The sequence below is a fragment of the Apium graveolens genome, chromosome 7, assembly GCF_009905375.1.
Source record: "Apium graveolens cultivar Ventura chromosome 7, ASM990537v1, whole genome shotgun sequence".
Lineage (NCBI taxonomy): Eukaryota > Viridiplantae > Streptophyta > Magnoliopsida > Apiales > Apiaceae > Apium > Apium graveolens.
The window spans coordinates 37,658,012-37,730,100 of record NC_133653.1 but is presented as its reverse complement, the minus strand read 5'-3'; the positions used below and the strand labels follow the sequence as shown (position 1 = coordinate 37,730,100).

The following is a 72,089-nucleotide window of genomic DNA, read 5'->3' as shown; positions in this document are numbered from 1 at the left end:
ATATCCATATATATATAAATAAATATATATATATATAATATACTCGGGAACATCGACTCCCGGTTTAGAAATATGTTCACCTTTGGGTCCCCTATACTAAGGGTATACGCAACTACTGCTTATCTCTAGCATAGGTATTATGCAACTTATAAGCATTTGAATCAACAATTAGATATCCAGATTACGAAACAGGCATGCATATATACCATATCAACATGCTCCAATATATCGCAAGATTTGCTAATAACAATCATGCACTTATCACAAGATAATGCATATACATATATACATCACAACAACAATATAACGGGTAGAAAACTTGCCTGAGTGTTCCCGGATAGACTTAAGCTTAGATTGGGTCCGATAACCTATGAACAACAACATAAGTCGGAATTAAACCCCGGTCGCTTAAGAAACTAGACTTTAACCAATTAGAGCCCTAACGTTCGCTTTCGCGCTTAACGATTCACTTAAGTCGCTCGAGTACCCTCGGCTCCACCATTTTTAATAAATTAACCATTAAGATTTTTAAGGCGATTCTTTCGCGAGTACCTTACCAACTGCCTAATACACTTAACATAATTTTTTCATATCCCAATTAGTCATTTAAGGTCCTTAACCAAGGTTTCAAAGTAAGGCGAGGGGAAATGTTTCGTTCACGAAACGCCGTTACTTAAAACGGTCGTTTCTCCTAAACCGTACATCGGAATCAAACGAACCACATATCAAAACGAAGCTCGTAACATGAACTATCTAAACATGGCAATGGTCAAAACCTAGCAGTGAGTTCACGGTCCTAATGTTAAGAACAAAAACAGTCTAAGGTAAATCGGGCATTATGACGGCTATGTTTACGCGATTACCCAAATATATACCACTCCAAATCAACCACAATTCAACCACAAATCAACCATATACCCAAACTCCATCCATACCATACTATAACAGCCCCAATAACTCAATATTACCAATTTATTCATCTAAACCAAGTCAAAAATGTGACCAAGAACTTCAAATCTAACAAGCATCACTCCTAACTCCAAAATCAACAAAACCACTTACTAAACAAAGCTCTAACATGAGTACACACCCATTACACTAACCCATCATCTAAACATTATGAAATCCAAACCAACAAAACTTAAGACTAAGGGTTTGAGAAGTTATACCTTCCTTGGAGAGTGGAGAATCACTTGGGAAGCCTTAAATAACCACTAACTATCTCTACTAAGCTTGGATCTTGAAGAAACATAAGAAAACACAAAGTTAGTTTCTTGAAAACACTATTTACCAAGAACTTTGATGAATTGATTAGCTATGTTAAACATGGAATCTTGAGCTTAAACTTATGGCTCATCTAAGTTATGAATTATGGAAGCTAAAGAAACAAACCTCTTGAATTATGATTAAGTGGATCTTGGGTTTTGGAATTTTCTTCCTTGCTTTTCTTCAAAAAGCCGAGGCAAAGAGATGGGGGAAGAAGGAAATGTTTTTGTTTTGGTTGCTTATGTATTTGTGTGATGATTTGCTTGTTAATTAGGTTGTTACCTTGGTAAATATTGTGTGGCTCACAATCATCCAACAATTCCTTCCCTTATGTCATGCTTATGTCACCATGCCTATGTCATCCACTTGCCACATGTCTCTTCCTTGTGGTTTGATGATGTCACAATCCTTGGCTTCTTGTACAAGCTTGTCTCTTGGTCACTTATTTGTTTTACGGTTCGCTTAACTTTCGTTCTCGTTTATCGTTTGAGGGATCATACCCGGGATCTTATTACTTGGGTTCCCCTAAACCTTTCTCAATACATTATATTCCTTTTATAATCCTCTCTTATAATCCTTGAATTTAAATCCCTTTAATCATGTTACCTTATACTCAATTCTTTCGGTATCTGGTGGATTTTCGGGAAAAATCAAAGTGTTCAGAATTGGATTCTGACGATCTTTACATACACTTATTTACTTTATGGAATACTAATACGATCTTAGAATTTCCATAACAGTACTCCTATATAGCGTGGTCTGATAATTTTTCTTAATCAACATCATCAGCAAAAGTTACTATTCATCCGTGTTTCAAAAATTCCAAAAATTGGGGTTATTACATTTGTCATATGTAGAGAGTCCGATAGAAATTCTAGAGGAAAGAGAGAAAGTATTAAGGAATAAAGTGGTAAAGCTAGTAAGAGTATTATGGAGAAACTTAAAGGTTGAAGAGTCAACCTGGGAGTTAGAAAGTGATATGAGAGAAAAGTATCCTCATTTATTTTCTTAGGAGATTCTGAGGACAGAATCCTTTTAAGGGAGGAAGGATGTAATATCCGGGATATATCGTGTAACTATTTTTGCTAGTAAATGATTATTATCTGTGTTCAGTATCTATTCTGCGAATTAATTGTTAAGTGTTATCTGTGTTTGGATATTTAAAAATAATATTAATTGAGTATTTTAATTTTTATATGTCCAAAATAAAATATAGATAATTGTCATATCTTCCTAATTATTTTTATGTTGATTTATGGATTTATAAGGATCATATGAAATTTATAAAATCTTTTTTTCCGAGTATTTAAAATCTATTTTGTAAAAACGGGAACCAACCGACGTCATCCGTTGTTACGTTTTTGGAACCCGAAACTCTTCCGAGAACTCCTTCCTAACCTAATTGTAATATTCCGAGCATATTCCATGTTTCGACTTTTTCGATCAGGCGTACGGTTTGTTCTGCGCGGGTTCCGGCGTAACATTTGCGATACAACATTGATTTCGGTAAATCAATAAAACCCGTATTTTCGATAAACGGGAGCTTTTTATTAAACTATTCCAATTATCACCTCGTAGTACGTGTAACCAGGCGCTGAGACCAAGACCGCAGTACAAATTGTACTAGTTTGGATAATTATCTCGAAAATCGATACCGTTTGGATCAGTTTCTATAAATAAACGTACCGTTTTATATCTGAAATGATCCAACGGGATACTAATTTTCCGTAATTATAAATAGACTTTTCCCGTATTTTATTTCGTATAAAAATCATTTGCAGATAGTTAATTTTATAATTTTCAGATAAAAACCCTAATTTCATAAACTGTTCAAAGAATCAAACAGCAAAACGAAGGCGTTACCGATCTCTGTTTTCAAAGCTCGAGTACTCAATCCAAAGGATTTGAAGTGTTCTATCAGATTCTGAGCTTCGTTTTACTGCAAAAATCAAGGTTTATTTTCTATATTTTTATTTATTTTCGGATTAATTTTATTAAAAATATGAATTTTTGTTCGGATGATTGTTTGTATGATTTGATGATTGCATGTTTTAGAGCTTGTTTTCCTGATGATTTTGGTATATTATACGTCTGATTTGGAGTTCAATAACATGTTCAAATTTGAGTTTGATTTTCGAATTTTAAAATTAGGGTTTATAACCCGTATGAATGTTCTTAATTGAAATTTGGGGGTTTCTTATTCTGGAATAGATAGATGTTGTGGTATAGTGGATTGTGTTCTCTGTGGAATTTGCAATCCAGTCGTATAAGTTTAATGAATCAACGAGGTCTGTAGAGAAGGGAGTTGTGCTTTGAATATTTTCGAAGTTCGCCGGAAACTGGCAAACTTCACGGCCAAATTCCGGCCAACTCCGGGATTGTTAGGTTGTTTTGATTGCATGATTGTGTTCCTGGTAGTTTGTAGATGTGATCTGGAACTTTTGGTAAGGTGAGGAGGCCGGAATCGTGTTCTCCGGCAACCCCTGCATTTTCCGGCGACGGGGTGTAAAATTGCAGTTTAATACCTGAACTTGTGGGGACGATGCAGTTTGGTCCCTGAAGTTTCCAGACTTTGCAAATTTAGGATTCCGGTTTTAAAAATGTTTAAAAATCATATTTTCTATTTATTTTTATTATAAAAAAATTCGATTTTAATTTCTGAAAATTCTAAAAATTATTATTTTAATTCCGAAAATTATTTTTAATTCAAAAATAAATCTGAATTAATTAGTTAATTAATTTCAGTTAATTTTTAATTGATTAATTGGTCAATTAATTTGAAAATTAATTGATTAATTGATTTAATTAATTATTAATTAATTTTTAATTAATTATTTAATTAGATTTAATTATTTAAAAATGATTTAAAAATTCCGAAAAATAGTTTCGAGCTTTAAAATATTATTCTAAATTATTTCCAAGGCTCGATAATTATTATAAAATTGTTTCGGAGCCAGAATTGGCCAACCGAACCCTGTTTGTTACCCCGAAATTGATCCAACGGCCCGTTTTAAATTCCGAAAAAATATTTTAAAAATCATTTTAAATACCAGAAAGCCTATTTATGACCCGAAATATCTTTATAAATGATATGTCATTGATTATGTGACGTGTTATGTGTTATATGTGACATGTTGGTTGACTATCGGTCTATATATATTCGATGTTTACTGTTTCTTGCGTAACTTTCAATCCGTTAATCGGATTTGGGTAAAACGAAGGGTAGGTAGAAGTATGTGTTAAATAGAATCATATGAGTTGAATATTGATAGATGTTTATGATATGTGAGCAGAAGAGGCAAGACGTAGGAAAGGGAAACAGGTAGTTGAGGAGTAAGACGGTTGAGATTGGAAGCGAGTGCAGTGTAATAAGCTAATACCAGGCAAGTGTTCTGAACTTTCTCGAGATATTGTCGTGATTGATATTCCTGTTTTATATTGCAAGTGATTTAAAGCACTGAACCCTAAACCTTGATTCCAGTTATTGATCTTGAGCCGTAGCCTAATTCTTTCTAGACCATTGATTGTTGTATACCCAAACACGAACCTCAAATATACGATATTATTCCACAAATACATACAAACTATATACTATACACTGAATCGAGTTACCTACATACTAAACCCATTGTATTTTATACTTTGAAAGACCAAATCCTTGAAACCCTGAAACATTGATTCATTGTTATCCAATTCTTTCATTACCTAGCATCCAAACTTTGAAAATACTCTTTTGATCCTTATGCAGATTAAAACCATTTCATTATGGAACATCAAATATTATTAATGATTCTGGTTATTGTTTATTATTGTTTATTATGTTATTATGTTAAAATTGGATTGTTTTTATAAAATTGTGGACCAGATTCGTGGTCAGACCATATAATGGTCAAGTTAGGCCAATGTGTTCCTTGGATCCAGTAGTTTGAGCAGTGCTGTGTGCTTTGATCGGGGTTAGTGCGTGACTGATCAGCAGCCTAACCTTGGTTTTTAATATGAAAATATAATAACCAATTTTAAATCATAATCCATTGTTCACCTGATATCATAATAATGTTCACCTGATGATCGTTATTCTCAGTTTTGTCATTGTGACTTGCTGAGCTAGTTAGCTCATTTGTGCGATATTGTTTCTATTTTTTTCCAGTTAAAAAGGAACCGGTTGTTACCGAGGATCCCCAGTCCAGCGCGAGAGCTAGGGGTTCAGGTTGATTGAGCTGAGCTTGTAGGCTTCTTTTGGAATAATTTAAGTCTGTAAAAGTTTGTAATAATGTTTAATACTCAGTTTTGAGTTTGGCATAGTTGGGATTTAAACGTTTGTAATATAATAGTGTGTTTGGCTTGTGTGCATACTTTAACCTGTTGCGGTCCGTAATGGTTGGTAAGTAGGGTCACTGTATATTATCATTATATTTATTATTGTTATTAGCAGGTTCTAAATAAGGTGTGTGGACCCCAAACTTCTGACCCGGGTTTGGAGGGCGCCACAAAAACAGTTAAACACATAAACGAATTAAAAACTTTTCGCAAGTAGCTCTGATGCCATTGAAGGGTTTTAGCACATAAACGCAATGAAAACGTAAATTTAAATCTTAAAAAAAAACGAAACCCTCCGCAGGATCCATGCGAAAAATAATATTTAATTCATAGTTCAGTATGTTTACCTTAAGAAGCTTTACGTTAATGAAAAGATGGAGGTCTTTAATAGTGATCCAAGAACGATGAATGGAAATCCCTAGCAGCTGCTCCTCAAGTGTGAAGCACTCCACCGGTATCCACCATGAGTACAATGTGATGGAGGAGGAAGAGGTTGAGAGAATTAGTTGCCTCCCTCTTGTTCTACTTTAGAATTAGGGTTAATTATTTGAGTTGAGGCAAATATGGTTTATAATAGTATATTTATGGGCAAAATTTTTAGATGAAAATTTTCCATAAAATATTATTATTATTAACCCTTTAATTAATTATTCTTATTAACCAATTAACTAATAATTAAAATACCTTTTAATCACTAATCCCTTTTCTAAACACTTTAGAAAAATAATTATCTCACTTGATTTAATTTCCAAAATTAATTTCTTAATTAATAATATTAAGAATTAATTAAATCTTATTTAATTAATTATTAAATCTGCTAATTAATTATTTATTTCACAAATAAATAATTACCAACCATTATTAATTAATTCCTCCACCATTAAATCATTCTCTTTTATGGTGTGACCCTGTAGGTTCAATATTAAGCCGGTAGTAGAAATAAATAATAATAAAACTATTTTATCATTATTAATATAAATTCTCTAATTCATTAAATATGATTAATTAATAAATTAATCATATTTATTCTACATCGTGAGGGATACTTCTCAGCATATCGCGACTATCCGGATAATATGAATTCACTGCTTAGAATACCAAGAACCTATTCAGTGAGTAGTTACCGTACAATCAATTCCTTCTACCCTGCAATGTCATGATTAAATACAAGGCATGGAACTTGTGTCAAGCCTATCTTATTTAATCATTTGTTTTCCCATTCACTATGTTTAGTTCTATTTAATGTAAATTAGAAACTTCTTTCTAATATCATTCACTCTGGCCAGAGATTCTAGAACTAGCATAAGTGGATCAGCATTGAACATTCTCTTCCTTCACTGGAAGGGGTAGATCCTTTATTGATCATACACTATCTTCGTGTACAAATTTCTATACCCAGTAGAGCCCTTATAATTGTCCCTGGAGACTAAGAACTAAACCAAAGCATAGTTCAGTGTACACAAGATGACTATGATGACCTCAAGTCTAAGGATACTTGTACAACTATCACTATGTGAACAACTGCTGACACGTGAGTGAACTCCATCAGTTGTTCAGCTGTGTAAGTCATGTTCAGTGAACTTATTCTATAATAAGCACCTACATACTAGCTATAGTGTCACCACACAAATGTCTATGAGAACAGACATCCTTCATAATGAAGCAAGCATAGTATTTATCGATCTTTGCGGATTACTAATTACCAGTTAGTAATCCTACGACCAGAAAATATTTAAGTTTAGAGTTATCATCTTTTAGGTCTCATTATTATGATCTCATCATAATCGATAAAAAGCTTTACTCTAAACTATGATATATCTTATTTAAACACTTAAATAGATAAAGCCCGCAATAAAACCAAAACAAGTCTTTTATTAATATCAATGAAATTAAAACAAATTACATAAAAGTTATTCCTAAATCATAATACATGATTGGACTTAGGACACATCTCTTTCACAAAGGTTACAAGGAATGGTCTTCTGTTATACAAGGCATAAAGGTTCATCTGATAAACAATCTCATATCAAGGATCAGTATGTGGTAGATATGTATTTGTGGAGTAGTATCGGATATGTGTGGTTCGTATTCAAGAATTCAATAATCAAGGGTTTACAAGAAATCAGGCTCACGGCTCAAGTTCAATAAGAATCAGGGTTTAGGGTTAAGTACTTCAAAGTACTTGCAATATAAGATAGGAATTATTGGGAATAATTGCCACATAATGAAAAGAGTTCAAAAGTATTCACAAGTATATTACAAGAAAGTTCAGGGACACTTGCCTTATCAATTCGCTTTCACTTCACCAACACTTGTCAATTGGTTCCCACTCACTAACCACTTGCTTTCCTTTTCTACGTCTCGCTTCCTCTGTTATATATCACATATACTGATCAACACTACTTCTCAACTCATTCTATTTGTAATATATAATAGATGATGTCAAAGATTACTGATACTGACAATGGCATTAGCAATCAGTTATATAATAGATGATGTCAAAGATTACTGGAGCTAACAATGTCATTAATCTTCAATGATCTGATGTCAAAGATTACTGGAGCTAACAATATCATTAATCTTCAATGATCTAATGTCAAAGATTACTGGAGCTAACAATGTCATTAATCTTCAATGATCTGATGTCAAAGATTACTGGAGCTAACAATGTCATTAATCTTCACTGATCTATTGTCAAAGATTACTGGAGCTAACAATGTCATTAACATGATGATGTCAAAGATTACTGATGCTGACAATGTCATTAGCAATCAGTTAAGCTTGGGGCCAACCCTAAGATTAGATGTATTGTAACCTTAATCTGTAATTTATACTTGTAACACTTAATGTCTGTAAAATGTAAATGGAGCAGACTGGAGCATTTTTCCCTAAACAGTGTCAAGCCTAAGAATTCTATCTGGAAGAAGATCAAGAAGATCATGCCTCAGAAGAATTATGAAGAAGCTTGGAGTTGAATAATTCTGTTTGGTGAAAAATATTCTAAGTTAAGATCTCTACAAGTCACAGAATTAGTGTTATAGAGAAGTCATTCGAGAACTCAGAAAGACCTATCGAGAACTCAAGAATTGCCTATCGAGAACTCAGGAATTGTCTATCGAGAACTCAGGAAATGCTATTGGAGATATCGATAAGTCAGATACCCATTCGAGAACTCAGAGATATCGACAAGTATACATTCATTAGAGAACTCTGAGTTATCGATAAGCCAAAGTCCATTGGAGAACTCTGAGTTATCGATAAACCAAAATTCACTAGAGAACTCAGAGTTGTCGATAAGTCAAGTCAACAATGAAGTTTCAGAGATATCGACAAACCAACATGCCTATCGAAATGTCGAGTTCTCTACAGCTTAATTGGAGATCTCGAAGTGAAGAAATTTCTCTAAGTACAGAATGGCAGAACAGTTCAATATCCAAGGTTGCAAATCAACAAACAATTCACACAGCTGGATTGACAAGTCTACAAAAAGCAGCTTGAGAGATGTGCAAGATCATTGGCAAAGATTAACTGACAGAGGAGATTAAAGTAAACACGGAATGCTAAAGATATGCTAAGCCAGAAATGGAAGATTTGCTTTTCTATAAATAGAAATGACAAGTGACAGTTTAGAAAAGATAATAGCATGTTTATTATCCTCTGTGTAAACCAGCAGTTAACTGAGTTATAAAGTTAACACTGGTCCTCTAGTCAGTTGTAACAATCTAGATATAAAATCTTGTATTCTCTCTCAAGAAAGGAGCTAAGTTCTAAAACAAGAACTTAGAGATTTTGTAGCAAAATACTGCTTGATTTTTAATATAAAATTAAGTGAGTTTTGAAGATCTTTGTTTTACATATTTGCATTATTTAACATCTATTCTACTAAATCATTGATAACAACCAACTGCTAAAGCCAAAATTGATCAAAAGGTAAACATTTAAGCCAAAACACATTCACCCCCCCCCCTCTGTGTTGTATTCATACCTAACAAGTGGTATCAAAGCAAAATCTGAAAGTAAACAGATTAGATCTTGGAAAAATGAATACACAGAAAATCAGTAGTATCAAGATTCCTCCATTTGATAAGGCCAACTACACTTTATGGAAAAAGAAAATGTTGTTGTTCATAAGAATGGCCAATCACCTTTACATTCAGATCCTCAAGAATGGGCCCTTCACTCCTATGGTTAGAGTTGATGAAACCACAGATGGTAACATGGTTATTCCAGCTCATTTTGCTCCTAAGGATCCCTCTGAGTATACTGATATTGAAAGAGAGAAAGTTTCCCTAGACAGTGCTTTGCAACTGATACTAATTGAGTCACTTGACAATGTAATGTATACTAACATTATCAACTGTGACACTGCTAAACAAATCTGGGAAAAGATTGAGATACTCTGTGAAGGAACTGAGGAGGTTAGGTCAAATCAAAGAAGGATATTGATTTCTCAGTATGAGAGTTTTATGGCTAAACCAAAGAAGGGTATTACTGATGTGTTTGAAAGGTTTAATAAGCTGATAAATGACTTGCAGCTTCATGATAAATTTTATGATGTTGAAGAAGTGAATTTGAAGTTCTTGCTTACTCTCCCTGATCATTTGGAACAAAAGATCTCTGCAATCAGAGAAGGAAGGGATTTGAGTAGAATCACACTGGAAGTGCTCTATGGGTTTCTGAAAACTTATGAACTTGAAATGATTCAAAAGAAATCATTAAGGGATGGTCAAGGATATGTACTGGACGGCTCAAGTGCTCCGATTGTGAATGATGGCCAGACCTCTAATGATGAGCAAAGATCCCAAACTCCAGAAATTTCTACGAGTGAGAAAAGAGTCAATGACACTAAAGGGCAAGTCATACTGGAATTGGATGAAGAAGATGAGTTCTACACTCTTGATGAGCTTGATGAGCTAGACAAATCAATGGCTTACTTGGCTAGAAAATTCTCTAACATTAGACTGAAGAAACCAAGATTTTTCAAGAGCAAAGGACAGCCCTTCAACAAAGACAGCAGCTGGAAAGGAAAAGGGAAGTACACTCCTGATAACAAAACTGGCTAAAAAACTGGATCTGTTGATAGATCAAACATAAGGTGCTTTAATTGTGATGAGTTGGGCCATTTTGCTACAGAATGTAGGAAACCCAAGAAGGCAAGGAAAGACAAAGCCTATCTTGAATTGGAAGCAAAGTATGATGCTCTTCTAAAGAAGCAACAAGGGAAAACTTATATTGCTGAGGGTAAGAGCTGGGGATGATTCAGATAATGATGAGGATGAAGAAGTTGGAAACTATGCATTCATGGCCTTGGAGCAAGGAGACTCTTCATCATCTAAATTACAGGTACCAACTCTTACCATAATTGATTTAAATGTGAGTCAATATAAGGAAACTGTTGAAAAGATGAGCACAGAAATGTTCCACATTCATACAAGCATGGTTGCTACAAATGAGGAAGTTAGCAGATTGAAAAAGATCAATGAAAAACTTGAGAGTGAAAAACAAGAGACTGAATTGTTGCTGGTTGAGCTTGATACTTCTAAGCAAGAAAATGCATACTTAAAGAACAAATTAAAATGTGCAACTGAAATTGAAGCAGTATTGAGAGAAAGGCTGGAGAAGAATGAAGTGAAACTGAAATCCTTCAAAAATGCTTCTGAGTTGATTGGCCAATATCATGAAAAGAACAATCCATGTGCAAACATTGCCATTGGTCTTAATTATGAGGGTTTGAACAACAAAAGGAAGTCTGTCAGTGACAAAGAAAAATCAACTGAAACTGAGGATGTTCCAATTATTTTGAAGAGAGTTGAATCACCTTTGTTCAAGGCATGTGAGGTGAACTTCAGTGAAGAAGAGTTGATCATCAAATAGGAGATAGCTGATGAGGACAAGGAAAAGAAAAATGATGAGACAACTCAGTCTTCCATCTCTGTTGAAACACCAAAAGCCAATCAAAAAACTAAGGAGCCTGTGAAGGAGATTAAAGCTGAACAGGTCAAAAAGAAAAAGAAGAATGGAAATGGAAATATTGGGATAAACAAAAGCAATAATTTTGCTTATGTTGCAGATGCTCCTAGAAAGAGGTGTGAGAATTGTGGATCAATGAATCACCTAACTCATCTTTGTAAAAAGATTGTTAGCAATCCACCTGAAGGAGTCTGCAAGTACAATGAAGCTAAGGCTAATGATCCATATTAATTCTGTGACAAGTTTGACTGCATTTCCTGCAACATGAAAGTGATGAAGAGTTGCCACAAATTGAGAATTGATCTCATAGAATCAAAAATTGGTTCTATATCTGAAAGGGAAAATGCTCAACAGTCTATGAATTCCATTTTATCTCAAAATTCTCATTCTATTTCTACAAAATCAGTTAACAAGAAGAAAGTGCCCAACACAGCTTGGGTAGCTAAACACACTTAATCCTCATTGTGTGCAGGGCAAAGGAATGAAGGTCATATGGATCATTAATAATGGATGTTCCAGGCATATGACAGGTGATAAGGCCCTGCTATCACAATTTGAGGAGATGGTTGGCCCCTTGGTGACCTTTGGAGACAACAACAAAGGATTCATAATGGGATATGGCAAGATTATTTCTGGAAATGTTGTCATTGAAGATGTAGCACTAGTTGCTGGATTAAAAGTAAATCTTCTAAGTGTTAGTCAATTTGCAGACAGAGGTTTTCAAGTTGTTTTCAACAAAGAAGATTGTGCTTTTATTAGCAAAAAGACTGGTGAAATTGCTCTTAAAGGAGTAAGAAAGGGAAGCTCGTTTGTTGCAGACTTAGACTCAACAAATAAGGATGGAGTGTGTTGTTTCTACACCAAGGCATCAGAAGAGCAAAGCAAATTATGGCATAAGAAGATATCTCACTTGAATTTTAAAGCAATCAACACCTTAGTCAAGAAGGAGCTAGTGAGAGACATGCCCAATCTGGAATTTGCTCAACTGGAAGTTTGTGAAGCTTGTCTGAAAGAAAAAATGAAAAGATCAAGTCACAAGTCAAAATCTGTGAATTCTATAAGTGCACCTCTGCAACTTATTCACATGGACTTGTTTGGGCCAGTAAATGTCTTGTCCATTTCAAGGAACAAATATGCCCTTGTCATGGTTGATGATTTTTCAAGATACACTTGGGTTGAGTTCATGTACTCTAAAGATGAAACTCCAACCATTATAATTGAGCACATCAAGAAAATTGAGAAGCAAGCTGAAGGAAAAGTTAGTGTGAAAAGATTGAGGAGTGATAATGGAACAGAATTCAGAAACCCAACATTAAGTGAATTCTGCAAAAGAAAAGGCATTATTCAAGAATTTTCAGTAGCTAGAACACCTCAACAGAATGGAGTAGTTGAAAGGAAAAATAGAACATTGGTTGAAGCTGCTAGAACCTTGCTACAAGATGCTCAGTTGCCAACTAGTTTTTGGGAAGAGGCTGTTAATACTGCATGCTACACTCAAAACAGATATCTCATCAACAAAGCTCATGGTAAATCACCTTACTCAATCATGTCTAACAGGAAGCCTACAGTGAAGCATCTACATATGTTTGGAAGCAAGTGTTATATTCTAAAAGATAACTCTGAATATGTGGGAAAATTTGACTCTAAAGTTTTTGAAGCAATTTTTCTGGGATATTCATTGGAAAGAACAGCCTACAAAGTTTATGTGGTTGATCAAAAGAAAATTATGGAAAGCACATATGTGACTTTTGATGATGACAAGTGTCCAGGCTTGGAATGCCTTGATGTATTTAATGTTGAAGCCCTTGCATTTGAGAATCTAACCATTGATAGTGATTCTGATGAGGAAGATGAAGTTGTGGCACAACAAGTGACAAATGAAGAGACCTCTGAACAAAATCATGGGAATGAAAGCTCTCTTCAAACACCAGAATTTGATGGCACAAACTCAGAGGAGAAGAAGAGAATAGAAATGACAGTCATGGTAATACTGAAGAAAATGATGAAGGCACTAGTCAACAGACACACACTAGAAAGTGGGATAGGAGTAATACAGTAAAAGCTATTATTGGTGATCCCTCAGCTTGTGTGAGAACTAGAAGTGCAACTGCTAATGAATGCCTACATGCATGTTTTCTATCTCAAGTAGAGCCCAAGAAAACTGAAGAAGCCCTATTGGATCCTGATTTGATATGTGCTATGCAGGAGGAGCTGAATCAGTTTGAGAGAAACAAAGTTTGGAAATTAGTCCCTGCACCAAAGAACAGAAGCATAATTGGAACTAAGTGGGTGTACAGGAACAAAATGGATGAAAATGGAATTGTTACTAGAAACAAAGCAAGGCTGGTTGCTAAAGGCTACTCACAAGAAGAGGGAATTGACTATGATGAGACTTTTGCTCCTGTTACAAGACTAGAAGCAATAAGAATTTTTCTGGCATTTGCTGCACACTCAAATTTCAAGGTGTATCAAATGGATGTCAAGAGTGCTTTTCTTAATGGTGAACTAGAAAAAGAAGTTTATGTGCAAGAGCCACCTGACTTTGAAGATCCAGAATTTCCTAACTTTGTTTACAAATTACTCAAGGCTCTATATGGATTGAAACAGGCACCTAGAGCCTGGTATGACACACTGTCAGAATTCCTACTCAAACATGGTTTTATCAGATGTACTATTGATAAGACTCTCTTCTACAAGAAGCATGGTGAAGATATGATCCTAGTTCAAATCTATGTGGATGATATCATCTTTGGATCTACAAATGAAAAGCTTTATCAAAGATTCTCTAGGCTAATGCAGAGTGAGTATGAAATGAGCATGATGGGAGAATTGAGTTACTTCCTTGGCCTTCAAGTTAGTCAAAGAAGTGATGGTATTTTCATCAGCCAAACCAAATATGTGAATGACTTATTGAAGAAATTTGGTATGGTGGATAGCTCGCCTGCATCTACACCAATGTCTACTGCAACCAAGTTGGATGAAGATAAGAAAGGCAAGAGTGTGGATATTTCAAGCTACAGAGGGATAATTGGATCATTGCTTTATTTGACTGCTAGTAGACCAGACATCATGTTTGCTACTTGTCTATGTGCCAGATTTCAAGCCAATCCAAAGGAATCACATTTGATGGCTGTAAAAAGGATTTTCAGATACTTAAAGGGAACTCCAAACTTGGGATTATGGTAACCTAAGGGAACTGGTTTTGAAGCTGTTGGATTCACAGATGCAGATTTTGCTGGATGCAGGGTTGATAGGAAAAGTACTAGTGGAAGCTGTTAATTTCTTGGTCAAAGACTTGTATCCTGGTATAGTAAGAAACAACAATCTGTGTCAACTTCCACAGCTGAAGCTGAATATATAGCTGCTGGAAGTTGTTGCGCTCAGGTGCTTTGGATTAGAAATCAGCTAATGGACTATGGTCTAGTGTTACACAAAATTCCTATTATGTGTGACAATACTAGTGTCATATCTATAGTAGCTAATCCAGTTAATCATTCTAGAACAAAGCACATTAATGTTAGGTACCATTTTATCAGGGAACATGCTGTAAATGGTACCATTGAGCTCATTTTTGTTCCAACAGAGAAACAATTAGCTGACATTTTTACTAAACCTTTGGATGAAGCAACCTTCACTAGACTTGTGAGTGAAATTGGAATGCAAATTCTTCATCCTAAGGCAAGAACTCAGCTAATGTGTTGCAGCAGATTAATTTCTAATAAATCAACCTAGTTTGATTTAATTGGAAATTAACTGAAATATGAATTATAAATATTTCAGAATCTCTGTATATTTATTTTTCTTAAAACAACTCAAAAATTAACTTAGAATATTTCAAATTCTAAGTAAACTGCTTAGTTGTTAATTTACATCTTAAATGTGTAAAATTAACACAAGGCAGAATAACAGTACTCAAAGGTATAGAGAACTGAGTTCTCGACAAGTCAAAATGACTTATCGACAAGTCATTTTAGAGTTCTCGGGTGAGTCCTCGATAAGTCTATTTACAGACTTCTCGAATGACTTCTCGATAAGCTTTATTATGACTTATCGATAAGACCATGCAGAGTTCTCTAATAGTGTTAATTCACAGAGTTCTCGACAAGGATATTTTGAGACTTATCAATAACTCAAAACTAAAATAATTTAATTCAATGAATTATTTTAGAAAAATACTTTTGGAAAATTTATTCTGATTTTAGGTTGATTCAATTCAAATAAATTAGAATTATTTCAGTCCTTTTTGGACAAACTGGGCATTTAGCAGAGCTCTCGATAAATCATTTCTTAGTTCTCGAAAAGAATTAATAAAATCACTTATCGAATGTACCTTTTTCAAATTCAAAATTACTTCTCGATAAGTTTAATATCAAACGTTTATTTGACTTCTCGATAAGTATTTTACTTTTTCTATAAATACCCAGACTTTTCGATTAATTTGAACTTGGAATTTTTCAAAATTTTTAAGTAAACTGAATATTTATTACTTCATATCTTCAGTATATGAACTTAATAAATAACAGATCAAAAGAAGCAAAAAATATGAAAAACTGAACAAATTTAATTCATAAATTCTGTTCATAAAAATACTTTTGACTTACTTTGTCTCTAATTTCTCTGACTTATTGACACATTTACATGCTCATATGATTTCTTGTTTACATGAAAATAAGTTAGTCCAATGTTAGTAGACTAGTACATTATCTGTGTTGTTTTGAGTATGCAGATAATGGTAAATTTATTTGACTGATTGCTGATAGGATGAATTACTTTTTGTGTAGGGAGTACGTGCTTATTTGCATGGGGAATAGTCACTCTTTAAAGTAAAGTAATATTCTTGAGTACTTGCATGGGGAATAGTAACTAGTCTTTTCTAGCTGTTAAGTATGCTTATGTGATTATTACTCTTATTATCCGGGCAACTCAAGAGTCTCTTGGTTTCTATCGTTACTCCCTTTATAAATTAAATCGCCTCACTCTTTATCACTTATCACTTCTCATATTCTCAACAAACATCTACTTTCAACCTCACCTCCTGTTCATCTCTCTCTCTCTCTCACTCAAATGGATGCCCCAGTCTTTTATAGACTTGTTCATGGAATTTACCAACCGATCCATCATTTGGATGATGACCTAGTTTATTTTGATCCTATCGGACTTCGTGTCCGTCTCAAGGGGGTTGTTTACAGCCCCTTTGATATTCCACTTGAGGTCTTTTATGAACTCTCGTGGAATGATCAACTCAGCATTCTTTTCTTTGAAGAGGAAGTCTCTCTGGAGATGGAGAGACGTGCAAGGGTAGCTGAGCAGCAATGCCTTGCTGCTTTGGAGTTGCAGGAGAGGATCATCTCTCTTGCACACTCCATGTCCAGAGCTTACCAGAGCAAGGCAAGGAGGTTGGAGGCCGAGAAGAAGGAGTCTAAAGTAGAGTAGTTAGGATTAGGATTTATTTGATGTATCTGAATCTTAATGTACTCTATGTTTAATATTAATGAAATTATCTTCTTCTTTATCAATTTGTTTTTGTTGCTTGATTGTTTATGTCATGGTTGTCTTGTGTTTACAAATTAATTGATTATTAGTTTTCCTGTCATAATGCTTGCAACAGTATGTCTCAATGGTTATGCCTAATCAAAACAGATAAATATCTTCAATGCATTACAGGTTCAACACAATCCACTCAGACAATAACAGGAGACTCAAAGTTTTAATCAACATGTATTTGTGTTAAAATGCAGCTAAAACATCTCTAAACCAAGCTGCAGTAATCCCAAATGCAGCAACACAAACACAAACTCAAACACAATCCCACTCAGGTGACTCTCAAAAGCCACCTGTTTTACAAAAGGACAGCAATTTCATGATGTTCTTCAGATTGATCTGTTGTTTGAGAAAAGAATCCACCAAACATGAAAATTTATCAGTTTACTGAATATTTCATGAGTATTCTTTATGCACCTTCATGTGCAAAACAGTCTTCACAGACTGAAAGGTTTGAGTGTAGTACTCCTGAGGGGGAGCTATCTAAATCCTCTCCAATTTAATTGGAGGTTCCTCAAGAAGGAACAACTCCCCTCATTACTCTAGCAGAAGCTGTCTTAGCAGTCAAAGCTAGAAGAACAATTGCATATGACAATGTCATAAGAAGGGCAATCTTAGCACATTCAAGTGCCAGTGTGTTGCAAGACACAGAAGGGTTTGAGGCTAGTGCACATGGCAGTAACCCAGTCAAATCTCCTCCAATTCAATTGGAGGTTCCCACTATAAGTGGAGGACAACACATTGTCATAACCACAGAGCAATCTGTGAGTCAAACTGTGACCCCAGTCATAGATGCTTATGCACTCATTTTTCTGGTGAAATGAATATGATTAGCCCTATATGGTCTTCCTTTAATCACATGATCACATATTAACTCTTCTCAGCCACCTCTTATTTCTGTAGGTCAAACAATATTTGAGCCTTTCATGTGAGGATAAGAGAAAAGATTGAGTGACAAAATAAAGAATAAGAGAGGCAGGATCCTTCCTGGAAAAAGGAGAGGTAGATGAGTGTATGGATTTAGTAATCCTTGTGAGGGAACTCTGACTCTCAAAAGTCATGAGACTAGTGCAGTGAGCATCGGTGAGACTACCTATTCAAAAGAATAGAGAGCTTAGGACTCTTATCACTAACAGACTTTTTCTGCAGATCTAAGTGAAACTTCTATTCTTTTTGATAAACTGATCACCATGAACCTCAATGAAGCTTAAAGCTGCAGACAGTGTTCCCAATGGACAATGACAGCAGCTTGAACAATGTGCATTTAGCTGGATCTTTCTTCCTGGAGATAATGTCAAAAAGGGGGAGAATATATATCTAAATGCCAAAACAGCTAATGGATGTTGAATAAATCTAAATGCAACTCAATAAAAGAAGACCTGATGGGAAGATTGGTTTTGGTTTCTGCATTTAGTTAAAGTTTTGACATCATCAATCAGAACTTGTGCATAATTTCATAATGAACAAGTTGGGGGAGATTGTAATATATAATAGATGATGTCAAAGATTACTGATGCTGGCAATGTTATTAGCAATCAGTTATATAATAGATGATGTCAAAGATTACTGAAGCTAACAATGTCATTAATCTTCAATGATCTGATGTCAAAGATTACTGAAGCTAACAATGTCATTAATCTTCAATGATCTAATGTCAAAGATTACTGGAGCTAACAATGTCATTAATCTTCAATGATCTGATGTCAAAGATTATTGGAGCTAACAATGTCATTAATCTTCAATGATCTAATGTCAAAGATTACTGGAGCTAACAATGTCATTAACATGATGATGTCAAAGATTACTGATGCTGACAATGTCATTAGCAATCAGTTAAGCTTGGGGCCAACCCTAAGATTAGTTGTATTGTAACCTTAATCTATAATTTATACTTGTAACACTTAATGTCTGTAAAATGTAAATGGAGCAGACTGGAGCATTTTTTCCTAAACGGTGTCAAGCCTAAGAATTCTATTTGGAAGAAGATCAAGAAGATCATGCCTCAGAAGAATTATGAAGAAGCTTGGAGTTGAATAATTCTGTTTGGTGAAAAATATTCTAAGTTAAGATCTCTACAAGTCACAGAATTAGTGTTATAGAGAAGTTATTCGAGAACTCAGAAAGACCTATCGAGAACTCAGGAATTGCCTATCGAGAACTCAGGAATTGTCTATCGAGAACTCGGGAAATGCTATTGGAGATATCGATAAGTCAGATACCCATTCGAGAACTCAGAGATATCGACAAGTATACATTCATTAGAGAACTCTGAGTTATCGATAAGCCAAAGTCCATTAGAGAACTTTGAGTTATCGATAAACCAAAATTCACTAGAGAACTCAGAGTTATCGATAAGTCAAGTCAACAATGAAGTTTCAGAGATATCGACAAGCCAACATGCCTATCGAAATATCGAGTTCTCTACAGCTTAATTAGAGATCTCGAAGTGAAGAAATTTCTCTAAGTACAGAATTGCAGAACAGTTCAATATCCAAGGTTGCAAATCAACAAACAATTCACACAGCTGGATTGACAAGTCTACAAAAAGCAGCTTGAGAGATGTGCAAGATCAATGGCAAATATTAACTGACAGATGAGATTAAAGTAAACACGGGATGCTAAAGATATGCTAAGCCAGAAATGGAAGATTTGCTTTTCTATAAATAGAAATGACAAGTGACAGTTTAGAAAAGCTAACAGCATATTTATTATCCTCTGTGTAAACCAGCAGTTAACTGAGTTATAAAGTTAACACTGGTCCTCTAGTCAGTTGTAACAATCTAGATAGAAAATCTTGTATTTCTCTCAAGAAAGGAGCTAAGTTCTAAAACAAGAACTTAGAGATTTTGTAGCAAAACACTGCTTGATTTTTAATATTAAATTAAGTGAGTTTTGAAGATCTTTGTTTTACATATTTGCATTGTTTAACATCTATTCTAATAAATCATTGATAACAACCAACTCCTAAAGGCAAAATCGATCAAAAGGTAAACATTTAAGCCAAAACACATTCACCCCCCTCTGTATTGTATTCATACCTAACACTATTCGATACAAGCTTCTATATACCATTCGTTTCACCCAAATCCGATATACGGATTAAAAGTTACAGCAAAACGGTCAAATAATACAGAAACAATCATTTTATACAGCAATCAGGTCACATATCACATAGCACGTAAGATATTCAATCCAAATAATTTTTCAAAGAAGATTCAGGGTCAAAATGATTTTCCAAGTATTTAATACGAATTTTTGAACATTTTTCGTAATTAAAATTGGACTCCGAATCATTTTATAATTAAATAATAGGGTTCGAACACCCAAATTTGACATTAAAATAATTTTATAATAATTATCGAGCCTTAAAAATAATTTAAATTAATATTTTAAAGCTCGAAACTATTTTTCAGAATTTTTAAATCAGTAATAAATAATTAAATCCAATTATTAAATTAATTAAAATTATTTAATAATTAATTAAATTAATCAATCAATTAATATTAAATTAATCTATTAATTAAAATAATTAAAAACTAATTAAAATTAATTAATAAAATAAATCAGATTTATTTTTGAATAAGTAAATAATTAAAACATTTTTTCTGAATTTAAAATAATTAAATAAACAATTTTCTGATTTTTAAAATAATAAAAATATCATTTTTAAAATTAAAGTAAACAGAAATCCAATTTCTGTTAGTTTTTAAAACCACACTACTAGTTTTGAAATTTTTGGAAACGAGGGGGCGCAAACGGTAATTTTACCGTCTTCCCCCTCCGTTCCGCCGCCACCGCCGGCCAGTCGCCATTAACGATGACTGGAGCTTTTCCCGCCAACTCAATAACAGTCCAGAAACACTCAGGATTAAGGGGAAATGATCTTGACGTTCCCAGGAGTCTTTCTATAGTAACAAATCACGCAAACAATCGCTAAATCGGCCGGAAAACTCGACGGAAATTTCCGTCGCCGCCGAACTTCAACTTTCTGATCTGCTAAACTACGAGTCCTTAAATCAACTAAAACTCATGGTTTGATTCCTGGGAACATCCTCAATATAGTGGTGGTAACTGATTTTACCCAAAATCAATCAAAATGAAAACCCCAATTCGAATTAAGAACATTCAAACAATTATAAATCCTAATTCACAATCCGAGAATCAAACTCAAATTTAACCATGTTATTGAACTCAATTTATGACATATAATATACCAAATTGACCAGGAAGAAAAGATCTACACGATTATACCATCAAATCATATCAAAAACATCAAGAACAAAAATTCATAATTTAATCCATAATTAATTCGAATTTAAATAATTAAATCAGAAAAATACCTTGATTTCTGGGCCAAAAACAAATGGTTGATTCAGAAAGAGGATTTCGAGAGCTTCGTTTTGATATATAGCACGCCCGAATCGGAGTTCGATAACGCCTTCGTTTGTGCGATTGATTTTCAAGAATCCGGTGTTTTAATAAAGTTTTCTCTGGTTTTCAGGGTTTGTACTGTCTGATTATGATTTTGCACGTAAAAATAAAATAAGAAAGGGCTATTTATATTTACAGAATATTAGTACGTTCTGGATCGTGTTGGATCGATAAATAAGTTTGTTTTGGATAAACATTATCCTTTTTGGATAAACACTATCATGTTTTGGATAAGTACTATCCTGTTTTGGATAAGCACTATCCTATTTCGGATAATTATCAAACCGGGCTTTTATAAAATGATTTGTACGAAGATAATGTTATCGAAAAGGGTTAGTGTATCGAAAATATCGCGCCGGACCGCGCACATGTCAAACCGTAACCCGGATCGAAAAAGTCAAAACATGAAAAATGTCAGGAATTACTAGATTAGGTTAGGAAGGATTTTTCGGAAGAGTTTCGGGTTGTAAAAATGGAAAAACGGTTGAGGTCGGACGATTCCCGGCTTTAGAAAATGATTTTGTAATTATTTAGAAAATAATTAATAAATTCATAAATCAATATAAAATCATATAACACTCTAAAAATTACCAGAAAGATATCTTAATTATCTATATTTTATTCTGTACATAATAAAATTAACATACTTATACTTTACCACATATAGACATCCACATGACTACACCAATTATCAAATAATTCACCAAAAATCACATAAATTCACATAAAAATTATTTATTGATAAAGATAATTACATGTCATGTCCCAGATATTACAAAATACGTATCTTTCAGATATGAGTTTCGTTAATATTTTGGACAAAAATTACTGTCAATAAATATTTAATGCATTTATCCCCTAAATAATAAGTATTTTGGTTTTTTACCCAATTTCTAATTGATACGTCGATCAATTCTATATCCCAATTATTACAGGTTACAACCAAGATACCAAGGAAAAAAGGCCCTTTATCTCACAATTTGAAAGTAAATGGTCCAAAATATCAGGTATCATGAAAATGACCCTTACTATCACTTCAAAACGTCAAAAAATTATGCGTTTATCCAAAAATTGAATTTTCAGCCAATTGCTTAATGGGCCAGTCAATTGGGCCTAGGTAAACGCATTTTTGCAATGCGTTAGTGACTTAACGTATTAAAAGTTTGCATTTTCTTTCTCGAATTTAGAAACCAATCACATCAGTCTAGCTGCTAAACGCAAAAAAAAGTTGTGTTTTTTAATTTGAAAATAAAATGCAAATTTTTTTTTGCATTTCTGAGTGATAATAAGGGCCATATTTCAACGTCTGTAAGATTTCAGACCTTTTCTTCACAAATTATGATACTAAGGTTCATTACCCGATACCGATACTAAGCGGGGTAATTAAACCACCCTTAATTTTTTTACCAATGCACATGTTAATGCATGAAATGGCAATATTAGAATTATGGTCTCTTTCAGAAAATAAATACATAATTTCGACCAAAAAATGGAAAATATAGTTAAATAGTTCAAAAGAAAAATTATATGAAAAATGAAAAATTATGTTAAAAAAATCATATTTTCGAAATTTTGCTTAATATAACGGAAAATATTAAACTGCTACGCCTCCCTTGCTCCCGGCCGCTGATTACAAGTTACAACCATGCTTGCACATGTGAATTTTGTGACAGGAATTAACGAGTACAATCGACCTTCCGTTCGAAATAAAAAAATCAAAGTATTTCGAAAATTATAAATGACACTTCTAGGAAGATTAACCTCATACAACTTTATTCTTAGGAATCGCCATTCTTTATTTGTTAGAACTTTGAATTGTTCTACACTGCCTAATCATCATCATCAGCCGTCCTTTTCAGGCTCTGTTAGTCCAGGTCAGCAATCTTAACTATCTTCTTTCTATATGTAAAATAGATATGCACTTCACATGTTTGTGAAATTGACTGTTAGAGAGTTAATAATAATTTACATTGTGTCTGATTTTATCAAGTCTTTCTCTGCATGCATACAACATGTCTGAGAACCAGGTCGCGCTTCTAAATTTTTTCACAAAAATATTTGTAATGCACTTCTAAAATTTGCAGAATAATTTATGCAGAACATAATGCGGAACAATTACTCTTGCGTGTCTCACATTAAAATGCATTCTTGATGTTAATTTAGTGGTACTGGTTTACATTCAAGTGAGAAATTGTATTCGAGATGCTGTTCTGAATTTATATTTTACGGGATTATCTTTTCTTTTTCTTTGCATTGTATATACTTTATATGTATAATTTATCATAATTATTTAGTATTTTGAGAAGAAATTTGCTACTAAAGAAGATCGTAGTGATGGTGAAAATGGTTTATTTTTAGCACTCAGCGAAATTTTGTTAAATTGATAAAGTAGAGGAAGGATAAATAAGGTAGAGGACTGATATGGGGGGGGGCACCTAGCTACTTTTGTTAAATTGATACGATAGAGGATTTTTGTAAGGAAACTGAACAAGTAAATTTTGATTATGCTGTAAAGACAGGTAAACAGTCCAGCTTCCCGCATGTAGATCATATTAAAGAGTACTATTGCAGTTCTCTAAATTGGCTTCTCAGTTGCACTATCTTGATACAGTATTAGAGGATGATGCTGGCAGGGATCATGAAGTTTATAAAAAATGCCATAATGGGGGCGGGACTTTTCACAAGTCAGCTTACATTGATCCAACAGCACATGTAGAGCTTGGTGCATTTATCCATCCAAGATCTCACGTATCTGCAAATGTTCATATTGGATCTGGAGCTATTATTGGACCTGAAGTCTCAATTGGACAATCGACAACAATAGGGTATAATTGGTCGATATATTTGAATTGCTGTCTTTGCTATAGTACTTTTTCTGTTGCATCATATTGGAATTAATCTTGACGTCTGTTGAATAGAAATTTGTTTCATTGCTTGGACTTCCATTGTTTTAGAATATATTGCCTTTATTTACATTATAGTGATAAAAAGGCATCTAATCTGCAACAAAAAAGCATCACACAATTCTTATTTCCAGTTCAAAATCTCAGTAGGCATATACCATGCCATACCCTCCTGCAAATCCCCTCAGAGTCACCCACACTTGACTTTTTGGCAAGACCTAAAATGTAAAATATAGCTTCAATTCATCTTTTGATTGTCAAAAATATGAATTTGTTCCCTTTATGTGTCATTTTCTTCCACATGCACATGATCTGAATATATATGGACCGATGATGTTTCTGTATATTTAGTGACTCAATTATGTTATTGATGCAATTCTTAGGTATAATGTCGCACTTACAAATTGCACAGTTGGTGATTCATGTGTTATCCACAATGGAGTCTGCATTGGTCAAGATGGTATGGACATGAGTATTTAAGATTTTGTTTATATTATTAAGAAACAACCTAAGCATTACATAAATAGTATTTGTCAAACTTATGCCATTATTTCATAATTAGGCCAGTCTGTGAATTATTTCATAATTAGGCCAGTCTGTGACAAGCTTTTAATTGAAAGCAAGGCCTCAACTAATTTCATTCTCAACTCTTTAACCGTACATGTTAATCGATATTCTCTGACAGGATTTGGGTTTTATGTGGACGAAGATGGGAACATGGTGAAAAAGCCTCAGGTTAATAAAATTTGAATCAGTTGTGCAGTTCCGTTCTTGATGTTAATTTGGTCACACTATGGTTCTTTCACCTCATCCCTTGTAGGCTTTTACTATATTTGTGAAATAAAATTATTTTGTACTTAAATTTCCTTCTTTTCTAAATGTGTCTCAAATTTACATTTGGTGAACAGACACTGTTCTGTTATTTTAATATATTTTAATGTTTTTGGCTTCATCTTTTAAGACGTTGAAAGTGAGGATTGGGAACCATGTTGAAATAGGTGCCAATTCATGCATTGACAGGGGCAGGTGAGCGTCTATTGCCTTTAAAATTTTCCATATGATTCTCATTAGTGCTGACCCCCTAAATTGTTATTATTCTGGCAACACAGTTGGAGAGATACTGCAGTGGGGGATTATTCAAAAATTGATAATTTAGTTCAGGTATGAACATATGCACACGTTTCGTGCGTTGCTGACAATGTGCATTCCTGGATTCAGATCTATCTTTGGGTGAATTTGTTTTGTAGATAGGCCACAATGTAGTAATCGGGAAGAATTGCATGCTATGCGGACAAGTTGGGATAGCGGGTTCTGTAACGTATGTTATCCTTAATTTTACTTCATCTATTATTTCAACCAAGAACATTCTGTCAGTTCTACTTTTGACTTCCGCCCCGGAATTGCTGTGCTTATACAAGTTTTGAATATGATATGATTAAAAATCTTATAGTGTGGGAGACTATGTAACTTTTGGTGGAAGGGTGGCTGTGCGTGATCATGTCTCGATTGTATCCAAGGTATTTATATTCTGTTGCTGATTAGTTTTTAATCATTTACTGATAGATTTCCCCTCCAAATCAGCATGCTGATTTTTGTTGGCTGCAGAGCAGTTGTGCAGCGATAATTATTATATAATAATAGCTAAATCTCCATTTACTGACATGATGAAAAAATCTTGATTTACAGGTTCGACTAGCTGCTAATAGTTGTGTTACGAAGGATATCAGTGTTCCTGGGGATTATGGTGGCTTCCCTGCAGTAAGTGCATCTATTCCAAGTTAGACTAAACCACAGCAGTTGCAGGTTCTAGGTGTCAATAATATGAACTGATAAATCTCTAAAATACTGCAGGTTCCGATACATGAATGGCGAAGACATTTGGCCGGTCATCGACGCAATTCCAAGTAGATAGTATAGTTTGTTATTCTAGAGGTGATGTCAGGACTTCTTTCTTCACAGCTGGAAGATTGTTTGTTGTATTATAGGTCATTTTGAGACATCATTCTTTTAAAAAAGATTGTTCGTTATTCAAGTAGTGGATACCTGAACTGAAAATTCAGTTTTGCTGGTATCTTCATCTTCTAAGGAAGGGTTATTGTGGGACGATGACAAGTAAATCCTTAACTAATGATGTTAGGCATGGTGTACCTGTAGTCATGTACAGCGTCAAAGAAGCCCACTTAATATGTGATCTTCCTTTGTGGTTACATTATGACAGACAGATAGTCTTTGGATCAATTTCTCATGCTTTTAAAAATGAAATATACATCACTTTATCACCGAATTCAAGCCTTTTTATAAATTATACCCAAATTTCTATTTACAAACTTAATAGCTACTGATTTCTATTCAAAATCTTAAATTTTCTTGCTAACCCCATAAATAAATCGTAGGTCTCTCCAACAAGTAATCGTTATATATTTTAAAGAAACAATACTTGAAAAGTTAAAAAAATTACAAATAAATAATAATTACCCAAGTAAAGTTCGCATGTCTAAAACGTTTATTTTATTTTATTAGAAAGTTGAGTATTTTTTAAAGGAAATTTTAGAACTCAGCTATAATAAATTTTCATTTCATCTCTACCCTTTGATAATGCAAAAGCATATTCGTAGTTGTCAATAATTATATTCTCCAATATTTGCTTTCACTATAAATATTTTTAACATAAAATTTAAATATAAGAATATAATTTCAACTTTTATAAGCAACAGTCCACTAAAATATGTAATGGGCCGAGGGGGGCCACTAATAATTACCCAATTTGACTTTAAAATAACACACACTCGCTCTTAATTTCCCTTCAACTCTGTAAAATCTCGCTAGGGTTTACTCACTAAGTTCAGGTACGCAATCTATCTCCACCACTATCCAGTTTATTCTTCATTATTTTTTTGATTTAATTTATTATAATCCTGAATTAGCTAGAATCAAGAATTACTTTATATTTGTATAATTGAATCTCGATAGATGAATACCGGAGTAACTTTCGATAATCTATTATTTTTCGGGTTATCGTATATTTAATCGCGATAAATAAATAATGTGTTGTCGTATTTTTAATCTCAATAAATGAATAATGTGTTTATTGTTTGTATCATTATAGTTTGTGATACTTGATATTTGTTGAAGTTTGTAATAATGGGTGTGGAAAAGGAAGTTCTCCAAGCAGGAACCGGACCTAAGCCGGTTCCTGGTCAAACTGTCGAAGTTCACTGCACTGGTTTTGGTTAGTTCTTTCTTTTTAAAACCCTTGGTATCGAATTTTGTATTGTAGCTGCTGATGTCATTATTATAATAAAAATTTATTGTTGTTCAGGTAAAAACGCAGATTTGTCTAAAAAGTTTTGGAGGTGAGTGTTAACGTTTTTGGAGTTCGATTTTTTCATTTGATTTTGTTTAGGATGATAATTGTGTACAAACAAATTTGTTGACAGAGTTAGTGAGCCGGGATATGTTATAATCATGTCATTGGTTGGATTTGAAAGATAGGATCTGTAATTTTGTGTAATTTTGTGACAAGTCACTTGTCATATTTTTTTTTAGTTTTTCGTTTTGGCGTCTTCAATTTATTATTTTTGAGCAGTTAGGGTGTGATTGTTTGAGTAATTTTACCCAACTACATGTCTTGCCTTAGTATGAAAATTTGTATTATCTCTCTCATTTTTGTTCGATGTTCACATATATTTTTTAGTACAAAGGATCCAGGCCAGAAGCCTTTTTCCTTCAAGATTGGCCAAGGAAATGTCATCAAAGGTTAGTAAACCTTCGTCCATTCCTTTCCTTTTGCTTAATATGAAAATGCTTAATTTGAAAAGGACTGCTTTGTGGTGTTATTTTGACGCAAACTGTCAATTTATTGACCTATAGAGCCCTTAGAGCCCTTACCAGTATGAAGTGCTTATTTTTTCATTGTAGTGATTACTAGCGTATTATGGGTGATAGATGTCGTATGTTTAATACAAGTAATTAAATTGTTTCATAGGTTCACCTATGAATCTTGTCTGTTTTTTGTTCTTTGTTCCGACTTCTGTTGGCAGTTTTAGTTGATAAGTTTTTTGGTTTTGGATCATAACTTAATGAGCCTTAGGTGATTGGTTATGATTAATATTTTTAGGTCATGTTTGTTTCATGTTATTAAGTATGGGATAGGACTATAATCCTTTAAATTTTTCAATCTCATATTTGTTTTGTAAAATTTAGTGAAGACTTATTCAAGGATTATAATCCTTTAAATTATCTTATCCCATGTTTGTTTTGTTGGAGTAGATGAGACAATTATAATCCCCTCTACTATTTGGTAGGGGTGATATTGTTTTATCCCCTCTAACAAGTCAATTTTTAAAGAATTGTAATTTTCTCATTATTATCCCATGTGAAACAAACATAGGATTGCAAAATGTAAAGGACTAAATTCCAATATCAATAACTATCTCTCAAAACAAACATAGGATAAAATGTTAAAGGATTGTAGTTCAATCCTAAACTTAATCCTTCCAAACAAACATGGTATAAGATTATTTAAATCCATGAGATTAAAACTGATAGGATTAGTTATCCCCGGATCACTATCCCTGGATTATAATCCCATGAAATAAACATGGCCTTAAAATGCAGTAGATATTATTGGAGGTTGTAGCTTTATGAACACATGCATATATGATTGGTTATATACCTCTTCAACAACTTCTACGCCTTCAGTGATTTGTTCGGAAATATAATTAACTGATTTGTTGGGTAAGAGCTAAATAATTAACTTTGACGTGCAGTAGGAATGAACGAATCCATAATGTGTTTAATTTAAACTAAGCTTGAGTTTTGAGAGTTGAGACGTCCACCGAACTTTTTAGTTATTATCATTATAATTATAATTATAATTATAATTATAATTATAATTATAACTATAATAATAATAATAATTAGTATTATTGTAGAAAATGATTTATAATTTATTTCATTGCATCCTGTCTTTTATAGATACATTTTGTTCCCTGGTCGTTCTGATCATATCGGTTCTAATAAGTTATTTCATTTTACAGGATGGGATGAAGGTGTGCTGGGAATGCAAGTAGGCGAAGTTGCTAGACTGACGGTAATATATGTATCTTTATTAATCTTTTCCATTCATATTCACATTCACAAAGCAATTAATTCTTTGTCATCACTTTAATTCAAAATCCATTGTCTATATCTATTCCTAGTGGTGGGGATTTAAATTCCATTTGTAATTATTGTTAACTAATGGATTAAATGGTAGACTAGATAAGTAAATTCAATACCATCTGTCGGTTTTGTATCTTCTTACTTTTATAATTTGTATATTATTTTTGAACGTTTTTACAGTGCTCTCCTGACTACGCTTATGGAGCTAGTGGATTCCCAGCGTGGGGTATTAAGCCTAACTCGGTGTTGATATTTGAGATTGAAGTTCTAAAAGCCACTTAAATGCCGGTAAATAGTGGTCAGCGTTGGACAAGTCAGTTCTCTTATATTTTACAGGCTCTGTATGGTAACTTAAGATTGATCGCTGTGAGAACTTTGGAATAAATTTGCTTTGTCATAGCTACTTGTGCTGTATTATTATGTGGTGAGAATGGTGAATCATCCTTTATTGAATCTTTTTGTGTAATTTTGGAGTCATTGATTGTAATTGTGTTTAAAAGTATCTGCATAACATATGTCTTGAGATCCTGATTAGCCATTCTACCCATTTAAGATTTCAGTTTCACAAATTCCTCAGGCCTAAAAACTAAAGTGGTATACAAGATGACCTAGTTTCTAATCATTATTGGGGTATTTGAATTTGGATTGACATACAGGTTGAAACAACTATTTGACATATATGCTATAACACTGTAAAGTATTTCATATTTTTTAGCATTACATGAAAAATTGTGGTTTTTGTTAGGTTTCAATATGCACCCAGGTTTTCTTACATATTTTGAAATTGATTTTTTTGCTCCCTAGTACGTCACATCACATTCATTATATAGTTATCTTGCTAAAACTTACTCCTTCCGTCCCTAAAAACTTTTCTTATTTGTGTTGGACACGTTTGTCAATGCACACTTTTGATTGTTAATATTTTTAATTTCGTATTAGTATTAAATATAAAAACTTCATTGTATTAAAGTACTCATAAATACGAATCCAACGAGATCACTCATGACTATATTTGATCTTATAGATTAGATATAAATTCATAGTCAATCGCTTAACACGAATAGTGTCCGAAGTCAATATAGGAAATGTATTACGGGACGGAGGAAGTATCAATATATATATGGTCTACAAATCCTGACAAGAATATGTCAGCAAGTGGCTTAAAAGAGTGGGAAAAACATGTAGAAAAGAGTCTGGCAATAAACACGAGGCGATGAACCAAGTGTGCTGTAAGCTATTATAATTTTTGAATTAAATAGATACATATAGTTAATGTATGACTCATATTTGAAGTATATAAATACATATAATTGATATATTATAAGATGAAGGAGCATTGTTTCAGAGTTTCAGTGGTACAAGTTCTCTCTTCCGGGGCAATATTAATTCTTTTCTTTACGTGGGAGGTTGGAAGGTCGAGTTTTAGTGATAGACAAAATGTGCATGAAAAGTCTCACAAAATCTCAGGTGGTGATGAAATGTATGATACGAGATTTGTGCATGTAATATATCGATGATTAAGAAAAACATAGATATGTAGTAAAAACACAGGCATATTAATACTTGATCATTTCCAAAAGTAGAAGAGAACAGTCTTATTGTATTAAAACACGGGAGGGTGGGAATCAAAATCAAATCGGTCTTTTTTCTCTCTTAATTTCTCAGACAAACACACACAAACAAACAGAAACATACTGCATATTAGTTGACCCTGGAGCAGACTTTTCTAATTTCACCGGCGCTTCCTGTAAGAACTTGAACCCTTCCCATTTTTACCATAGAAACACCAAAATCCTCGAAGAAATTTGATTTCAAGTGATAAACTTGATGTTTGACATATGTCCTTGTGTTAGGGTCATCAAGTAGGGCAGCATCAGATTGAAAAAGTCCCCTTCTCTTCGAAACAAGGGTATAATAATGTTTATCAAATGTTTTATAACTTCCCGGATCCATCTCTACTAGTGTGGTCTGATCATCAGCTTTACATTTCTCCTTCAACTTAACTATGTAGTTAGAATCCAAACTTGGATCTGTGTCGCCCTTGCCAGTGAAGTTGTATAGACGATTAGCGAATGCATTGCAGTGTGAAGTTCCAATTGTATGGGCACCTATATATTCAATTTACAAGGTCTAAGGTTTGCGCAATATTCAACTTAGCTTTATGTCGTAGTTGTATATGATTCTGCAATGTTGTTCGAGTTTATTCTATTACCTGATAACACAACAAGGTCTTTTCTACTCAAACCTTTTTGATGCCAACGCTGTAGCAATGTAGTTATGTTGTCCATTGAAGATGGCAAGTTTGTTAAAGCTTCATCTATCATCGACACTCTTCCATCTCTTCGCCCAGTTTCCACTTGCCAATATGGTCCTTTTAACTGATAAACAGAGATTAATTAACTCACTGTCACTAAGGCTTGTAATATGAATGCAAGTTTATGCTGTAATGTATCTTTGACAATATCAGTTTTAATTAAACACACCAGATCCTAGATGATTTGGAAATTGGATTATGGACATATAGTGAGATAGATATAAATTGAAAGGCAGTGTTGAGATTTATTAATTTACTGCGACAGTTGCATCTCGAGCTGCTAGCGCGACTATATCAGCACAAGAAACTACGCCAGGGCATGCTTTCTCGACAGCTAACTTAGCTCTATCTATGATTTGGAATCCTCTGAGACTGAGATCGGGAAATGAATCTTTTTCAGCTTGGTTATTTCTTGTTGAGTTTAACAGCACTGAACCCTCGCAACCCTGCAGTACAGGTAACAGTAGGTTCAAATATTAACGGTTTATACGAAAAAAAAACGTTATAAGTATGAAATTCGAATGTACATACCCTAACGAAACAATCATGAAAATGCAGTCTTAACAAAGGGGCGCCAAGAGAAGGTGCAACAGCCATGACCTGATCCATCGTTTCCTTAACTATGGCCTCCGCAGTAGGACATGTTTTCTCGTAAAACCCGACTTTCAAACCCTGTCCATTAGCAAGGCAAAACAAAAAGGACGACAAAATCAACTGAAACAGCCCAATTAGTGAAGATTTAGAAGCAGCCATTTTCATTAAAATCTTGTAACTTCAAGTATTCTAGTTTCTTATGTATGATCTAATTAGCTAGAGTGTGCTGTCCCAATTTATAGGGACTTAAAGTTGTAGCAGTAGTTTTCAGAACGTGGCATGGAATTTGCAGATACTGGTCAGTTAAATCCTGGATTTCGAGTATGTTACCGACTGATATATGCATCAATTCATCCATATACAATAGTGTTAACTGTGTCAAAGCTGCGTGAAACAGTCATATACACAATGACTCTGTGATTGTATGATGCTTTTTTAAGATTTTTTTTTTTGTACACATTTTGTTTAATAAAAATCAGTTGACCTTGATGAAATGTGGCATCATGCCCTGAATGATGAAGGAGGTGCTGTATCAAACAACTCGAACAGTTTTATTAATTTATTCATGTTTCGCTTGTTAAAATAATAATATAAAATTCTGGAAAGAGACTTTCTCCAATATGATTATTTAACATGGCATTAGAGTTCCCACCGGCTGTGGACTCAGGTCACTGCCATATGGGCCCTCGAGACTCGAGGGGAGTGCTTTTATAAAGATTTACATCAAAAAGGAATTTGTGATTCTACTAAAAGACTACTGAAAAAAAAATGTATGAACTAACATTCTCTTGGGCCTACTGACTAGAGTGTGCCTCAGGTTTCTGCATTTCCTATGTGAACTAGATATTATTCTGTCCAGATTATTCAAATCACAACAAGAGATTGCCATCACTTGGAAAGAAATTCTTGGTTCTAAGAGTTAATTTTTTGGGTCTCGACTAAAACTTGCATACATTTAGATTATGATAAATGGCCATTGCCATGCCTTCTGAGGATAGTTTTCCCCGGCCTGGTTGTACCTCAGGGCCACCTCGTCCTGTATTTACAAAATTAGCCCTGCTCCTGTATGCATTTTGTTCTAACCTCAGGGTTGTTATGCGAGGATAAACTCAGGGCCATCAATCCCAGTATAATATTACAGACAATCAATAGCATAACTCCGTGTTCGGCATCAGTAGCTCTGAGCAAGGCATTAGGCACATAATTAGAGGCCACCACCTTGCTTTGCTTACTTGGACAAGTATCAAAACTGGGACTGAGTATATACTTTCTCCAATGGTTGGTTCGTACCTGCTGGGAATAGCTCCGTTCAATTTTATTTTAAAGGTTGAGCTTTTATTTCTTGTTCTCATTGGATTCATCATCAATAATAATAAGGTAAAAAGTGCCATTTGAGAAATTCTCTGGCCTCGTCGCGTCTTTAGAACTGATAGTAGCAAACTGGAACTTGGAACAAAAAGAAAACACCGAGGAAAAAAAAAATTATTTGCCAACTCAGCCTACATGTCTTTTTACTCCATGGTAGGCGAGCTGCATTCTTGCATGCATATTTTCCATCGGATCTACCAAATGGAGCCTCCACAAAACTATTTCATGTGACAAGAGCTTTCTCCTTCCTTAGAACCCACCAAACTGAACGTCTATAATACCCTTTTAACTATGTGTTTGAGTTTAATACCTTGTTGTCATGTGTGAGGGAAAGTTGGGTTTATGCTTTTGGTGAGAAGAGGAAAATTAAACGTTGAGTAGATGCAGTGTCTGCTTTCGGGGCTCAACTCTTTGAAGATATATGAACATATGAATTCACATTTTCAACTAATTTGCCTAATGACAGCTCCTGCTGTATAACTTGAACAAATGCTGTTCAATTTTTGCAGGTAGAGGGCAAAACGGTATTGAGGCTTGCACTATGTAACGGATTCAGGAATTTGCAGAGCATTGCGAGGAAAATGTGACTACCCCAGTTTGTGGAGGTCATGGCATGCCTTTCAGGTACTGTACGTCTACACCTCTTGGTACTTGAAAATTAAAATGCAGTATTGAGATTAATTAATTTATAGCGACGGTTGCATCTTGAGCTGCTAGCGCGAATATATCAGCACTAAAAACTACGCCAGCTGGGCATGCTTTGTCCACAGCTTAGCTCTATTATGATTTGAAATCCTATGAGACTGAGATTGGGAAATTACAAAAAATAGAAAATAAATTAAATAGCTAATATAAATGTTATAGTTAGTTACATAGAAAAGCTAGCATTGCCCAATATATAAGGTAAGCTAGTCAATTTAAAGTTTCCACAGCTCATAAGAAACGCTCTGGACTTGGCTCGACTCCTGAAGTCGTTGGCCGTAGACACCATGACTTAGCTTGACTCAAATTATTCCTCGGCTATAAGTGTTAGAGTATTTTATGGTGTATGCATGTGTACTACCAATTCCAGCTTTTTTCCTTTTACTGTAAAACCATGAGATCCAGCTTTCTCCATTTTATCAAACTCTTAATTTTGGTATTACAAACCTCAACAAAATTTGTCTCTTCATTTTCAAACAATGTCACTGATCAACAAGCTTTACTTTCTTTTAAGACTTCAATAACACTTGATCCATTGGGTGTGCTAGCCTCGTGGAATGATTCTACCCACTTCTGCGAGTGGAATGGTGTTACGTGCAGCCACAGACGACAGAGGGTAACATCACTCAATCTCAGCTCACAACAGTTGGTGGGCACTTTGTCTTCTCATACAGGAAACCTCTCCTTCCTCAGGGCAATTTACCTCAACCTTAACAGCTTTCATGGCTCAATCCCAGATGAAATTGGTCGGTTGTTTCGCCTGCAACATCTTGTTTTGGCAAACAATTCTTTTGCAGGTGGATTTCCTGCCAATTTGAGTCACTGTCGACATATTAGAAACATAAATATGGGTCACAACAATATAGATGGAAAACTACCTACCGAGTTTGCTTCTTGGTCTAAGCTAAACAAGTTTGTTCTTGCGAACAATCATTTTACTGGATCAATTCCACCTTCACTAGGAAACATATCCTCTCTCCGTTACCTTGATCTGCGAAGTAATAATCTAACGGGGGGCATATCTTTGGAAGTTGCTCATCTTTCAAAACTTGAGGTTCTTATATTGGGAACAAACAGTTTGTCGGGAACAGTTCCCCTACCACTGTACAACATTTCATCCCTCTATCTTATTGATCTAAACACTAATGAGTTAGAAGGAATGCTTCCAGCAAGTCTGGGCTTCACTCTTCCGAGGCTACAAGGGTTCTATGCTAGAGAGAACAGATTTTCGGGCCACATTCCACCATCAATAACTAATGCGTTAAATCTTGTTGTATTTGAGATCTCAAGTAACAGTATCACTGGCCCTATACCAACAAACTGGGGCAGCCTTCCGAGTCTTAGTTGGCTAAATCTGGGTGGAAATCCACTTGCAGACAATCAACAAACTGATGACTTGAGCTTCTTCGATTCCCTCGTCAACTGTAGCCGTCTAACAGGATTGAACTTACACAATACTGGTTTAAGAGGGGAGCTACCAAATTCCATTGCAAATCTCTCCACCACTATAGAGTTGCTATTTCTGCATGGAAACAACCTATATGGAAGCATACCTCGTGATATTGGAAAGCTTGTGAAGATGAAAAGTCTTTCGTTGCATCACAACTTCTTAACAGGGACCATTCCAGTAAAAATTGGAGAGCTATCTGAGTTGGGATATTTAGATTTGGGTGCAAACAAAATTTCAGGATTGATTCCAACTTCCATTTGCAACATGACTAAATTAGTTAATCTCGAATTACATGACAATATGCTGCAAGGAAACATACCTAGTGGATTATTTGATATCTCAACTTTAGAGGGACTCTCCCTCTTTAGCAACCGCCTCAACGGTGTGATCCCCGGACAAATTACTGGACTTCCTTCTCAAATTTTTTACCTTCATTTAGACGACAATTTATTAACGGGGACATTGCCATCCAGCACTGGTAACTTGAAGCAGTTGGTACAATTAAATGTGTTCAACAACAAACTAATCGGAGATGTACCCTCTGCTCTGGGTGATTGTGTAATGTTGGAGGGGCTAAGCATGGCTGGAAACCTTTTCCAAGGTAAAATTCCATCTTCTTTTAAATCTTTGAAAAGCCTTGTTTTTCTAGATCTTTCAAACAATAATATGTCTGGAAGTATTCCAAACTTTTTCGATGGGCTTCATCTAATTAGATTCCTTAATCTCTCGTACAACAAGCTTGAAGGAGAAGTGCCTACAGAAGGTCTATTTTCAAATGTTAGTGCATTTTCGGTTGTTGGAAATCTGGGGCTCTGTGGAGGCATTCATATTTTGCAATTGCCTGCTTGTCCAGTGAAAAAGAAAAATACTTTTCCCATGAAATTAATCCTCATTCTAGTTCTTCTGCCCCTTGGTACCTTGTTAGGATGTCTTGCCATCATTTTCTGTCGTCATCGGAAGTCTGAGCAGATGACTGATGTTGTCCAAATATTGCAAGACCAAACATATCCTAGGCTTTCATACCAAGATCTTCTACTAGCTACAAATGAGTTTTCTCCAAACAATTTGATAGGTGTTGGAAGATACAGTTCGGTTTACAGAGGAGTTCTTCAATCACCGGAATACACTGTTGCTGTAAAGGTACTAAGTGTTGAGGTACGCGGAGCCAATAAGAGTTTTCTGGCAGAGTGCGAAACATTGAGGAATATTCGTCACCGAAATCTTGTCAAGATCATCACAGCATGTTCCAGCACTGATTATAAAGGCAATGACTTCAAGGCATTGGTTTTTGAGTTCATGGTGAATGAGAGTCTAGACAATTGGTTACACCCCCCAAGTCCTTCCTATTTAGGGACTCTGAGAAATTTGACTCTACTGCAGAGACTAAATATTTCCATTGATGTTGCACTTGGAATAAAGTACCTACATCACCACAGCCACACAAGTATCGTTCATTGTGACATAAAGCCAAGCAATATTCTTCTGGATGACGAATTTGTTGCTCATGTTAGTGATTTTGGTCTGGCGAGGTTCTCATTTGCTAATACAAGTGACATCAATCAAACACGAACAAATTCAACTGGAGTCCGTGGAACAATTGGATATGTTCCGCCAGGTAAGTACCGATTTTTAAGCAACAAAACTACTCTATTTTGCTTAAAGACCTTAAGGGTTATTTTCAAACTAAATGAACTGTAATATATGGTTATACATCAGTCTTTTTCTTTTTTACTAATCTTTTGGTTGTGCAGAGTATGGAATGGGAGGGGAGATATCTATAGAGGGAGATGTATATAGCTACGGAATTCTTCTGTTAGAGATGTTTTCAGGAAAACGACCTACATGTAGCAGCATAGTAATGGAGAATAGTAATAATCTCCACGACTATGTGAAGATGGCAGTGCCGCAAAGAGTGATGGACATTGTTGACCCACGGATCTTGCTAGATGAAGAAAATCCGGACTTGCCAACAAATGAATCATACAGCAGGGCGGTCATGCAGGAATGCTTGACACTTATATTCGAGGTGGGGATATTATGTTCAGTTGAAATGCCACGAGAACGCCTTGACACTAGTGTTGCTCTGAAGCAGTTACACGTGGCAAGAGACAAACTTCTGCAGCATGGGCAGGCAGTAGCCTAGGTGGGGAGTAAAAATATATCTACATAATAGTAAAAATGCACAACTCGATATCTACAGTGAACACTCCTAATGTGACATGGAGGATCTTTTATGTATAACTTTGCACTTTATCTTTATATTCGTGAAATTGGATCCGTTTGTTTGCTTCATATGATTACAAAGGTTGAGAAAATCTAAATTTTTCCGGAGTTAAACTAACTGGCATATAGATTGTGGAACAATATGCATGCAGGGGTTACTCCTGATTTCTGATTATTTGAAAATTTTAGATAACCGATTTAAAACTAAAGATACACTTGAGACAAAGCCCTACCTCAGCTTCAAATGTTTTCTACAGGACAAGAGTAGATAGTAGAATTTACTGTGAGTCTTTACATCTGATATGCTCTGTTTTTTCTGAAATTCGATGGCTCGATACATAATATAATAATCTAACTGTCAAGACAAATGGGACAGTCTCTTATGCAAATGGGACGGTCCCTTTACAAATGAGACAATGAATGAGACAGTCTCAATTAACTGAATGAGACAGTCTCAATTAACTGCAGAATATAAATAACAGTAAAAAATGTAGAATGCTGAAAACTTAATAAGTAATAATACCAGAAGTTTTTACTTGGTTCGGCCCCTACACCTAGTCTATGGCCTACATCAAAGTCCCCATGCCAACTAGCATAGAGAATTTATTATATCAACTTTAATAAAAGAACTTACAGTCTTTTCCTTGATTACAAATATAACACCTGCAAGAAACCCTTTCCCAAGCTACCTTGCTACATAGCCCACTGCTATTCCTTAGCCTTCTAGCTACCTTGCTATACTTTGAAATCAAGTTTGCCACAACCCGACACAAAATTGATATGAATAAACGCAATAGATAACAATGAAATATTACAATTCAAACTAGGCTTCTTGTTTGACTGGATATTCAAGAGATATAAAACAAGAATGGTGTTTCAGATTATAAAGATAGAACATGGAATCATTAGGTGTAATCTGAAAATATGAGATGTGTCTTCTTCTTAAATAGAATATTCAAGAGAATGAAATAAGAAGAGTTTTTCAGAGAATGAAGATAGAACGTGGAATAAGCACTCTTGTTGAATCTGAAAAACAAGATGTGTATATATACACACAAATCTAACGGGGTTTGATTTTCAAAATAAAATAGAGATAAGATTGGATAATCTATTTGTTTGAAAATATTTGAATAAGTCCTTGTAAAACAACCCGTTAGTTGGTTGTAAAAGATAAACCTTAGAAATGATAAGATTAGAATAGTTCAAATATGTTTATCAAGATAGAGTTTGTTTTGAAGATAAACTTGTTTACCCAGTCAAATAGAATTACAAAAACCCTATCACTTACAACAACTAAATTCCATAATCTGCATTCTCTACGTACATCTTGAATTAGGTCATCATCAGAAATCTGCAAATCAACATTCTCCCTCTTTTATGATGATGACAAAGAGAACAATTGCCCCCCTATCAAAAACACTTTAAGCTCTGTTCAAGATGTTAGTAACAACAAAATAGCATATGCAGATTATATCTTTATGCAACAGATATAACAATAAATATAAAATCAAATGAAATCAGTACATAATCAAACTCTCAAAATCGAAAAACAACTCTTTCTCCCCCTCAACATCATAAAAGGGATAAAAGAATTAATCACAAAAGGAACACATACCAAGTTCTCGACGCATCAAACAAAATCTATCTTCAGCTAAAGGCTTAGTGAAGATATCTGCACGCTGTTTCTCAGTAGATATGTAAATAAGTTCAATATTACCTTTAGAAACATTATCTCGTAGAAAATGGTGACAAACATCAATATGGTTAGTACGAGAATGCATGACAGGATTTTTAGAGATATTAATTGCAGAGGTATTATCACAATAAATAGGAATATTTGAGTAAGAAATACCAAAATCCTGCAATGTTTGTTGCATCCACAAAATTTGAGAACAACAACTTCCAGCTGCAATGTACTCTCCTTCAGCGGTAGAAAGAGCTACTGAAGTTTGCTTTTTACTATGCCATGCAACTAAACAATCTCCTAAAAATTCACAAGCACCACTTGTGCTTTTTCTATCAACCTGTGACCCTGCATAGTCAGCATCTGAAAAACCGATTAAGTCAAAGGAAGAGGAGCTTGGATAAAATAATCCCAAGTCACTCGTACCGTTCAAATATTTAAAAATACGTTTAACGGCATTCAAATGAGATTCTTTAGGTTGAGATTGAAAACGAGCACACAAGCACACACTATACATAATGTCAGGTCGTGAGGCAGTTAAATATAACAATGAACCAATCATACCTCGAAATTTAGTGACATCTACAGGTGTACCTTGTTCATCCTTTGAAAGCTTAACTGAAGTACTCATCGGAGTTGATTTAGGTGTGACATGATCAAGTGCAAACCTTTTGAGTAAATCCTTTATGTACTTGCCTTGGTGAATAAATATTCCTGCATTAGACTGATTAATTTGCAAACCTAGAAAGTACTGCAATTCACCCATCAAACTCATATCGAATTCCTTATGCATGCAATCAGAAAACCACTTACACAGAGATTCGTTAGAAGATCCAAATACAATATCATCAACATAAACTTGAACTAATAGAAAGTTATCACGTTTATGAAAAATAAAGAGAGTTGGATCGAGTGTACCACGAATGAAACCATTGTTCACAGGAAACTGACTGAGACGCTCGTACCAACAACGAGGGGACTGTCTCAATTCATAGACAGATTTCTTGAGCTTGTAAACATAGTTAGGGTACTTCTCATGAATAAAACCTGGAGGCTGCTTCACGTAGACTTCTTCCTTAAGATAACCATTTAGAAATGCGCTTTTGACGTCCATCTAATAGAGCTTGAACTTCTTGTGAGCTGCAAAAGCCATTAAGATTCGAATAGCTTCTAAACGAGCTACTGGAGCATATGTCTCATCGAAATCGATTCCTTCCTGCTGGTTGTATCCCTGAGCAACCAAACGAGCTTTATTTCGAATGATATTTCCATCTTCATCCTTCTTATTCTTGAAAACCCAACGAGTACCAATGATCTTGGCATCCTGAGGAGGTTGGACGAGTTCCCAAACATCACAACGCTCGAACTGATTCAATTCCTCCTGCATTGCAACATACCAGTGTTCATCTGCAACTGCTTCTTGAGCATTCTTTAGTTCGAATTCAGCAACAAAAGCACAGAATGCACACAGATTGTGAAATCTGCTTCGAGTAGAAATTCCTTGATCTAAATCAGTGAGAAGATTATCTGGTGGATGGTTCTTCACAGTCCTAGAAGATTTAGGAAGTTGAATATTACTCATCTCTTCCTCATTAAAATTATCTGTCTGGAAATGAATAGGAGTTGTCTCTTTCAAAAGAGACTGCCTCATTTTCGCTTGTGACGCTTTATCCGGAGGAGTAACAGAATTCACATTTGAATTACTATCAGGAGTCTTTGGAGAGCCAGAAGATTCATCTGAAGCTTGAGTAGATCCTGAAGAATTGTCAGAAGACTGAGATGGACCTGGAGAGTCTTGACTGCTTAATTTGTCAGAATGAGACTGACTCTTTCCAGAATGAGACTGTCTCATTTGGGAATGAGACGAAAGATCCGCAGTGTCTTCATCAATTTGAGATATATTCCTCGAGGATTCATTGAAAGCAATATTGATGGATTCTTCTACTTTATTCTTGACAGAATTATAAACACGATAAGCTTTGCTTGATGTAGAATATCCCAAGAAAATTCCTTCCATAGATTTCACATCGAACTTGCCTCGATTATTTTGAGTATCTAAAATAAAACATTTGGAACCAAATACTCGAAAATAACTAATGTTAGGAGTCCTTTTCTTAAGCAATTCATACGGAGTTTTAAGCAAAATAGGACGAATAAGTACTCTATTTAAAACATAACAGGAAGTGTGTACCGCTTCAGCCCAAAATTTTCTTGGAAGCTTACTCTCATGCAGTAGAGTTCTGGCAGTTTCCTGTAAAGTCTTGTTCTTGCATTCTACTACTCCATTCTGCTGAGGAGTTCGAGGAGCTGAGAATTCATGAGTGATTCCTCTCGATTTGCAGAAGGTTACGAAATCCTTCTCGAATTCACCTCCATGATCACTACGAATAGTCTTGAGCTTATATGAATACTTAGTCTCAAGGTTAGTAATAAGATCCTTAAACTCAACAAAAGCTTCATCCTTAGTTCGTAAAAATAATACCCAAGTAAAACGAGAATAATCATCAACTATAACAAAAGCATAATTCTTACCTCCCAAGCTTACATACCTTTCTGGACCAAAAAGATCTAGATGAAGGAGCTGCAAAGGAACAAAAGTTGATACTTTATTCTTAGCGGTAAAGGAAGTTTTCACCTGTTTTCCAAGTTGGCAAGCTGTACAAGGTTCTATTTTCTTGTACTTCAGCTTTGGTAAACCTCGTACCAAATCATGAGAAGATATCTTCTGAAGAAGATCCATGTGAACATGACCTAGACGTCGATGCCAAAGATTCTGCTGATCTTGAACAGTAGTAAGACAGATTTCCTCCTGCTGTTCATCAAAATCTAACACGAAAATATTTCCTTTCCTCTTGGCAACTAAGGCAAACTCGTTAGACTTAGTACCGATATAGCATACATCTTTATCGAACTTAACCTTATGGCCAGCATCAGTAAGTTGACTTACACTAATAAGATTATATTTCAAACCATCAACTAAACGAACATTAGAAATAGCAAACCTGTCATTACCAATGGTGCCTTTTCCAATAATTCTGACGGTGTTTGAATCTCCAAGAGTAACTAAGCCACCTTCCTTGGCAACTAGAGATAGAAACTTGGATTTATCACCTGTCATGTGACGTGAACAACCACTGTCGATGATCCATTTATTTTGCGGAACATGGACCTTCAAACAGACCTGCAAGAATTGCTTTATCTCTTAGGTACCCACTTAACCTTGGGTCCTGGTTGGTTAGTATCACAAATCTTATATAAATGTCTATCTGATTTCTTAATCCACATCTGAATAATATTAACAGATGTATTAGCAGATTTATATCTAGTAGACGATTTATAAGATGAGTTAGAGGAGTGGCCCTTGATACCACATAATCTAGATTCAGATGTAGGGTGACCAGCTTTGCCACAATCTCGACATTTCTCATAAGGCATCTTATATTTCATAGGAGCTCGCTTATACCCTCCTTGAAATGCACGTTTCTTGATTGATTCACATCCTAAACCTCCTTTATCAAGAGAAGATTTTTGTTCACCAAGAAGAGCATTCAAAGTTCCTTCTCCATGGAAACATTTTGCTAAATCCTTTTCAAGCTGTTCAACTTTCTGCTTTAATTCAGGAACCAAGGGATCAAGAGCATTGTCTTCTTTAACAGTTTCTAGATCAACAGAGATTGACTCTTTCTTCAAGGCTTCAAGGCATACATCTTTCATCTCAATCTCATTTTTGAGATATTAATTTTCTTAGTAAGTTTTGAAATCCTTTCAAGCAAGTATTTGTTCTCGGCAACCAAGGCTTCTTCCTTCATAGGGTCATCCATTTCACTAAGAACTTCACTTAATGCTTGTTTTAAATAAGCATTCTTTTCTTTTAACTTCTTAACCTGGACCTGCAAATTCAACATGAATGAAGGTATAGTTGAATTATACTTAATATTATGTACCTCATCATTGTCACTGGAGTTGTCCTCTAGTCCTGCAAAATAAAGTTGAGCAACTTCATCATCTGAATCGATCTCCACGTCAGATTCATCATCACTCCAAGTAATTAATGCCTTCTTTTTGTTCTTCAGCTTGTAGCAGTCCTTTTTGAAGTGCCCTTTCTTTCCACACTCAAAACAAGTATCCTTTCTTTGATTCATTTTAACCTCCTTGCTCGGATTAGATTTGAAGTCTTTCTTTAAAAACTGTGACTTCATAGGTCATTTGGAAGCATTCCGTTTGGCAAGAAATTTATGAAACTTCTTTGTTAGAAGAGCAATCTCTTCATCAGAATCATCAGGAGAGTCGTCTGCATCTGCATTAAGTGCAAGAGTTTTCTTACGAGGAGCTTCATCTTCTTCATCATATCTGCATAGCTGATTTTCGAATTCTTCCAATTCACTGAACATTATTAGAGTGTCCATAGTCGAAAGTAGTGTTGAATCCTGCAGAATGGTAACCTTTGGAGCAAACTTCTTTGGCATTGTTCTGAGGATTTTCCTATTGATCTCAGATTGAGGAATGATCCTTTCCAGAAGTGAGATAGAGTACATCATTGTCAGGAATCTCCCTTGAGCATCTCGCACGCTTTCATCTCTTTCCAACCTGAAACCTTCATAGTCACTCATGAGCATACTTAATTTTACTTCACATACCTTAGACGTGCCTTCGTGGCTGACTTTGATCGTATCCCAGATCTGCTTGGCAGTAGTACATGCTGATACTTTTCTTAATTCTGTAGCTACCATGCCATTGAGAAGTGAGTTCATAGCTTTAGCATTGGAGTTCATTACATTCACTTCTTCAGGAGAAAGATCCTTGAGAGATTTTGGCTTCCCTTCTTTCATGGGAATTGTAAAACCATTTTCTACAACATCCCATTCGAATGCATCACGTTGGAGAAAGATTTTCAACCGAGACTTCCAGTCATTGTAGTTTTCAGCACCATGAAGCAGTGATGGATAATTGTTTGAATACCTATCTGGTTGAGCCATAGATCGCTAGAAAAATAAACACTAAAAAGAGAATTAAATGCACCTGCTCTGATACCAAATAAAATTCGATGGCTCGATAGATAATATAATAATCTAACTGTCAAGGCAAATGGGACAGTCTCTTATGCAAATGGGACAGTCCCTTTACAAATGAGACAATGAATGAGACAGTCTCAATTAACTGCAGAATATAAATAACAGTAAAAAATGTAGAATGCTGAAAACTTAATAAGTAATAACACCAGAAGTTTTCACTTGGTTCGGTAACTACACCTAGTCTATGGCCTACATCCAAGTCCCCATGCCAACTAGCATAGAGAATGTATTATATCAACTTTAATAAAAGAACTTACAGTCTTTTCCTTGATTACAAATATAGCACCTGAAAAAAACCCTTTCCCAAGTTACCTTGCTACCTAGCCTACTGCTATTCCTTAGCCTTCTAGCTACCTTGCTATACTTTAAAATCAAGCTTGCCACAACCCGGCACAAAATTGATATGAATACACGTAATAGATAAGAATGAAATATTATAATTCAAACTAGGCTTCTTGTTTGACTGGATATTCAAGAGATATAAAACAAGAATGGTGTTTCAGATTATAAAGATAGAACATGGAATCATTAGGTGTAATCTGAAAATATGAGATGTGTCTTCTTCTTAAATAGAATATTCAAGAGAATGAAATAAGAAGAGTTTTTCAGAGAATAAAGATATAATGTGGAATAAGCACTCTTGTTGAATCTGAAAAACAAGATGTGTATATATACACACAAATCTAACGGGTTTTGATTTTCAAAATAAAAAAGAGATAAGATTGGATAATCTATTTGTTTGAAAATATTTGAAGAAGTCCTTGTAAAACAACCCGTTAGTTGGTTGTAAAAGATAAACCTTAGAATTGATAAGATTAGAATAGTTCAAATAGGTTTATCAAGATAGAGTTTGTTTTGAAGATAAACTTGTTTACCCAGTCAAATAGAATTACAAAAACCCTATCACTTACAATAACTAAATTCCATAATCTGCATTCTCTACGTACATCTTGAATTAGGTCATCATCAGAAATCTGCAAATCAACATTTTCAACTTGCCTTTGATAAATAATTGTAATTAAGGAACGTTGGTACGAGTTGCTGAATGTCATGTGTTTCTTAGTAACTGTAATTTACTATATCATAGGATTTCACCATTCTTCTGTTTTAGTCCTGATTATTAGTCCCAAATAGAACCATCAGAAATGGTGGCTTGGTAGTCATCATCAACTCATACAAATTCATGGGTTTCTTCTGCTGTATGTGAAATACGAGTAGTGGAAGTGCTAATTTTGGTTATTTGTAAATTCCTAGTGGATTGTTTATAAATGCAGCTGATCAACTTCTAGATTCGAGCACCCCGGAAGAGTCAATAATAGTGACACCGGGGGCTTCAGTCCACCAATTCAACGATCAAAACACGCCAACAAAGGGTTTCCTCTTGTCCTCTTGCGGGGAGTCAATAATTCGACTCCTGGTATGTGTGTAGTTAATTAACAAATGAAAAAAGCAATCAAAACTAGACCCGGTAATACTGGTGTACGACACGTGAACACGGTACGAAATGACACGAATAATTAGTATTTGGTTCGAAAATTTGGTACACGAACACGAAAGTAGACGAACACGAAAAAACACGAATATAATTAGTGTCGGGTTCGGGTTTCCAATATCAGTGTTCTGAAAAGCGCATTAAGCGGCTGCCTAAGCGGAATCGGACCATTAAGCACTTCGATTTTATACTAATCGGAGAATTAAGCGTTTTAAAGATTAAGCGGCCTTATAAATGGATTAAGCGGTAATTAAAAGGATTAAACGGTCATTAAGCGGTCAAACCTATTTTGGCTTGTCAAATTTTTAATTTTAAGTATTAATTTCTATTTTAATAAAACAATGATCTTGATTAAAAAATAAATATATATAAGTTTTTAAGAAAAATTTATATTTATATTCTTGATACTTTATTTACTTTCATTATTTTAGTATTACATATATTATTATTATATATAAAATTTTAAATAAATATTATTTATCCGCTTATAGACCCGCTTAAAATTCCGCTTAAGCGTCCGCTTAACCGCTAAAAGGTCTTCCCACCGCTTAGGACCGATTTGCGCTTTTCAGAACACTGTCCAATATAGGTACACGACACGGAACGAAAGTACAAAGAATAAATAAATAATTAAATTTTTAAAAATAATATATATATATATATGGGTTTTGGTATATATATATATATATGGATTTTGGTCCATAACCCCGGGTGGTTGTAGTAACCACCTTCCACATTAAGGCATTGCGGCAGTACTAACAACATTGTTTCATTGCACCAAACACAATGAAACAATGTTGCAGGTACTGCCGCATTGTTTCATTGCAACAGTACTGCCGCATTGTTTCACTGCAACCCCGCAATGACACAATGAAGCAGTGATTTAATTTTTTAAATAACAAAAAATCATATTTTAATGAATTAATTTATTTCCGATAATAACGGAGTTAAAAAGTATATAATTAATTTTAACAACCACTTGTTCTATATTTAATAATTTTATTACTACTTCCCATTTATATTATCAATTGTATAATGAGTTAAGAATTTAAAATTAAATTAGGTATATAATCAGAAAAATAATTAAAATATTAGTTTTAATGAAAAACATAAAAAACCGCAGATGATAGCTGAAATGTATGAATGGAGTATTGCTATGATTGTTTATTGATCGAAATGTGTCGTCTTCCATTTAAAAAAAGAAGAATAAAATGGTATAAAAAATCCCCCCCCCGCAATGTGTCAATGCGGGAGGTGTTAACCACAACCACAACCACAACATATTTAAAACCCGTCGGCAGGTGGTTGAAGAGCCACCTGCCGCATTGTGTCATTGCTACTCCCTCAATGAAACAATGCGACAGGTGGCCGAGTTATTTTTATATAGTTTGTTACCCAAAAATTTTTAACATTTTGGGGGCTAAGTTGTTTTATATTTTTTTATAGGTAAAGAAAATTCGATAAAATTTCATTTTTTTAGTTTTTCACATTTTCAATTTTTAGCATTATATTTGTTTACTATAAATTAAAAATTGATAAATTAAATTGGACAAGTACAAGAAAGAAAAAACATTAAATAATTTATTTCATTCAAATATAAATGGAGTATATTCAAATATTTTCTTAAATAAAATACATAATAACTTAAATATTTTATTCAGACGAGAATGATCAAGCTTTAACGGTGTTGGAAGAATCGCCTTTATCACCCTTATCGTCGTCCTTCTTTCTCTTCAACTATTCCGCCTTCGCCTCATTTTCCTTTTTTTCTTGCATTCAAGCGCCATTTGAATACGGCGGAGAGCTATTGCCAAGTCTTCTTCTCCTTCGGGCCCGTCGTAAGCCACAACATCGATAAATACCTTGTTATTGTCCAAATCATAGTAGAAAACCATTTTTCGGAAAATAGAGAAGAGAATGTTGAAGAGAAAATATTGAATGAAAATAGAAAAGAGAATGTTGAAAAGAAATGAGATTACAAAAGCTATTTATAGGCTGAAAATCTGAATTTTAAAATCCAAAAATTAAATTTATGCACAGAAAAAAAATATTGCGGAAGCTGAGGGGTGGGACTGTTGACTAGTCTGCCGCAATGACATAATGCGGCAGGAACAACTGCAGTATTACTTCAAAGCGGCAAGCCCTTCTGCAGCAATGAACCAATACGGTGGGTCGGTCAAACCCCCCAACATTTGACCTGTCAATTTTTATTAATATTGGCACAAAAATTGATATTGATTTAATATTTGCACAAAAATTAAGTTTGAATTCACAACAAATTATAAAATTAATAATATAAATTTATTATTAAAATTGATAATATTATTTTTTTAACTAAAATAACTCATATGATAATTTTTAAAAACATAAAACTCACAAAATTTTGTAATAATAAAAATTCAAAAATACTATTTGAAAAAATAATTAAAAATAACTTTTTCATTTTTAAAAATATTACAAATTCATTTTTAATCAGAGTCCTCCCACATTGACTCATTGTTGCAGTACAAGTCCGTAATGCGTGATTGTGGGAGGAACTTTGCCTTAATGGCTCCAAAGCTGGTTGGTGGTTATCTTTAATGGGTCACTCCAACAATGTTTCATTGCTGGAATGTTTCATTGCTGGAGATAGTTTGTTGTCGGAGACAGTTTGTTTGATTCAACATTTACTTTCTTATTCCTCATTTTACAATTTACAATTTACAATTTACTTTCAATAGTTTCAAATTTTTTGGTTATTGATTCATCAAAGGTGATCTCAAAAGGTTAGTTTTCGATTGTTGATGGCTTCTTTTTTATTTAAAGCTTGTAGTTCTTCTAGTGAAAATAATAATTAAGATTATTATACCCCCGTTAGACGAAACCCCGTAGCTCATCGTAAGTTATTTGTTGATGAAGATATTGTAAATCTTGATAGTGATGATAATATGAATAATGTTGGTGGTGATAATATTGATGTTGATAATGTTAGTAGTCATAATGTTGATAATGTTGGTGGTGATAATGTTGATTTTGATAATGTTGGTGGTGATAATGTTGGCGGTCATAATGTTGATGATAACGTTGGTGGTGATAATTTTGACGGTGAAATTGTTGATGACGTAAAAGATGAGAAAAATGTTGAGAAAATGAATCATGGATTTAAGAGGAGTAACGATGTTGTGCCTTATGTCGGCAAGATTTTCGATATATTGGATGATGCAGAAGCATTTTATAGGAATTATGGTCGAAAAGAGGGATTCGAGATAATAATTAGGAATACTCATAAGCGAACAAACACAAATGAACCATCATACCGTTTGCTTATTTGTCGAAAAGGTGGAAGGGTAGGAGCGACGCTTTTGGATTTTGGTAAAGGAAAACGAGTTAAGGAGGTAATTCCACGAATGAATTGTGGTGCTCGAATGTGTGTCGTTCACAAAGTGAAGATGGACAAATGGCAAATTAGTTCGGTGGATTTAGAACACAATCATAAATTGGTGTCGCCGGAAAAAGTTCAATTTTTTCAAAGATCACTCAACATAGATCCTATGACGCGATCATTGATTGAGTTGTTTAACAAATCGAGAATTGAGACGAGCAAAGTAATGAAGTTTCTTAGCGAGACAAAGGGGGGTGTTGAAAATCTCGGTTTTTCTAATCAAGAAGGACGTAATGTCATATGTGATATTCGGCGCCGAGTGTTTGATTCGGGTGATGCGGAGTGCGGATTACTTTTGATACGAGAACTACAAGAAAATAGTTTTGGTAATTTCTTTTATCGGGTGGATGTAGATGATGAGAATCGTGTACGGGGTTTGGTGTGGGTTGATCCTTGGTCCATGAACGCGTACAAGAATTTTGGTGATGTGGTTACGTTCGATTCAACTTACCGGACGAATAGGTATTGTATGCCTTTCATACCTATTACGGGCATAAACCACCATTATCAAAATATACTATTTGGATTTGCACTTGTAAGGGATGAGACTGAGGCATCGTATAAGTGGGTTTTGAGGACATGGTTGGAAGCCGTCGACAATAAAACGCCTCGAACAATTATTACTGATCAAGACATTGTATTGGGAAATGCCATTGCCGAGGTCATACCTATGCCACAAACAAAACATACATATTGTACATGGCATATAAGTAGTAAGTTTCCCGAGAAGTTGTCTTATTTGTACACAAATTATCCGGAGTTCAAGACAGAGTTTAATGCACATGAGTACAAGTCGTTGACACCTACAGAATTTGAAGGTAGATGGGAGCAATTAGTCGAGAAGTACTGTTAGATATATTTGTGATGTCATGTCTAATAGTGATTTGTGTTTAGTTTTCAGATATTGACTAACAGGACAAATCAGGTCTTAACTGGAAATCAGTACTTATACTGAAGTCAGAACTTAAGATATCAGAACTTAAGTTATCAGAACTTAAGATATCAGAAAATATTTATCAGGAGATAATATAAGGACTTAAGAAGACGTTCAGATAAGGAAGACGACATTGAAAGGAAAGAAGATCAAGACTAAAACAAGAAGAGATATGCATGGAGAAGAATTCTATGAAGAATAGAAGACTTAGAGGAAAAGATAACTAATTGATATATTTGAGGATGCAGACTTATATTCGATATCAATTAGAAGATTATCTTGTAACTATGTGTCTATTTAAACAAAGCATAGGGTTTACACTAAAAGTGTTATCTTAATTGAGATATTATTCATTGTAACCCTAACAGCTCTCATGATATTTGTTCATCACTGAGAGAGGACGGTTCCATTTCAATACTGTTTTATTAATAAGATTATTTTGTGTTACATACTTGTGTTCTTAATTCGATTTAATTGTAGTATACACTGTATTCAACCCCCTTCTACAGTGTGTGTGACCTAACAAGTGGTATCAGAGTCAATCTGTTAACACATATACAGTAAAGATCCAAAACAATCATGTCTAAAGAAGAACAAACTCCAACAAAGCCCACCAAAACTGAAGAAACTCCAAAGACTCAAATCCATAATCGATATGAAACTATTAGGGTTTCCATACTGAAACCGTCTGAGTATCCTATATGGAAAGTGAGGATGACTATGTTTCTGGAAGCTACAGATCCTGAATACCTTGACAGAATTAATGAAGGACCACATAAGCCAACCAAGCTCTCTGTTGTAGTTGCAGATCAGCCAGCAATGACTGTATCAAAGGAGAAAAATGTATATACAGCTGAAGATATCTCATCTATTGCCAAAGATGCAAAGGTAAGGCATTTGTTGTATAGTGCCATTGATAATGTCATGTCAAACAGGGTAATTAACTGCAAGACTGCAAAGGAGACCTGGGATGCCTTGGAGACAAGATGCCAGGGAACTAATACAATTAAGAAGAACATGAGGACTATACTCACTCAAGAGTATGAGCACTTTGACTCAAAATCTGATGAGTCATTAACTGGTTTATATGACAAATTTATCAAACTCTTGAATGATCTGTCACTGGTGGATAAGGAATATGATCTTGTAAATACAAATCTTAAATTCCTTTTAGCTCTTCCTGAAAGTTGGGATTTGAAGGCAACTACTATAAGAGACAACTATGCTCTTGATGAAACTACTCTTGATGAAATTTATGGAATGCTCAAAACTCATGTACTTGAGATGGATCAAAGAAGCAAGAGGCATGGGAGAAAGTCAAGGATAGTTTCTCTTAAGGCTGAGGAGGAATCCCCCATAGTGGCTGCCTCAAAGAAATGCAAAGGAAAGGCTCTCATCACAAAGTCTGATACTGAGTCATCAAGTTCTGATAGTGATGAGGATTTAGAAACTGAAAGTCTATCTGAGATGGATGTTGATGAAGAGATGATGAAATTGTGCGCTCTTATGGTGAAGGGTATCACAAAGATAGCCTACAGGAAATTCAGAAGGGGAAGGAAGTTTTCCAGGAAAAGTGGAAGTTCTGATAAGAAGGGATTCAGAAAATCTGAAGGCAAAGCAGGAAAGTCTGACAGATGAGATTACTCAAATGTTAAATGCTACAATTGTGGTGAGAAAGGCCACATATCTCCTGATTGCAAGAAATAAAAAGGTGACAAAGGCAAGGCACTTGTCACAAAGAAGAAAAGCTGGACAAACACTTCATATTCTGAAAATGAGGTGAACTATGCCTTGATGGCAAATGCTGATAGCAGTTCTGATACTGCTGAGTTAAAGGTACCTCAAACAACTTATGCTTTTCATACTGATGATATTACTGAGTTGAGATCTTATCTTAAAACCATATTCATTAGTTATAGAGATCAGACTTTAACATGTGATATGTTAACTTCTGAAAATCTGGCTTTTAAGAAAAGGAATGGCTATTTAGAAAAAAGAGTTAGTTCTGTTTCATCAAACTCAGAAAGAAAGAGATGATGCTTTTTATGTTAGAGATGAAGTGTTAAAATTGAATCAATCTCTAAAAACTGGGTTAGAAAAGGAAAGAGAGATTATCAGGATTTGGACTAACTCTGGCAGAACAACTCAGAATTTACTAAGTAGTGGAAACTGGAAAGAGGGCTTAGGTTATGGAAATGATAAAAGTGAAACAGGAACTGAACAAATTAAGCCAATTATTGTTAAACAGACTACTAAGTCAAAGGTAAATCTCGTTAAGTTTGTAGCTAAAACTGTAAAGTCTGATTCTGAAAAGATGAAAGATATTGATACAGAAGTTAAGGCAGAGTTAACTTCTGACAAATTAAAACAGGATAAACCAGCTGAAGTCAACATAGGCTTAATGACAAAAAAGCAGCTTAAGTATAAGCTGAAAGAGATTAAGAATGTAAACAAGGTAAATCCACCTAGAAAAAATAGGAATGGAAAGGAAGGTGTGAATAAAAGCAATAATTATTTGCCTATTCCTAATGCTCCTAGAAAGAAATGCTACAACTGTGGAAATTCTAACCATCTGGCTTCTTTTTGCAGGAAGAATAAGAATATAAACTCCTTACCTTCTAAGTCAGGAGTTAAGAGTCAGTCTGTTAGGTTTAAGCCACAAAATTCTTGTTTTCATTGTGGTAGTTTATGGCATTCCATTTATACTTGTAAGAAATATCATAGTTTGTACTATGATTATTATCAAATAAAACCTTCTTTAAAGAAAGTTAGCATTATTCCTTCTAGTGTAAGTTCTGATGCAAAGTCTGATACTGTAAATTCTGATAAAAAAAATGTTGACATAAACTCTGATGTTAAATCCGATGCAAATGTTAACAAACTTAATAATGCCAAAGGATCCAAGCAAGTCTGGGTCCTTAAAACTAATCATTAGTGGTCTTTGTGATTGCAGGGCAACAGGAAAAACATTCTAGTTCTGGACAGTGGATGTTCAGGACATATGACTGGAAATAAAGCCCTGCTATCAGACTTTATGGAGAAAGTTGGACCAGGAGTTTCTTATGGAGATGGCAACATGGGAAAAACTCTGGGATATGACAATATCAATCTTGGGAATGTCATCATTGAAAAAGTAGCTCTAGTCTCAGAACTTAAACACAATCTGTTGAGTGTTAGTCAAATCTGTGACAGAGGTTATCATGTGGATTTCTTTGAAGAACACTGTGAAGTTGTAAGCAAATCTACAGGCAAAGTTGTTCTAAAGGGATACAGGCATGGTAACATTTATGAAGCCAAGCTTTCAACAAGTTCTGATGGTTCTGCAATTTGTCTGTTAAGCAGAGCATCAATTGAAGAAAGCTGGGATTGGCACAAGAAACTCTCTCATTTAAATTTTAACAATATAAATGAAATAGTCAAGAAAGATCTTGTGAGAGGACTGCCAAAATCAGTATTTGCTCCTGATGGCCTTTGTGATTCATGTCAAAAGGTAAAATAAAGAAAATCTTCATTCAAGAGCAAGACTGAATCTTCAATTCTTGAGCCTTATCACCTACTACATGTTGATCTATTTGGTCCAGTGAATGTCATGTCTATTGCAAAGAAGAAATATGCTATGGTCATAGTAGATGAGTTTACCAGATACACATGGGTGTATTTCTTGCACACAAAAAGTGAAACTGCATCTATCTTGATTGATCATATCAAACAACTGGATAAATTGGTCAAAGACTCTGTAAAAATTATAAGAAGTGATAATGGCACTGAGTTCAAGAATTTGATCATGGAAGAGTTCTGCAAAGACCATGGAATAAAGCAGGAATTTTCTGCTCCTGGAACTCCACAACAAAATGGAGTTGTTGAAAGAAAGAATAGAACTCTTATTGAAGTTGCACGAACTATGCTTGATGAAGCAAAGTTACCAACCTACTTTTGGGCTGAAGCTGTGCAGACTGCTTGTTTTACTCAGAATGCAACACTTATCAACAAGCATGGAAAGACACCATATGAGATGGTGAAGAATAAGAAGCCATATCTGAAGTACTTTCATGTATTTGGATGCAAGTGTTTTGTTCTTAAGACTCATCCTGAACAGCTATCCAAATTTGATCTAAAAGCTGATGAAGGAATTTTTGTTGGATATCCACTTTCCACAAAAGCCTTCAGAGTCTACAATTTAAGAACAAGGGTTATCATGGAATCTATCAATGTCTCGTTTGATGATAAGAAAATTATTGCACTTGAAGATTTCAATGATCATGATCAGCTGAGATTTGAGAATGAAGTTTTAAATTCTGATTCTGCAAATTCTGATAGTCTAAATCCTGATACTGCAAACTCTGATGGGTTAAACTCTGATGTTATTGAAACTGTGGTGACTACGCCAAAGGAAAATGCACCTGTGCAGGGGGATCATATTGAAGATCCAACCACATCTCAAGAAGCATCAGAACCAAGAACAGACTCTTCAAGTTCTGATTTATCAAGTTCTGATGGGCCAAGTTCTGATAATTCTGGAAACTCAAATTCTGATTCATCAAGTTCTGATGGGCCAACATCTGATAATTCTGGAAACTTAAATTCTGAAGAATCCAACTCATAGAGCATAATTTCAGGGGGAGCATCAGAAAATATTGATGGAGATAGCATGGATCATGGGGGAGCATCCAGTTCTAGAGATCACCTTCCATCTGGAAGGAAGTGGACTAAAGCACATACACCTGACTTGATTATTGGAAATCCTGAAGCAGGTGTTAGAACTAGAACAGCAACTTAAAATGAATGTCTCTATCATTCTTTTCTTTCTCAGGCTGAACCAAAGAAAGTGGAAGAAGCTCTTCGAGATGCTGATTGGGTGCAAGCAATGCAGGAAGAGTTAAATGAATTTGAAAGAAATAAAGTCCGGACCCTAGTGCCAAGACCAAAGAACAGATCAGTTGTTGGTACAAAATGGGTGTTCAGAAACAAAACTGATAGCGATGGCATAATTACAAGGAATAAAGCAAGGCTGGTTGCAAAAGGATATTCTCAACAGGAGGGAATTGATTATGATGAAATATTTGCACCAGTTGCAAGATTGGAAGCCATAAGGATATTTTTGGCTTATGCTGCTCACAAAAAGTTTACAGTCTTTCAAATGGATGTAAAAAGTGCTTTTCTTAATGGAGAATTGGAAGAAGAAGTATATGTTGAACAACCTCCAGGTTTTGTAGATTCAAAGTTTCCTCATCATGTCTACAGACTTGATAAAGTACTTTATGGCCTTAAGAAAACTCCAAGAGCATGGTATGAGACATTAGCTCAGTTTCTTCTGGAAAGTGGATTTAACAGAGGGACAATTGACAAAATTTTATTCTATCTCAACCATGGAAATGACTTAATTTTGGTGCAGATATATGTTGATGATATCATTTTTGGTTCTACTAATGACGGACTTTGTAAAAGGTTTGCCAAGCTAATGCAGCTAAGATATCAAATGAGTATGATGGGAGAACTTAGCTATTTTTTGGGCCTTCAAGTCAAGCAGAATGAAGAAGGAACTTTTATTTGTCAATCTAAGTACACCAGAAATTTATTGAAGAAATTTGGAATGCAAGACTGTTCAAGTGCATCCACTCCTATGGCCACTGCAACAAAATTGGATAAGGATACTGGTACATCAGTAGATATTACTGATTACGGAGGTATGATTGGCTCACTACTCTATCTAACTGCAAGTAGACCCGATATCATATATGTTACCTGTCTTTGTGCAAGATTTCAAGCAGATCCCAGAGAACCTCACTTAACAGCTGTGAAAAGAATTTTCAAGTACCTTAAGGGTATAGCTGATCTGGGATTGTGGTATCCTAGGGAATCATACTTTAAGCTAATAGGTTACTCAGATGCAGATTTTGCAGGGTGCAAAATTGACAGGAAAAGCACAAGTGGAAGCTGCCAATTTCTTGGAGGCAGATTAGTTTCTTGGTTTAGCAAGAAACAAAAGTCAATTTCCATATCAACTGCAGAAGCAGAGTACATTGCTGCAGGAAGCTGTTGTGCACAGATTCTTTGGATGAAGAATCAGTTACTGGATTATGGGTTAGAATTTTCTAAAATTCCTATTTACTGTGATAATCAAAGTGCTATTTCTATGACAGGTAATCCAGTTCAGCACTCAATGACGAAGTACATCAGCATTAGGTACCACTTCATAAGGGAGCATGTGATGGAAGGTACAGTGGAATTGCATTTTGTTTCAACAGATCAACAACTAGCAGATATCTTCACAAAACCACTATGTGAAGCTACTTTTACAAGATTGGTAAATGAACTTGGAATGGTTTCAGGTTCTTTCTCTAAATCTGCCTAGTTTATGTTCTGATACATCAGACTTTATGATCAGTATTTACAAATATTACTATCTTTATATAATCTGTGCTTAATTTGCAGTTTACTTAAGTGCTGATTGTTGTCTGATGTGAATTTCTAAACTCTGATAGTGATATGAATGTTTCTGTGACTATTCAATCCAATGAGGATAACTATGCTAGATGCTGACCTAGTAGTCTTTAATATACTAAAGATCCCATGTTTGAAGTAATTGTTTATGTGGAAATCTTTTAACACAAGCAAATTCTGATATTGAGCTTGGTTAGGTTTACTTTGTGTATCTTATTACTAAGTCAAAAACTAGAATGGTGCTTCTTATCTGTTAAGTTATGATGTTTGTAAATCTTGTGAGTGTACTAAGTGTTGATAAGCATCACTTATCAAAAGAAAAAGTAAAGAAAAGAAATAAATATCAGGTACTCCTTTGAGATCTAGAGAAAAATGTATGTGGAAGGGAAGACCCAAGTGCATTGCTGGTATTAAGTAATATGCATTAGAAAAGCAAAATAAAATTTTTGTGGTGACTTTTCACATTCTCTGATTACTGGAGTTTGTCTTAACTACTGCATGGCTGAAAGGTGTAACGTCTGTTCCACTTCTCAATAATTGTTGTCACGTGGGGTGTCTAAGTAAAAGAGATAAAAGATTTTCAAATCTTTTATTTACATTTCTATTCTATTCACTCTTTCTCTTTTTCTTATACTCTCATATTTTCTGACGGTTTACTATACAAACATTTTATCAAACACTTTTCAGGCATTCTAAATTCTCACTTATTTCTCAATGGCACCCAAGGATATAATCTTTAATGGAGCAAAGTTCGTCCCCAACAACTATGCTACCATTCTCACTTAGAGTGAAGCTCCTTCGGAACTTCATTTTGTACAAGATTTCTTAACTCATAGTGAGATTGGGTATGCTCTGACTCAACCTCAATCTATTTCTGGAAAACAAGTGCTGACATTCTGGCGAACTGGGTTATATGATGATGGTGGTGCTGCTGGTTCTCCGAGCATAATTTTCACATCAGGAGATGTCGAGTATGTGGTTACTAAATTGACTGTTCATAAAGCTCTCCATTTACCTGAAGACTGTACATTCTCAACAGTGGAGGAGCCTGTTTTACAGCAGCTTATGGCCAATTTGGGCTATGAGCAAAGCTTGGGAAAGCTGTGTCAATTGAAAAGATCACATATCAGAAAGGAATGGAGTTATTTCTTTGATTGCATCACTAAGGCATTCGCAAATAAATGCTCCAACTTTGATGCTATTCCCATTCTGAGTCAGCAAATCGGGTATGCTCTTATAAATCAAACTCATTTTGATTATGCAAGTGTTGTGCTAGGTTTTATAGGGGATAGGATGACAAAAGATAGGAATGTAGTATATTTTGTTAGATTCTTTCAGCTTATATATAGTTTCTGTTGTGTTGATGAACCCCAACTAGCAAGTGACTCAATTTCACCTTTTAAGCTTGCAAAAAGGGCCTTTAATGACCTGTTAAACTCTGATATCAAGAAGAGAGTTTTGAGACCTTTAAAAATCCCTCAATCAGTAAAACAAGTCTTGGTAAATGCTGATCCAGAAACCTATACAACTTTATATCCTGATGTCCAACCCACCAACACACAACAGCCATCAGCACTTACTCCTGTCACTCAACAACCACTCACATCAGAACATGTCAATCAACCATCAGCACATACTCCAGTAAAGCCTTCTTCTTCTAGAGCAAAGAGGACAAAGATTATACATCAGACACAACAAAAGAGAAGGAAAATGATTCTGAGAGATGAATCTGATGATGAGGCACATGTTCCACCATCAGAACCTGTTGCTGAAGCAGCTGAGGAAGTGTCTCCTCAGAAAACAAAGGAAACTGGGAGTTCTAGGCCCCTCAAAAGGCTTAGAAAGATACATTCTGATGATAAAGCTCCCAAAGTCTCTCCACCCTTGAAGAGATTGAAGAAACAAAGAGCTAACAGGGACATAGTTGAGTCAGATTCAGGGGATGTGGAAGCAGCAGCTAAGGAAGGGGATCAGGAATCTCTGATCCCAAAGGAGAAAATTGTGATTGAATCCCTTCCATCTACACAACCAGAATGTGCTGAAGCCACTGAATCTACACCTCCAATGTCTCCAATTCAAGCTGAAGAAACTACTCAAGACAGAGTGTCTACACCTTCTATGTCTCCACTTAATGATCCATTACATACAGATGCACCAGGTACAAGTACTGAAATAGATATTCACAACTTGAATTTGCCTGAGGTTCTATACTTGGAAGCTCCAACAATTCTTCAACATACTCCACCAACAACACCAATTTTAGATGCTGATTTCAATACAGATATTCCAACAACACCTTTTTGAATCTAGATGATGAAGATCAGATATTAGGTGAGCATCAGAATTTGGATGTTGATCAGAACTTAGAGGATGATTTTGAAACCTCTATAGCCTCACACACTATCATTTTATCAGAGGAAGCTGATTCTGCAAGCTCTGTAAGTTCTGATGCTGCAAATACTGACAATACTGGTGAAGCTGCTATAAATCTATATGCTGATGCAGCTGGTCCTTTAGGACATGCACCTCAACAAGTTCTAGGCAAAGCTGATCTAATCAAGAACTTTGTTAGAGAGGATGCACCAGTACCTTAGAGTGAAACTCCAAGAGGAAAAGAGTGGACCAAGGAATGGAACAAAGTTGATTTTGTTCCCACTGCAAATATTCTTGCTGAGCACCTGGATAAAGCTGGTGAGATGCTAATGAATGATGACTTCAAAGCACAGCTCAGAGTTACTGCATTGAGTACAAGGCACCTTCAAGGTCAACACTCAATAACTCAAGCCAAGGTGAACAAAATTTAAGAAACCCTGATTCAGCAAGACATGAATGTCAAATTGGAAAAGAATAGGTTTTTTAAGCCAGCCTTTGACCGCATTGGGTATATAGAAAAGACTCAAGAAAAGCAGCAAGCTCAAATATCTGATATTTAAAAAAATCAAGCTGCTCAACAAGATCAACTCAATGAAATCCAAAACTCTGTGAAATTGCTTGTCTCTCTCCTTCTACCAGATGATGCCAAAAAGGGGGAGAAAGTGATTAAGTCCAAATGTAAATCTGATCAACCACTGAAGGGTAAGGATGATGATAATGAAGACCAGGGAAACTCTGAAAGGGGTAGAGGTCATGGTCAAGGCAAAGGCTCTTCATCTAGGAAAGCAGGAACTTCTACACAGAGATCAAGTTCTGATGTTGACATAAGCAAGTTCTGACTAAGCCTGATGTTCTGATACAGGGTGAGAGTCATGAATCACAGAAGTTTATGCAGACACTGAAGCTTAAGGGGAAGGAAACAACAGTCTACTATCAAGACCCCAAGTTACAGAAGCTGGATGAAGAAATTTCAAAAAGACTATTTCTCAAAGACAATCCAGGAATGGGCTTTGAAAGTCTGAAGGAAGAAGAAGCCAGACTTAAAGCTGAAAATGTCAAGTCAAAGTCAAAAGCTCAAGTCATTGCAAAGAAACCACCTAAGCCTAAGGGCATTGTGATCAAAGAGAGGACATATACTGAGGCATTTAAGGCCAAGTCCAAATTACAGGTGGAAGTTGATCCTAGATCCAAGGGTAAGGCAAAAATTGATGAACCTGTAAAGATATATATGCCAATCATGGATCTGGAAGCAAAATCTGATGAAGATACTAGTCTGATTTTGAAGAAGAAGAAGAATATTCAAACAACCTCTGACAGAGCTCATGTTGTTCAAGATCAGGACTTTGTAAATTCTGATATGTCAATGAAGCAAGCAACCTCTGACAGAGCTCAAGTTGTCTTGATATCAGAAGATAAAGGAAAGGAAACCTCTGACATTGCTCATGTTAAACCTTCAAAAATTCTACTACCTGGGTTTACTAAAACTCAACAGTCTATTAAACTTTTGAAGATTATATCAAGTGGTTTTGAAGCAAGAGTTATTCGAGGAAAGGAAGATAGAGACAAATCGGGATTGGGTAGTTCTAAAGAAAAGAGAGTAAATAATACTACCTCTGATCCAACCTCTTTGAGTGAACCAGGAGTAGGAACAACTCCTGAAAGATTAAATCAACTGGAGTCTGTACAAATGGTCTACCACTCTGTATTGAAAGAAGATATCATGTTATATTTTATGACAGATGGGAGGGTATTCTAGATTAGAAAGAATGCTATTCGTTTGAAGTACTTTGAAGAATTGCAACATGTGCTATTTCTACTTTAAGTGAAAAACAGGTCAACAGATGGTGCTGCCAGTTATTTAAAATCTGATATTCAAAGGTAGAAGAAACTTTATTCTGTAAAGTTTGACAGACCATACTATCCTAAGTACAGAGCTCACAATGGTGATATTGTTGAGATGAAGCCTAATACTGCCAAAATCACTACATTTCTTGGTATTAAGGGAATTGAATTCAATCTAGAGTCTGATAAAGCCTATGTCATCAGACTGGATCAGGAGATAAGGAAAGCAAAAATAAATGATCTCAGCGCTGCTATCTTTCAGACAGGTGAAGATACAGTTGAACTTAAAGATGCAAAAAGGAGGATGCAGAATGAACTTGAATATGCTGAGAGGAGTCTGTTGAAGAACTATCTCAGAACAACTCCTGACATTAAAGAGATCACACACTGAAGCCAAGTCAAGAACTACAGCTGATAAATTTTGAAGGATATACAGGCTAATGCTGATATCAGACTTTAAGGATGGTAAAAGCTACAAGGACTGTGAGTTGTAGTTGCTTAGTCAAATTCTCATATGCATTTGTACTTAATGTTTTTGACATCATCAAATATCTATTAAACTTGTATATTATGCTAATTTACAAGTTGGGGGAGATTGTTAGATATATTTGTGATGTCATGTCTAATAGTGATTTGTGTTTAGTTTTCAGATCTTGACTAACAGGACAAATCAGGACTTAACTGGAAATCAGTACTTATACTGAAGTCAGAACTTAAGATAACAGAACTTAAGTTATCATAACTTAAGATATCAAAAGATATTTATCAGGAGATAATATCAGGACTTAAGAAGATGTTCAGATAAGGAAGGCGGCTGATTAAAAGAAAAGAAGATCAAGACTAAAACAAGAAGAGATATGCATAAAGAAGAATTCTATGAAGAATAGAAGACTTGGAGGAAAAGATAACTAATTGATATATTTTAGGATGTAGACTTATATTCGATATCAATTAGAAGATTATCTTGTAACTGTGTGTCTATATAAACACAACATAGGGTTTACACTAAAAGTGTTATCTTAATCGAGAATATTACTCATTATAACCCTAGCAGCTCTCGTGATATTTGTTCATCACTGAGAGAGGACGGTTCCATTGCAATATTGTTTTATTAATAAGATTATTCTATGTTACATACTTGTGTTCTTAATTCGATTTGATTATAGTATACACTGTATTCAACCCCCTTCTACAGTGTGTGTGACCTAACAAGTATGATCTTGAGGATCATGCTTGGTTAAATGACATATATGCTATTAGAAATCAATGGATTGGTGCTTACACGAAGCAACATTTTTCCGCCGGCATGACTATAACTTCAAGAAGCGAGTCTACAATTTTTGTTTTTGATGAATATGTGCAATCATCTATTGGTTTGAAGGAATTCATTGAGAACTCCCAAAAGGCTTTGGAGACACAATATCTGAAGGAGGTTAAAGCCGATTATGACACCGAACAATTGGAAAGGAGATTAGTTTTGCACTCGTCCTTGGAAATGCATGCATCCGAAATCTACACGGAAGAAATGTTCAAACGTTTTCAAAAGGAACTTATGAAAAGTACATGTTACATCGTGAACAGTGTCAAAAACAATGGAACTTATATGTCGAAACTGTATTTGGTTGAGAAGGTTACCCTGCCGGAGAATTGCAGTAGAAAATATCGAGTGACGGTTTTCATGTACGAAAAAATTGAATACTCGTGTAAGAAGTTTGAACATTCCGGGATGATTTGCAAACACATAATCCGTTATCTTGACAAAAAACAAAAAATCAAGATACCGGAAAGTGTCATCATGGGTAGATAGACAATGAACAGCAACAAAATTGTGGGGCCTCTTCCATATGCTCCTTCCGCTATTGGTAATGATGGTGCGTCACAACCATTAAGGTATGGTGCATTGTGCAAATCTTTTCAAGATTTAGCTGCTTCCGGTAGTTGTTCCGTTTCACGGTATAAATACTTAATGGGTGTGATTGATAGAGAGAAGAGATACTTGAGAGATGCTTTTACGGATGAAGAGCGTAGCGAAAGAACCCATGAGGCGAAAACTCAAGAGGACTACCAACATGATCCAATATTCGATCCTCGGCCAAACAAGCTCCACCCCAGGTGCAATCTTAGGAGCACCAGGTAACAACCTCTCGTGTGCCCACATCATCAGTAGCATCGTGCATCCATTAAGTGCTGTTGTACTCTTATGAGCAGCCTTGGTCAAACCTCTAAACAAATAGCTCAATACAACAGCTCCCCATATATACGATTTAATCTGAGGTGAATCCTGGATGAGCTGTAAGTACCTGCGACAAAGGAAATACAGAGTAAGTAAGAATACATGGCATGATATGGGCATGATATGCAAAAACAATGCGGCATTAATGTCAAATTAGAACTAAGATGCTATAAACTACAATTTAAGAACTAAAATGCACCAATTACAAGAATTATAGTGTCAAATTGGAAATAAATGAGAATACAGGGCTTCATATGCAAAATCAAGAAAAAAGGATAAGTGAAGGACTAAGATGCTATAAACTACAATTTAAAAACTGAAATGCAACAAATACAAGTAAATACCTCGGATGCATGGTATATCGACTCGATGAAGGAAACAATATGCCCCCAATGATGTATAAAAGATAAGCTCGTGTGTAAACCACAAGATCATGTTCTAGCCCCCCTCTAATAGCTCCACATATCGTTCCCTTAATTTGTAAAGCTTGACCCCGTCCCTATACATATCTTTACGCCCCACCTCATCCAATCTTGCATCCTGCCATTCCCTCATCCAATACACCTTCGGAGCGTCAAGCTCCCTATGAGTAACTGGACGACCCTTAACAGGGAGGCCCATAATCATGTATACATCCTCGAGGGTGATGGTCAACTCACCAAATGGAAAGTGAAAGGTGTTAGTCTCTGGCCTCCACCTGCAATTGCATTCATACACAAACATCACAAATATTGCCAATGATGATTCAAATAAATGAGAAAATTGATTACAAATTAGTACCTTTCCACTAAGGCCGTTATCAAACGAATATCGTTCTGAGGAACTGAACGATTGTTCGTGAAAGCCGAGAAACCCCATTGCCTCAGCAACTCACGTTGGGGATCCGAAAGTATCCACTGCTGATGATTAGCTGTGTACTGCCGTACATCTAGCTTATCCCGCACACCTCCCGCCCATATGGCAGTACTAATATGATCATCCTGCATCGTCATGAGTGATCTAACAATAGGCCCACACTCATTCTCCATAGTAACCGCAAAGTGCACAAAAAGTTACTTATACTCAACTTAAACATGAAACATTTATAGAACCGTTATTTTCTATTTTAAGTCCTACCAAAAATTCGGCATGACTCATTCGTTTATAAGCTAGCCACAACCAATCAATCAATATAGCACAAATGATAGCACAAATATAGCACAAATGATCCTTATAAACCATAAAAAACATCTAATATAACACAAATGATCAAAGTCAACAAAAGTCAACACTTACAATTACAAAAACTTAGAAACAACAAATCACCATTCTTGATTCTTGAACAAAATAACTGATCCTTAAAATAGATACACAAATCAAGAATACAATATCTGAAATAGATATACAAAATCAGAACATATCAAACTCCACTACAACAACTACGATCAATATCGCTACACACATACACAACTACACAAAGCGACCAGTAACTTCCATTTCACATCTCAATACATAAAAATTTTCCGACACACTAACACATCTCCTCGATCAATATAACCTACAACAAAATCATCACGCAACACTATAAACAATAACGATACAAGCAATCTATCTGTAATTTCGGAAGCAGCAATGACCTAGTGCGGTAGTATGTGACTGTGTGTGTGTGTATATGTGTGTGTATATGCGTGTATCATACCTGAGTAGCTGAATCTCCTGAGAAATGCTTTGAAATCGCCTAAAATCGCCTAGAGTGGGAGAATTAGGTTTTTGTTATTATGAAATTAGGGATTTCAGGAAGAAAAGGGTTAAACTCGGGTCTCGTCTGCCGCAATGGCTCATTGCGGCAGCGGGGGCTGTTCTGTAATTTCGCGAATTTTAAGTAATAGTTTGTTAAAATAAAGAATTTATTAATAGAAATATATAAATACAAAATAAAAATATAACAACCAAATAATAAATATATTAGGAATTTATACATCAATTAAAATTATTTATATATTTATTATCAATTATTTTACAATTATTTAAAAATAAAACTAAATTATTTGCAGCAATGAAGCATTGCTTAAGGCGCATTGAGTCAAAGTTGTAGTACTCCCGCAATGTAACATTGCACTGCCCGCATTGAAGCAAAGCTGCAATACTCCCGCAATATAACAATGCGGCAGGTGGTTATTAGAACCACCTGTGGCTGTGGAAGGGCACCCTATATATATATATAGGCTTGGGATCAAATGGTAACTCCTATCTGTGGATAACTGAGTAACTTAAGTGTAGTGTTGACATGTGTCACAAAACCTGTAACTTGTCTCAGGTGTCACTTAACGTCTGTTTACCGTTTTTATCCAGAAAATGTTACTTTTTTTCTTTCCTTTGTACATTGTTTTTTCTTTCTTTTTATTTATTTTTTCATTGTCCATTTACTTTAAATTTACAAATTAAAAATTAAATTTGCATAATTTTTTTTATTAAAACATACTCCCTCCGTCCCAACCATTTGTTTATATTTGGTTTGGGCACGGAGATTAAGAAAAATGATAAAGTAGTGGTGGAAAGTTTAAAAAGTGAGTAAAGTGGTGGGACCGATTAATATTTTATATATAAAGTGGGTATAGTGGATGTAAGTAGTGGATGAGTTACTTTTTATATTATAAAAACTTTACTACTTTTGAAAAATTTTGAAATAAAAAGAATTGGAAGGGACATCCCAAAAAAGAAAGTGTAAAGAAATGGTTGGGACGGAGAGAGTAATTAACATAATTTTTTAACTTCCATGCATAAAAAAGTATAATACATAAAAAAGTACACAAATATAAATTAGAGGACATAATTGAGAAATATGCAAAAAATTAGAGAACACATAAAATATAAATTAGAGGACATAAAAATACAGAACACACAAATATAAATTTACAAAGCACTTAAAATATAAATTATATAATATAAAACATAAAGTACTTATAAATATAAAGAAAACATAAAAATTTTATGTGTTATGTAAAACTTTTATGTGTTCTGTAATGTTTACATTTACAAATTAAAAATTAAATTTGCATAATTTTTTTTTTATAAAAACATAATTAACATAATTTTTTAACTTACATACATAAAAAAAGTATAATACATAAAAAAATACACAAATATAAATTAGAGGATATAATTGAAAAATATGCAAAAAATTAGAGAACACATAAAATATAAATTAGAGGACATAAAAAATACAGAACACACAAATATAAATTTACAAAACACTTAAAATATAAATTATATAATATAAAACATAAAGTACTTATAAATATAAACAAAACATAAAAAATTTTATGTGTTGTGTAAATTTTTTATGTGTTCTGTAATATTTATGTGTTATATAAGTATTTAAATTAGTGAACATATAATATAAATTATAAGATATATATAGATATTTATATTATGAAATATAAAATTAATGAACACATAAATTAAAATTAATGAACATAAAAAATTACAGAACACATAAAAATTAAAGAAACACAAAATATATAACAAAATATTAAAATTTACAGAATACATTAAGTACGAATAAAAGAATATAAAAATAAAAGGTATTTCAAATTAAGGAACACACAAAGTGTATAAGAAAATTTATTGAACATGAAAATACTGGGAACACATAAAATAAAAATAAGGACTGAAAAAATTAGATAACATGTCAAAATTTAAAGAACAAAAAATATATAGAAATATACGGCACATAAAACAAACAAATAGAATTTTAAAGAACAAACAATTACTATAGAACATAACAATGTTAAAAAATACATAACCCTAATGAAAAATATCTAGTACACAAAATAATTACACAACATGTACTTTCACTGACTTGTGCAATAAAAATTACAAAATATTTAACATAACAAATACATAAAAATTATATAACATCAATCAAAAAACAGAACATAACCAAGTAGCATTAGTTAAAGATACACAACACCTACAAAGTACATAACATAAATAATACAGAAATAGTAATTAAAGAACATACAAAAAATATAGAACACATAATTACTAGATGAAAAAAAGAATAATACAATGTAAAATATTTAAAAGACTTAACACGTATGTTAAAAGAATACAAAAGACGAGGTCAAAATTGCAGAACATAAAGTTAAATATATATATATATATACTCTTTATTAATAAGCGAAACATGTATAATTTGGTAAATTTTGGTACTTACCTGACATAAGTTGATTTCTATTCTCTATAAACTTAGTTTTTTAACAAAAATCGATTTCTATTCTTTATAAATTTTATTTTCTTTTTAGTTAGTGTTCATCCAATTGTCTATTTACTTCATAAAATAAAAATATTTTTAAATGATTTATAAATTATATTAAAATTTTATTAAGTTACGTTAAATTAAGTAAAATAACTTATATTTATTTTTAATTTTAATTTTAGAAAAACTACAAACTATTAGGTAAACTATTAACACGAATTAACTTATATTCTCTGTAAACTTTATTTATTTATAAATTATATTAAAAATTTATTAAGTTACGTTAAATTAAGTAAAATAACATATATATATTTTTATTTTGAAAAACTACTAACTAAAAAATAAACTATTAACACGAATTGACTTCTATTCTCTATAAACTTTATTTTCTATAGCATTATTTTAAAAATAATTAAGTAATAGCAAATGACTTTAGTAACATTTATTAACTTTTAAACTGAAAATTATTGATTTAATGATCGTATTTGTTACTGTCCATCAAAGCGTTTATTTACTTTAAATTAAAAAACATATTTTAACAGTAACAGATTTATGAGCTGTATTTAGATTATATTAAGTAATATTAAATTAAGTTTAATAACATCTATTTATTTTTAATTTGTAAATTATTTTTTATCGATAATTAAGTAATATTATATAAATTAAATTGAAAAGGCTAATTATAAGATAATTATCAAATTATATTAATTAATATTAAATTATCTAAAGAACAGATATTTGGTTTATAAGATAGAGATATAATTCGTTTTATAAAAATAAAACTAATATTTTAGAGTTATATATCAAGTAAAACAATGCAAAACTAGAATTATAGTGGAAAATTTCATAACACATTCAATTCTTCCAAGCATATCCAAACTACGATGAAGGTTATTAATACTTTGCAGCTATGTTGATCCCTTCTTCCAATAACAAATTCTTGGCTTTTTCTACTCCCAAGAATCATTTTTCTCTGCTTCACCGCCTTTTCTTATAAATTTCTATCCTCGGCAGAAATCTGATTCATAACAAAAACAGATCAAAGTAGGTTAGGGAGTAATCAGACTAATTGCGCATACTTAGTAGGTTAGGGAGTAATCAGACCAATTGCTCAAGTATAAGTAGTGTAATAATACATGTGGCATATAAGGGAGTTGTAGTATCTTTAAATCCTCGAAAAACTCCTTACAGGCTCTAGCATAGGGGAATCCTGTATAAAAGAAATATCAGATGAATAATCAAGTTTGATTTTTGGAGAGATTAAAAATAATTAACTCAAGTGCATGAAAAGAGAAGATGTACTTATAGATCTGACTCCCATAATTCCAAGTAATGGTCTAGCTAAAGAAATGAGAAATATAGTTTGAAGGATGCCTAGTTTGAGTTTTATCCGAATCAGAACAGGACACATTTTGAGGTTTAGATGCACCAGTCTCACTAGCTGATTTTGCTAATACAGATTGAGTTGTATTTTCTGCCTTAACTAATTCTTGAGCTTCCATGTTTGTAGCTGAACCACCCTTTTCTAAGCTGTCAAGTACTACATCTTCTGCCCCTCATTTTACCATTTCATTTATTTTCATCTCCGTTTCTAATACTCACTCTCCGGTCTCTACTCCCTCTGCCCTCCAACTGATAGCAGAGGCTCAAGTACAAAATATAGTCAGCTTGTTTACAATTTATATGTAGAATATTTACATGATTCTGATCACACAAACACATATACACATCACATATTTATAAATCATAATGTTAAATATTTTAAGACCAGGTAATACAAAAATAAAATAACTTGAGAAATAAAAGAGATAGTACCCAGCAATAGTATCAACAAGATGAAGTAACTTTCTATCATCCCCCATTGGGCTCTCTGCTTTCTCTTGAAGAGCACCCTCTACTTCTACCTTTCTCATTATTCTCCTTTATTCATATGCCTGTAATGCATTAACAGGCTCTGCCAAAGATATGCTTAAAGACTCCTCTTGTGTAGAAATTACTATAACGTCCGGGAAATATTATGTAAATATTTTATTAATAAATAATTATTATGTGATTTTTATGTGAATTTTTGATGAATTATCTGATGATTGATATTAATATTAGGGTGTTTATTTCTGATAAAATTAGGATATTTTAATCTTTAATTATCCATAATAAAATATAGCTAGTTTTGGTATTTTTTCTGGTAATTTTGGGATTATTATTTGATTTTATAAGAATTTATAGAATTATTAATGAATATTTTACGTAATTATAGAATTACTTTTTAGAATCAAAAATTGTTCCACTTCAACTGTTTTTGCATTTTTACAACTCGAAACTCTTCCAAAAACTTCTTTCTAACCTAATCTGGTAATTCTGAACACTTTTCATGTTTTGACTTTTTCGATCCGGGGTACGGTTTGACCTGTACGAGTCCCGGCGTAAAATTTGCGATACGTTAATCATTTTATAGATCGATAAAACTCGTATTCTCGAAAGGCGAGGTATTATTACCTTATTTTTGTATAAAGTGTTTTATAAGAGGCCCTGTTTTGATAATTATCCCAATCTGGTATTAAAATTATATCGTTATATAGTTACTTAGCGGCTAAGTAACCCATTTTCGGGTCCGATATGTAAATGTAATTATTAAATTATTAAATAAATAAAATAAGTGATGGTTCGGTCAGTTACGTATTGCGATATTATTAATTGTATTTGATCGGTTGGGTACAAAGATTTGTGATATAATTAATTATTGAGCGATATGAATTCATTTTATTTTTAAAATGATTTTATTGAATATTTATTCTCATAAATGCAAAAATTGTCTCAAAAATTATTTTTGTTGCTTTATAATTTTATTTATTATTTTTAGGAGTTTGTAAAATTTAAAAATTAATATTTTAGTCATTATTTATCTCTAAGCGATTTTTTAATTTTATTTAATTGTAAAATCAATTCCAGAATGCTTCAAAAATGATGTTAAAATTTTAAAATTTTTATGATAATTAGTTTCAATTATCTCGTGTATTTTAAATTTGTTCTGACAAATTTTGGGCAGGTGTTACTCGTAAATTAATCTATTGGAACCGTAAATGGCAGTACGAATCAGGATAATAACGAAAAGAAAAAGAAACGAAAAATAAAAATAAAATCCTAAATTACTTTAACCTAACCTGAGTGCTTAATTATTTATTGTTGCTTAACTACTTAATTATTTATTGGCTTCTGATTGGTTGGAATTTTCTGGTTTTTCATTGGCTGGAATTCTATGACTTGTGATTGGTTACAAAAACTCTACCTTTATATGGGAGGAATTAGAGGAATAATTATGCTTATTAACTAAATTCAGATATATGCTAATTTACCGTGCAATGATTTGAAAAATAATAGGCATATAGAGCATCTCCAAGAAGAGGAATACATGCCAAAAATTAAAAATATAGCCATTCTCTTCAAAAAAATCACACTGCAACCATTCTCACGTCTATAATTATAGTTAACCTCTTATGGATTACTATATTTGTGGATCCACTATGGTACGAAAAATTCTTAGGAAAATTAAACATCAGTTATTACCATTTTAAAGTGATATATTCAATTCATAAAAATTTAAAATATTAATAACATACTATTTTTAAATTATAATCAATTATTATAATCAATATTATCTAAACAAAATGTTTTAGCAAATTTTACATAATATCTTATATGTTTAATTTAGCCACCCATTATAAACAACTCAATTAAAGATGTCCAAGGTTGTCATCCACCTAAGTTGCTCTAGTAATACTAACAAGAAAACTAGTGGTGTAATCTCTATCTTTAGCTTAAAACTCATCCAACAAAAAAAAACCAAAAATCATGGTACTGCACGTCTGCACCTCGCTCATCAACACATGCTGCATTGGCTGTCTACTTTCGATTCATTCAGACAGGATCGGAAATCTTTACATCTCCCGTTAGTGTCCCTACGCTATACAGCTTGTGCAATCAACTTAAAAGCACCACAAACTAAAAGATTCTGTGATATCCCTCTAAGCTATATGTTGTCAATTTATACAACATGATAGATGTACCGGAATCAAATATCGTCAAAAATTCCCCTATTTTTTTATAAAAAAAATATG

General features: G+C 34.2%; 6 protein-coding genes and 1 long non-coding RNA gene across 8 annotated transcripts; 5 read left to right on the top strand and 2 right to left on the bottom strand.

Moving 5' to 3' along the window:
* Positions 1–23,098: 23,098 nt before the first annotated feature.
* On the top strand, positions 23,099–26,725 carry LOC141672033 (putative UDP-3-O-acylglucosamine N-acyltransferase 2, mitochondrial). Its single transcript, XM_074478516.1, has 10 exons — positions 23,099–23,399; positions 24,137–24,350; positions 24,812–24,888; positions 25,114–25,163; positions 25,390–25,454; positions 25,538–25,589; positions 25,676–25,746; positions 25,879–25,945; positions 26,115–26,186; positions 26,280–26,725. Exons 1-10 carry the CDS (start codon positions 23,264–23,266, stop codon positions 26,334–26,336), a joined length of 861 nt encoding a protein of 286 aa, XP_074334617.1. The 5' UTR covers positions 23,099–23,263; the 3' UTR covers positions 26,337–26,725.
* Positions 26,726–27,124: 399 nt separating this feature from the next.
* LOC141673102 (peptidyl-prolyl cis-trans isomerase FKBP12) lies at positions 27,125–30,057 on the top strand. Of its 2 annotated transcripts, none has more exons than XM_074479834.1 (6): positions 27,125–27,274; positions 27,535–27,657; positions 27,748–27,781; positions 28,123–28,184; positions 29,468–29,520; positions 29,772–30,057. In XM_074479834.1, the coding sequence occupies exons 2-6, from the start codon at positions 27,570–27,572 to the stop codon at positions 29,871–29,873; spliced, it is 339 nt and encodes a 112-aa protein (XP_074335935.1). In that variant the 5' UTR covers positions 27,125–27,274; positions 27,535–27,569; the 3' UTR covers positions 29,874–30,057. The 2 variants fall into 2 exon arrangements, with proteins under 2 accessions (XP_074335935.1, XP_074335936.1); XM_074479835.1 differs by having other exon boundaries at positions 27,167–27,274; positions 27,561–27,657.
* Positions 30,058–31,208: 1,151 nt separating this feature from the next.
* Positions 31,209–32,690, bottom strand: LOC141672591 (peroxidase 27-like). The gene is made up of 4 exons (XM_074479227.1): positions 32,437–32,690; positions 32,163–32,351; positions 31,804–31,969; positions 31,209–31,699 (listed from the first exon to the last, which is right to left on the bottom strand). The coding sequence occupies exons 1-4, from the start codon at positions 32,662–32,664 to the stop codon at positions 31,293–31,295; spliced, it is 990 nt and encodes a 329-aa protein (XP_074335328.1). The 5' UTR covers positions 32,665–32,690; the 3' UTR covers positions 31,209–31,292.
* Positions 32,691–35,657: 2,967 nt separating this feature from the next.
* LOC141672658 (receptor kinase-like protein Xa21) lies at positions 35,658–38,287 on the top strand. Its single transcript, XM_074479303.1, has 2 exons — positions 35,658–37,634; positions 37,771–38,287. Exons 1-2 carry the CDS (start codon positions 35,729–35,731, stop codon positions 38,160–38,162), a joined length of 2,298 nt encoding a protein of 765 aa, XP_074335404.1. The 5' UTR covers positions 35,658–35,728; the 3' UTR covers positions 38,163–38,287.
* An 11,130-nt stretch (positions 38,288–49,417) lies between these two features.
* On the top strand, positions 49,418–50,764 carry LOC141673507 (protein FAR1-RELATED SEQUENCE 5-like). The gene has a single exon (XM_074480256.1). The coding sequence runs from the start codon at positions 49,418–49,420 to the stop codon at positions 50,762–50,764; it is 1,347 nt and encodes a 448-aa protein (XP_074336357.1).
* A 12,043-nt stretch (positions 50,765–62,807) lies between these two features.
* Positions 62,808–63,308, top strand: LOC141673506 (protein FAR1-RELATED SEQUENCE 5-like). The gene has a single exon (XM_074480255.1). The coding sequence runs from the start codon at positions 62,808–62,810 to the stop codon at positions 63,306–63,308; it is 501 nt and encodes a 166-aa protein (XP_074336356.1).
* Positions 63,309–68,879: 5,571 nt separating this feature from the next.
* On the bottom strand, positions 68,880–69,892 carry LOC141671701 (uncharacterized). The gene is made up of 3 exons (XR_012555228.1): positions 69,790–69,892; positions 69,111–69,184; positions 68,880–68,992 (listed from the first exon to the last, which is right to left on the bottom strand). It is a non-coding gene; the product is annotated as an uncharacterized LOC141671701 (long non-coding RNA).
* Positions 69,893–72,089: the final 2,197 nt, after the last annotated feature.

What these genes read in the sequence shown, in the direction of transcription:
- LOC141672033 (XM_074478516.1), top strand. Translation starts at nt 23,264, where the DNA reads ATGACACTTCTAGGAAGATTAACCTCATACAACTTTATTCTTAGGAAT. An exon ending in AGTCTGCATTGGTCAAGATG is followed by an intron (nt 24,889 to 25,113) that starts GTATGGACATGA and finishes ATTCTCTGACAG; the next exon opens with GATTTGGGTTTTATGTGGAC. An exon ending in ACATGGTGAAAAAGCCTCAG is followed by an intron (nt 25,164 to 25,389) that starts GTTAATAAAATT and finishes TCATCTTTTAAG; the next exon opens with ACGTTGAAAGTGAGGATTGG.
- LOC141673102 (XM_074479834.1), top strand. Translation starts at nt 27,570, where the DNA reads ATGGGTGTGGAAAAGGAAGTTCTCCAAGCAGGAACCGGACCTAAGCCG. An exon ending in CCAAGGAAATGTCATCAAAG is followed by an intron (nt 28,185 to 29,467) that starts GTTAGTAAACCT and finishes TTCATTTTACAG; the next exon opens with GATGGGATGAAGGTGTGCTG. An exon ending in GCGAAGTTGCTAGACTGACG is followed by an intron (nt 29,521 to 29,771) that starts GTAATATATGTA and finishes ACGTTTTTACAG; the next exon opens with TGCTCTCCTGACTACGCTTA.
- LOC141672591 (XM_074479227.1), bottom strand. Translation starts at nt 32,664, where the DNA reads ATGAAAATGGCTGCTTCTAAATCTTCACTAATTGGGCTGTTTCAGTTG. An exon ending in CTCGAGATGCAACTGTCGCA is followed by an intron (nt 31,970 to 32,162) that starts GTAAATTAATAA and finishes TCTGTTTATCAG; the next exon opens with TTAAAAGGACCATATTGGCA. An exon ending in AGACCTTGTTGTGTTATCAG is followed by an intron (nt 31,700 to 31,803) that starts GTAATAGAATAA and finishes TTGAATATATAG; the next exon opens with GTGCCCATACAATTGGAACT.
- LOC141672658 (XM_074479303.1), top strand. Translation starts at nt 35,729, where the DNA reads ATGCTTCCAGCAAGTCTGGGCTTCACTCTTCCGAGGCTACAAGGGTTC. An exon ending in AATTGGATATGTTCCGCCAG is followed by an intron (nt 37,635 to 37,770) that starts GTAAGTACCGAT and finishes TTGGTTGTGCAG; the next exon opens with AGTATGGAATGGGAGGGGAG.
- LOC141673507 (XM_074480256.1), top strand. Translation starts at nt 49,418, where the DNA reads ATGAATAATGTTGGTGGTGATAATATTGATGTTGATAATGTTAGTAGT.
- LOC141673506 (XM_074480255.1), top strand. Translation starts at nt 62,808, where the DNA reads ATGACTATAACTTCAAGAAGCGAGTCTACAATTTTTGTTTTTGATGAA.